This window comes from Lactuca saligna, chromosome 2 (genome assembly GCF_052625555.1).
Source record: "Lactuca saligna cultivar CGN05327 chromosome 2, ASM5262555v1, whole genome shotgun sequence".
Classification (NCBI taxonomy): domain Eukaryota; kingdom Viridiplantae; phylum Streptophyta; class Magnoliopsida; order Asterales; family Asteraceae; genus Lactuca; species Lactuca saligna.
Genome location: NC_136418.1, coordinates 50,026,662 through 50,098,750, shown reverse-complemented (window position 1 = coordinate 50,098,750; position 72,089 = coordinate 50,026,662). Strand labels below are relative to the sequence as shown.

The following is a 72,089-nucleotide window of genomic DNA, read 5'->3' as shown; positions in this document are numbered from 1 at the left end:
AGATGGATCTATATTTAACTGGTTCAGTTCTTCCACAACTGAATTGTCAGAAACGCCCTTGTTCTCGTTTCCATGTGGACTTGGAGATCCTTGATTCCCAGCGTTACCCTCTTCGGTTTTGTCGATATTGGATTCTGGAGTAATTAGTGGATCCAGCTGAGAAATGAATACCCTAAACAGCTGTACATCATCCTGATTAAGGAATCCAGGAATTAATGATTCTGCATGAACCAATAGGGAACACAGGTTTTGGCTAATGACAGCAGCCTTTTCAGCTCCAGCATCATTAGAAACTCCATATGGTAAATTAGGAATTTTCTTCTGCAAGCACTGCAAGAATGTATTAAGGAAGAGATCCTTCTCCTCTTTACATAAATCCGGAATAAAACAAGTGAGATTTGCTACAACTTTAACAAGTAAAGATGTTCTCTGAAACGCATAAGAAGTCCGAGAAACACGACACGCATTAAAAGTAGATTCCGGAATATCTGATGATGTCAGCACACCCAAAACCCATCCGGCTGCTGCCAACGAATCATAATCCAGAGTTGCATCTTCTTCTGAAAGCCGAGACTCAGAGGAGCACCAACTAGACAGGAACTCCGCATGTGGTAGCAAAAATATTGTTGTCAGAACTTCAGTAAAGTTCATGGTGATGTAAGATCTAAAGTTAGAATCATCAGAGAGAATGTCTGTTAATCGCATTGCATTAAGTTGTAGAAGTCCACGTGGATAGGTTTTGTTAGAGAAAGCAGCAAGCCCATTCAGATCTCCACGAAACATTGTCTTCAACAATTCAAGAACCTGGAATATAGTTGACTTTGCTAAAGTTAAACCCGCAGTAGTGCTGGCAGCCACATCCAAGAAAGAGACGCTTTCTACTTCACAAAGATGCAGTAGAATAGACAAGACTTTTGACTTTAGCCTGGAAATAACAGCCATAAGATACGATTCTTCACAGAATGGTAATTTCATGATGTCATGAGCCAATAAAAGTATGCCACCTTCTCCGCATAGTTCCTTATTTTTAACGAGGCGCTCACGAAAGAATCTTTGTTGGCAAAGTGACTGAAGAAATTGAAGTGAAGCTTCACAATGCTGACACAGACGGTTGACTTCAGCAAGATTTGACCGCATGCCAGTATCAGTAAACTGAGATAACCTCACTTGAAGAAACTGAATGTCTATGTGGACAGCAGCAAAAGCTACAGGCAAAAATATATCAACCTTAGGGTGTGCAAGAAGGACTAGTGCAAGTTCATTCCATTGTGAAGAAATAAAGGCTGTTAACAGATACAGGCTGCAGGCCAACAGTGCTGAATGCACCAGAGCAAGTTGACTTTCCTTTTTAAAGCTAGCAAGAACAGTGATTAGGTAAAAGATCAGATCAAGCATCTGTTCAGATATTTTCAGATCATCAAGCAAAATCTGTTCAAGTTTGTTGTTGCGGGGTGCAAGATCACACATGGAATGTAATAGTCGAATACCACCTAACAAGTATCTTAAGAGTTCTTCATCTCTCTTAGAAGACAAAAGTTTTGCAATTAGGTGAAACACAAAATTTCTTGCTAGGGCTTCCACATCGATCTGATTTGAAGATCCAGTGCTGGTAGTCCATTGAATAGTATCATTGTCTGCATCCCTAATTAACTTGCTAAGCTCTTGAGAACTTAGTGTATGTAACTCTTTGATAGCTAAATTTTCTAGTATCTTCTGCCTTATTTCTGGATCATTTACTTCTTTTAATAAGTCTGCAATATCATTACTAATTACATTTATGGTTAAATCTTCTTTAAATTGAGATTGGATTAGATATAATTGATGATCCATGTTACATGAACATTGTTCTAGATTATCACAATTACATTCAATTTCTTCAGAATCTGAATTAGAATCATAATCTGTTATGTTGATATCAGATTATGTTGATATCAGATTGTCTGAGATTTCCTCTCCGTCTGACGAATTATCTATTAAATTTATTAATTGAAGTTTTATGTCCTCACTTATATCCATATTATTAATTAGTTTCTTTATTTTTTTATTTCTGCATTTATTAGCATAATGACCAGTTTTTCCACATGAAAAGCAAGTAGGAGGTTTTTTATTTTCCTTTTTAATAAATTTCTTTTTTATGTGTTTATCTTTTCTATTAAAATCGTTATGTTTTCTCTTATAAAATCTTTTTTTCTGTTGGAATTCTTTTCTCTGTTTCTTCTTATTTTTACTGGTTTCTATTCCGAACTGATCACAAAATTCTCTTAATTGTCTTTTTTCATTAAGATGTTGGGTTTTTATTTGATGGTTGAGTTTTATTTCACTACATAGGGCCAAACCTTCCTGGATACAAGTTCCTATTAATTTTCCATATGTGTAATCTTCGTAAGGAATTGTATTATCTTTTCTTAGTTGGTTTTTAACTCTTTCAGCAAAAAGATTTGGCAAACCATCTATGAATTTTGATTTCCAATAAACACTATTACAATCATTAAGCTCCATAACTCTACTTAAAAAAGTATCCTTATACCATCGAAAGGACGTAAGAGTTTTACAAAATAATCCATTTAATAAGGTACGAATGTTTTCAGAATTATCTGACCATCTTCCTGTAAAATGTTCTATTATGGTACAAGTAAGAGTGTATACCACATTGGGAGTAGTTATTCCATTTTCTGTTTTTACTGTATTAAGAATAGCTTGTTGAGTTTTTTCATCAACATAATTGTCCCACCAGCCTTTTAATTGGCCAGTGAATCCGACAATTAGCATGTTAGCTACTTGTTTATCACTATTCCCTGTATTTTTAGCAATTGTGCTATACATTAACATTCTATGAATCATATTATATATTTGTCTTTCAGTATATCCATCTAGATTCCATTCATAAACATTTTTACCACTGTAACTATTATTAATTTCATATTCTTGTTCCTCGTGTAGGACATCTTGGGGACTTGGTCTTGGATAATAATATAATCTTTGGACAGGCTTTCTAGCAAATTTACTGTCGTAATTATTAATTTTATTTATTTGGGCCTCATCTATGTCTGACTCATCATCCGAGTCTTTATTTATGGTATTAATATGTAGTTTTTTCATTTGTTCTTGTATAATATCTAGCATATAATCGTAGTTTTTTAATTTATAACCAGTAATATTTGGTGGTGGTTGAATAGTAGCGTTTATTTGTTTTTCTTTCTCTTTTCTTTTTATTATTATCTCTTTCTGACTATTTATTTTTTCTATTTTTTTTATGTAAAACCATTAATTGTTCTCCTATTATTATAGAATATAAATTATGGAAATTTAATTGTTGGATCATACTATTAATATGATTTATATCTACAGTAGAAGTCTTTTCTTCAAAAAGTTTTTGATAAGCTGAAAATTTTATGGTAACATTGTTATTTGTAATTGTAAAAGGGATTTGAGGTGGAAATATGCTTGTTATTATCTTGTCTCCTGATAGAGTATAATCTCTTTCTATGTTGTGAATATCATGTAGAAAAGTATAAGTAAACCAAGGAATAAAATGTATAATCTGATTTATAGAGGATAAATGTTCATAAAATGTATTTTGTATCTCTTGTAACTCCTCTTTAGAATAATTTTTAAATAACCAATCTTTAAAAAATGTCCATTTAGTTGAATAAAATTCTTCTGAAATAATTTTTCTTGCCTGAGAACCAGGGATAAAATCTATTTTTTCGTCTAAATTCATTAAACTGTAAAATTCATTTCAGAAGGAGTAGATGCCTCCGCCTTATACACAATATCATCATGTATATTTAGATTATTTATTTTTCTGATATCAACAGAAGCACGAGTAGAGGGGACTTCTACATTATAATCTAATGCTGATATGTATAAATGTGAAGATCTTGCCGATCTTGTTCGTTTTATTAGGTTGTGTTCATATTCTATTTCCTTGTTAAATTCTATAGTAACGGCCCCATCAGAAGTTTGTATAATACTTTCTATATTATTATTTATTTGTCTTTCAGTATATCCATCTAGATTCCATTCATAAACATTTTTACCACTGTAACTATTATTAATTTCATATTCTTGTTCCTCGTGTAGGACATCTTGGGGACTTGGTCTTGGATAATAATATAATCTTTGGACAGGCTTTCTAGCAAATTTACTATCGTAATTATTAATTTTATTTATTTGGGCCTCATCTATGTCTAACTCATCATCCGAGTCTTTATTTATGGTATTAATATGGTTTATTTACTTTCTTACATTTAGGATTCATCGTTTTTAATGGTTTAAAATATATACGATAACATATACATATTACTTCCGATCCTGGTAAATAATTATAACCATGAGTTTTGACATTTAATGTTAATGCTTGAAAAATATTCTTATCAGACAAAGAAAGTTGTAAATTTGGGTAAACATTAAAATATACCGGTCCATGAGACAAACTAGATTCTATTATACCCATTAAAGATTGTTTCCAATTTTTATTTCTAGCGTCCCTAAGAACTGCTAAAAAACTTTCAGGTAATCCTTGTAATGTTAATGGTTTAAAAGCAATTTGCACTAAACCAATATGCAAGTAATTATAAATATGTTTGTATTTATTAATATCTTGTGGAGTTATTAACTGAACTGTCATGTCATCTTCATTCATAGTTAAATTCTCTTCTGTAGTTTTAACAGTTTGGATAAAACCTAATTCTTCAAAAGTTCCTAATTCATAAATGAATTTAGGTTTGATACTAGGAATAGTCCATTTATTAAGAAGGTCTAAATTTTTTGGTATTTCATATTCTTTTCTCCATCTGTATGCATAACATATTGGGCTTCCAAGTTTCTGTTGTGTTGACTTCCTTGACCTTGACCACCAGAACCAGATGGAGCCTGGTCAAAGAACTCATCAGGACTCTCCGGCGTGTCGGAAACCGGGTCCGTTCCTGACCCCCCACCTTGCTTCTCCCCGCCTGAAGCCACACGCGCATCCTTAGCAGTCGCACGTGCTAGTTTCCCCTTACGGTTATTCAACCAATTCTTGAGCTGCGAGGCAGAAATTTCAGAACCATGAAGACTAAGTTTATCAGCCCATATTTGAATTGAGGCAGCTTTCCTCTGCATGTCAGGCTCATTCTGTAAAGCTTGTTCAATCATGGTTACTTGCATGTGATTCATTATGTTGCGTTTCCTTTTTCTCAGCTGTTTTTCCTCACTTGCCATGCCATTTGAATCCAATCCATTTGTTTCAATGTTTTGACCATCTCCTTCGCTTTCATGAAAAACCCTAGCATTAAAACTTTGAGGCAAATCAATCCGGTGTTCTTGCCTAACTAAAGCATTAGATGGATCTATATTTAACTGGTTCAGTTCTTCCACAACTGAATTGTCAGAAACGCCCTTGTTCTCGTTTCCATGTGGATTTGGAGATCCTTGATTCCCAGCGTTACCCTCTTCGGTTTTGTCGATATTGGATTCTGGAGTAATTAGTGGATCCAGCTGAGAAATGAATACCCTAAACAGCTGTACATCATCCTGATTAAGGAATCTAGGAATTAATGATTCTGCATGAACCAATAGGGAACGCAGGTTTTGGCTAATGACAGCAGCCTTTTCAGCTCCAACATCATTAGAAACTCCATATGGTAAATTAGGAATTTCCTTCTGCAAGCACTGCAGGAATGTATTAAGGAAGAGATCCTTCTCCTCTTTACATAAAATCGGAATAAAACAAGTGAGATTTGCTACAACTTTAACAAGTAAAGATGTTCTCTGAAACGCATAAGAAGTCCGAGAAACACGACACGCATTAAAAGTAGATTTCGGAACATCTGATGATGTCAGCACACCCAAAACCCATCCGGCTGCTGCCAACGAATCATAATCCAGAGTTGCATCTTCTTCTGAAAGCCGAGACTCAGAGGAGCACCAACTAGACGGGAACTCCGCATGTGGTAGCAAAAATATTGTTGTCAGAACTTCAGTAAAGTTCATGGTGATGTAAGATCTAAAGTTAGAATCATCAGAGAGAATGTCTGTTAATCGCATTGCATTAAGTTGTAGAAGTCCACGTGGATAGGTTTTGTCAGAGAAAGCAGCAAGCCCATTCAGATCTCCACGAAACATTGTCTTCAACAATTCAAGAACCTGGAATATAGTTGACTTTGCTAAAGTTAAACCCGCAGTAGTGCTGGCAGCCACATCCAAGAAAGAGACGCTTTCTACTTCACAAAGATGCAGTAGAATAGACAAGACTTTTGACTTTAGCCTGGAAATAACAGCCATAAGATACGATTCTTCACAGAATGGTAATTTCATGATGTCATGAGCCAATAAAAGTATGCCACCTTCTCCGCATAGTTCCTTATTTTTAACGAGGCGCTCACGAAAGAATCTTTGTTGGCAAAGTGACTGAAGAAATTGAAGTGAAGCTTCACAATGCTGACACAGACGGTTGACTTCAGCAAGATTTGACCGCATGCCAGTATCAGTAAACTGAGACAACCTCACTTGAAGAAACTGAATGTCTATGTGGACAGCAGCAAAAGCTACAGGCAAAAATATATCAACCTTAGGGTGTGCAAGAAGGACTGGTGCAAGTTCATTCCATTGTGAAGAAATAAAGGCTGTTAACAGATACAGACTGCAGGCCAACAGTGCTGAATGCACCAGAGCAAGTTGACTTTCCTTTTTAAAGCTAGCAAGAACTGTGATTAGGTAAAAGATCAGATCAAGCATCTGTTCAGATATTTTCAGATCATCAAGCAAAATCTGTTCAAGTTTGTTGTTGCGGGGTGCAAGATCACACAGGGAATGTAATAGTCGAATACCACCTAACAAGTATCTGAAGAGTTCTTCATCTCTCTTAGAAGACAAAAGTTTTGCAATTAGGTGAAACACAAAATTTCTTGCTAGGGCTTCTACATCGATCTGATTTGAAGATCCAGTGCTGGTAGTCCATTGAATAGTATCATTGTCTGCATCCCTAATTAACTTGCTAAGCTCTTGAGAACTTAGTGTATGTAACTCTTTGATAGCTAAATTTTCTAGTATCTTCTGCCTTATTTCTGGATCATTTACTTCTTTTAATAAGTCTGCAATATCATTACTAATTACATTTATGGTTAAATCTTCTTTAAATTGAGATTGGATTAGATATAATTGATGATCCATGTTACATGAACATTGTTCTAGATTATCACAATTACATTCAATTTCTTCAGAATCTGAATTAGAATCATAATCTGTTATGTTGATATCAGAATTATTGTCTGAGATTTCCTCTCCGTCTGACGAATTATCTATTAAATTTATTAATTGAAGTTTTATGTCCTCACTTATATCCATATTATTAATTTGTTTCTTTATTTTTTTATTTCTGCATTTATTAGCATAATGACCAGTTTTTCCACATGAAAAGCAAGTAGGAGGTTTTTTATTTTCCTTTTTAATAAATTTCTTTTTTATGTGTTTATCTTTTCTATTAAAATCGTTATGTTTTCTCTTATAAAATCTTTTTTTCTGTTGGAATTCTTTTCTCTGTTTCTTCTTATTTTTACTGGTTTCTATTCCGAACTGATCACAAAATTCTCCTAATTGTCTTTTTTCATTAAGATGTTGGGTTTTTATTTGATGGTTGAGTTTTATTTCACTACATAGGGCCAAACCTTCTTGGATACAAGTTCCTATTAATTTTCCATATGTGTAATCTTCGTAAGGAATTGTATTGTCTTTTCTTAGTTGGTTTTTAACTCTTTCAGCAAAAAGATTTGGCAAACCATCTATGAATTTTGATTTCCAATAAACACTATTACAATCATTAAGCTCCATAACTCTACTTAAAAAAGTATCCTTATACCATCGAAAGGACGTAAGAGTTTTACAAAATAATCCATTTAATAAGGTACGAATGTTTTCAGAATTATCTGACCATCTTCCTGTAAAATGTTCTATTATGGTACAAGTAAGAGTGTATACCACATTGGGAGTAGTTATTCCATTTTCTGTTTTTACTGTATTAAGAATAGCTTGTTGAGTTTTTTCATCAACATAATTGTCCCACCAGACTTTTAATTGGCCAGTGAATCCGGCAATTAGCATGTTAGCTAGTTGTTTATCACTATTTCCTGTATTTTTAGCAATTGTGCTATACATTAACATGCTATGAATCATATTATATATTTGTCTTTCAGTATATCCATCTGGATTCCATTCATAAACATTTTTACCACTGTAACTATTATTAATTTCATATTCTTGTTCCTCGTGTAGGACATCTTGGGGACTTGGTCTTGGATAATAATATAATCTTTGGACAGGCTTTCTAGCAAATTTACTGTCGTAATTATTAATTTTATTTATTTGGGCCTCATCTATGTCTGACTCATCATCCGAGTCTTTATTTATGGTATTAATATGTAGTTTTTTCATTTGTTCTTGTATAATATCTAGCATATAATCGTAGTTTTTTAATTTATAACCAGTAATATTTGGTGGTGGTTGAATGGTAGCGTTTATTTGTTTTTCTTTCTCTTTTCTTTTTATTATTATCTCTTTCTGACTATTTATTTTTTCTATTTTTTTTTATGTAAATCCATTAATTGTTCTCCTATTATTATAGAATATAAATTATGGAAATTTAATTGTTGGATCATACTATTAATATGATTTATATCTACAGTAGAAGTCTTTTCTTCAAAAAGTTTTTGATAAGCTGAAAATTTTATGGTAACGTTGTTATTTGTAATTGTAAAAGGGATTTGAGGTGGAAATATGCTTGTTATTATCTTGTCTCCTGATAGAGTATAATCTCTTTCTATGTTGTGAATATCATGTAGAAAAGTATAAGTAAACCAATGAATAAAATGTATAATCTGATTTATAGAGGATAAATGTTCATAAAATGTATTTTGTATCTCTTGTAACTCCTCTTTAGAATAATTTTTAAATAACCAATCTTTAAAAAATGTCCATTTAGTTGAATAAAATTCTTCTGAAATAATTTTTCTTGCCTGAGAACCAGGGATAAAATCTATTTTTTCGTCTAAATCCATTAAACTGTAAAATTCATTTCAGAAGGAGTAGATGCCTCCGCCTCATACACAATATCATCATGTATATTTAGATTATTTATTTTTCTGATATCAACAGAAGCACGAGTAGAGGGGACTTCTACATTATAATCTAATGGTGATATGTATGAATGTGAAGATCTTGCCGATCTTGTTCGTTTTATTAGGTTGTGTTCATATTCTATTTCCTTGTTAAATTCTATAGTAACGGCCCCATCAGAAGTTTGTATAATACTTTCTATATTATTATTTATTAAAGGCGTGGGTGGTATATTATCTTCTATAATCCAGTGTTGGGGAAATTTTATTTCATCCCATTTTATGGCTTTTCTAGTTGTAATTTTTGACATATCGAAATTACTTTCTATTAAAATTGTTTCATTTATAGGTTTATTTACTTTCTTACATTTTGGATTCATCGTTTTTAATGGTTTACAATATATACGATAACATATACATATTACTTCCGATCCTGGTAAATAATTATAACCATGAGTTTTGACATTTAATGTTAATGCTTGAAAAATATTCTTATCAGACAAAGAAAGTTGTAAATTTGGGTAAACATTAAAATATACCGGTCCATGAGACAAACTAGATTCTATTATACCCATTAAGGATTTTTTCCAATTTTTATTTCTAGCGTCCCTAAGAACTGCTAAAAAACTTTCAGGTAATCCTTGTAATGTTAATGGTTTAAAAGCAATTTGCACTAAACCAATATGCAAGTAATTATAAATATGTTTGTATTTATTAATATCTTGTGGAGTTATTAACTGAACTGTCATGTCATCTTCATTCATAGTTAAATTCTCTTCTGTAGTTTTAACAGTTTGGATAAAACCTAATTCTTCAAAAGTTCCTAATTCATAAATGAATTTAGGTTTGATACTAGGAATATTCCATTTATTAAGAAGGTCTAAATTTTTTGGGATTTCATATTCTTCTATTAACTGGTTCTTAATCAATTGTTTATTACTGTTTTTAAATCTATTGAATATACTCATAAAAAAAATCGAATTAATATCACATAGTATTTCAAGGCTCTGATACCACATGTCATGCAGGACCATAACGATATGAGTAAAATTTAAAGACCAAACAAAATAAAATAAGAAAATTTTAAAATATTTAGAAGAGTCAGGCGGGCTAGGCGAGTCAATGAGTAAAACGCCCTAAAACAACACCGTGGTTATAAAAGCAGGGCTAAAACACGACTTTGCCTTTTTCTCCGGACTCTTTTTTTTTTTTTTTAACTGATATCTGATTTACTCATATCTGATTATGATTTGCTGATCATAATACTGCTTCCATGAGGATACTATGTGATATTAACGAATTAGCCTTGCATTAGGCTTACAAATAAAATAAAGTATAAGGAAGTAGACTAACCAGAAAGGTGAATCCAAGATTGTCTTGTAGTAAAACTTTGATACTCCAAATTTATTTAAAACTATTTATTGCAGAAGGATTTTTTACAAGAGTAGATTACAAGAGAGAAATATAGAAATGGCTCCAGGCCTGTCTCAAACATAAGAGAGAGGCTACTTAAATAGATCCGGAGGCCACAAAAAGACAAACAAAACCTAAATTATTACATTTAGCATTGGCAAACAGCTTTTAGAAAAGTAGAAATGACTCTTTGTTTGATTTCCTTGCTTTAATAATATCTGACGAATATTATTCTTTGTCTTCAATAATTTTTGAAGAATATCATCCTCTTTTATTTTGGTCCATCCACCTGTCACCTTGAGTCTATTGTGGTGCTGTCCTTTTTGTCTTGGAAAGATTCTTTCTTTGAGTGATTGATTCCTCAATCATGTCAATCATGCAATCAATGGGGAGGTCTTCTTCTGGAAATCCTTCATCATCTGGCTGGGATTCTCCCGCTAAAAACTGTCTTTGGCTGTGGTTATCAACTGACATATTATCTGAAATATCTTCACTTGAACCTTCATCTTTTGCATTTTCATGTTTTGTAAACCTTTTAAGGTTTTCTTTTAATTCAGAACAGTATAACCTGAATGACTTGATTATTTCTTCTTTAGTTAGATTGACCTTTTGAGAAGTTGAGTGGGCTGCTTCTGTCGAGGAGGCTATTTCCGAGAATTTTTTCTAGACTTGGTATTTCTTAATTTGCTGATTGATATGATCAATTGTTTCCTGTGCATTAAGAATTTTTGTTTCTGGATTTTTATGAAGCATTTTAGGCCAGAATTTAGTAAAATATGACCTTTGTAGAGAAGGAAATTTGGAGGGAGTATAATCTACATGTGGGGACCATTTCCAAATCCACGGAATAGAAAATTCCATGAAAAAATGCATGGAAGATATTGCTTCCAACCCTTCTGATTTCAAGGAACGGCTTGGTTTTGGTATCTAGGAGAGACGGGTAACCATTCCCCATATAATTTTCTAAATGGTTCCTCAGGGAGAATATCTATACTTGGGCCATATGAGATCCACCAATTACTGAACCAATTTGGTATATCTTTACTTTGGTTATAAACCTTTTCACATACTTTAAAGAACCAAGTATGTTTTCTTTGAGGGTTCTCATATAGGAAGGCTTTATGAAAGCTTTCAATATAATCCCAGTATGTAAATTTCATTGGTATCTTCGAAGGAGGGAGTATAAACTCTTTTTCTTTAAGGGTACTCAATCCCCATTCCTCAGGTGATATGATCTTTTTGATAATGGCTTTGCTAAAATTGTAAACACTAGTATTACCTCCGGATGTAAAATGAGAAAATTAAACTGATCCAGTTATTTTCAAAATATTCTCATAATATAATCTTTGTTTATAAGAATATCCAGCGTATGTTGCTGTATCCAAGTATCTTGTCATTAAAAACCATGGATCATCATTATTTTCAAAATAAAGCATTATATCTTTATGTTCTAAGATAATAATAGTATCTCTATGAGATGATTCCTTATATTCAAAATTATCGTTGATGGTTTCACCATCTGTGATCATTTGGGCGAAGCTAGGAATATTTTCCTTTTTTGATTCTAAAAATGCTTTAAATTCCTCATATAATGGGCTTCCGGGAATTAGAAGAGACTGATTATCTGCTTTTGACGAATTTCCAGTTCTATAAGAACTGCTTGAAGCTGCAGGATTTCCTCGGCCTCTACCATAACCACCCCTGTATGAAGGATGGCCTCTTCCTCGATTGGAATTCATCCTGCAAATTAGCATGTAGTTTCTGAGATTTTCTTATGAAGATATTTGAACATAATGTTATATCGTTTCATGTCAGTTCTTGTTATTGGTCTATCTTTATCTTTTTTACTTCGTTTGATAAACGATTCTAAGACCCTGATATGTTTACAATGAAGATTATTCTTTACTTGGAATCTTGAGTCACCCATAAGAAATTTACCTGAAAATGTCAATTTAAGAGTAATATAAGTTTGTTCTCAAGATTTTTGAGCTGAATTCTTAAACCAATTAATCTTAAATTTATTACTGTTCTCCTGAAATATGGTTCAATTGTTAAGTTGGTTAATTCAATTTCCGCTTTATTAATTAAATTTTTTGTATTAATGATATCATAAGATAACTGTCTTAGTTGGCTATAACTCATTCAGAAATTCTCTAGTTAAAAAATCGGGAAGACTATTATCACTTCCTTTTTGTATTGAATTTCAAAATCAAAACACGATAATGTAGCTTGCCATCTGGTAAACATTTGTTTAGAAACATCATGTTTGAAGTCTTTATTAAACATGAATTTAGCTGCCTGACAATCTGTTTTTATAATGAAATGTTGATTATATAAATCATCTTGAAATTTAAGAATACATTTTACTAATGCTAAAATTTCTTTAGCAGTAGTAGAATAATTCTTTTGACTAGGAGTCCACTTTCCAGAATGAAACCTGACTAAAAATTCATGCTTATTGTTAGGGTGAATTTGTTTTAAAATTCCTCCAAACCCTATTTCAGAGGCATCTGTTTCAACTATCTTTTCCCAATTAGGATTAGCCAAAGATAAGCATGGTAGATTTTTAACTTTGTCTTTTATTCTTTTAACCGCTTGGGTATGATTACAAGTCCAAGCACCAGGGTTCTTTTTTAACCTGTCATAAAGAATTGCACTATCAGTTGATAAATCTTTATAAAAAGGTGATATATAATTCAGGCTACCTAAAAATCTTTGTAGCTGAGTCTTATCTTTTATTTCATCTGGGAATTTTGCAGCAAAATCTATACTTCTTTGTATAGGGATGACTTGTCCCTTTTCAATATTATGACCCAAAAATCTTACCTTTGTTTGAAATAACGACATTTTAGATTGTGATATTACCAGACCATTATTTATTATTATTTTTTCAAAAGTATGCAGATGATCAAAATGTTCTTGGATATTTTTTGAGAATACTTGAATATCATCTATATAAACAATAATAAAACTGCTATAAGGATTAAATATATCATTCATTATATTTTGAAATTCCGAAGGGGCATTTTTTAGGCCGAATGGCATAACATTCCATTCGTATTGTTCAAAAGGAACATTAAAGGCCGTTTTATATCTATCCTTGGTATCAATTTGAATTTGCCAATACCCTGATTTTAAGTCAAACTTTGAGAATATTAAAGAGTCATGTAAACGATCTAATAAATCCTTTTTATTAGGAATAGGATACCTAATCCATTTTAAGACCTTATTAAGTGGCTTATAATTGATAACAAGTCTTGGTACTCCCCTTTCTTGTTCTGAATGTTTGTTAACATAAAACGCGGTACACGACCATGGAGATTTATAAGGTTGTATTAAATTTTTATCTAATAAGGAAGTTATTTCTTTTTTACATATATTCAAATATTCAAAATTCATTTGACATGGTCTTGCCTTGGTAGGAATTTGTTTTTCATTGAAACCTTCCTCATAGGGAAGCATAACTATATGTTTTTTTCTTTCCCAAAAAGCATTGGGATGGTCATTACAAATGTTTAAGGAAAATTGGTTTGTTAAAAGTTTAAGTTTTTTCCTGTAATTTAGGTTGTTCTAACTGTTCATCTATTTGAACCGTTCTAATTTCTTCTTTAAGAAAGTTTATTTGGTTTTTCTTTAAATTTAACTCATTGATCCAGATAGAGTAAGGGTCAGAGACAAAATTTAATATAACAGGTTTATTCTAATAGGATCCTACAATTTTATTTTTATCAATAGTTAGAGATAATATCATTTCCAAAAAGGGATTTCCTAGAATCATTGTATTACTAGTCATATTTTTCATTATAGTGAAATTAATAGGTATGCAGACATTTTCTGTACAAATTTTTGCGTCTGTTAGTTTATATCTAATATCTAATTTGGAACCTGATACTTCTCTTAACGTATGTGTCGATTTTTGAAAATATTTTGTAGGTATTAATCCTTCTCTTATGCAATTTAGATCTTCTCCGCTGTCTATTAGGGCAACAAAATTCTTTTGTTAGTTGTAAGTAATAAATAGATTAATTGTAACATGCCATTTTCTAGATATTACTAGTTCCATTGATTGAAGAAAATTATTATTAGTATTATTGCTAGCACTAGCATCCTGGTTACTTTGTAATTTTTCTAATTTATCAATTCTTTGATTATTTATTAATTGATCCTTTTTTATTTTGGATATATCCTGTTTTAGAGATTGAATTTCATCTTGTAAGTCCTGTACTGTAGGTATATTAGTAGAATTTTTATTTCTTCTTTCTCTTAACATATTATGTACATTTTTCATTGAATAAATTCCTTCTTCTTTTATATTATGTTCCTTGATAGTTAAATTTTCTAGTATCTTCTGCCTTATTTCTGGATCATTTACTTCTTTTAATAAGTCTGCAATATCATTACTAATTACATTTATGGTTAAATCTTCTTTAAATTGAGATTGGATTAGATATAATTGATGATCCATGTTACATGAACATTGTTCTAGATTATCACAATTACATTCAATTTCTTCAGAATCTGAATTAGAATCATAATCTGTTATGTTGATATCAGAATTATTGTCTGAGATTTCCTCTCCGTCTGTCGAATTATCTATTAAATTTATTAATTGAAGTTTTATGTCCTCACTTATATCCATATTATTAATTTGTTTCTTTATTTTTTTATTTCTGCATTTATTAGCATAATGACCAGTTTTTACACATGAAAAGCAAGTAGGAGGTTTTTTATTTTCCTTTTTAATAAATTTCTTTTTTATGTGTTTATCTTTTCTATTAAAATCGTTATGTTTTCTCTTATAAAATCTTTTTTTCTGTTGGAATTCTTTTCTATGTTTCATCTTATTTTTACTGGTTTCTATTCCGAACTAATCAAAAAATTCTCCTAATTATCTTTTTTCATTAAGATGTTGGGTTTTTATTTGATGGTTGAGTTTTATTTCACTACATAGGGCCAAACCTTCCTGGATACAAGTTCCTATTAATTTTCCATATGTGTAATCTTCGTAAGGAATTGTATTATCTTTTCTTAGTTGGTTTTTAACTCTTTCAGCAAAAAGATTTGGCAAACCATCTATGAATTTTGATTTCCAATAAACACTATTACAATCATTAAGCTCCATAACTCTACTTAAAAAAGTATCCTTATACCATCGAAAGGACGTAAGAGTTTTACAAAATAATCCATTTAATAAGGTACGAATGTTTTCAGAATTATCTGACCATCTTCCTGTAAAATGTTCTATTATGGTACAAGTAAGAGTGTATACCTCATTGGGAGTAGTTATTCCATTTTCTGTTTTTACTGTATTAAGAATAGCTTGTTGAGTTTTTTCATCAACATAATTGTCCCACCAGCCTTTTAATTGGCCAGTGAATCCGGCAATTAGCATGTTAGCTACTTGTTTATCACTATTTCCTGTATTTTTAGCAATTGTGCTATACATTAACATTCTATGAATCATATTATATATTTGTCTTTCAGTATATCCATCTAGATTCCATTCATAAACATTTTTACCACTGTAACTATTATTAATTTCATATTCTTGTTCCTCGTGTAGGACATCTTGGGGACTTGGTCTTGGATAATAATATAATCTTTTGACAGGCTTTCTAGCAAATTTACTGTCGTAATTATTAATTTTATTTATTTGGGCCTCATCTATGTCTGACTCATCATCTGAGTCTTTATTTATGGTATTAATATGTAGTTTTTTCATTTGTTCTTGTATAATATCTAGCATATAATCGTAGTTTTTTAATTTATAACCAGTAATATTTGGTGGTGGTTGAATAGTAGCGTTTATTTGTTTTTCTTTCTCTTTTCTTTTTATTATTATCTCTTTCTGACTATTTATTTTTTCTATTTTTTATGTAAATCAATTAATTGTTCTCCTATTATTATAGAATATAAATTATGGAAATTTAATTGTTGGATCATACTATTAATATGATTTATATCTACAGTAGGAGTCTTTTCTTCAAAAAGTTTTTGATAAGCTGAAAATTTTATGGTAACGTTGTTATTTGTAATTGTAAAAGGGATTTGAGGTGGAAATATGCTTGTTATTATCTTGTCTCCTGATAGAGTATAATCTCTTTTCTATGTTGTGAATATCATGTAGAAAAGTATAAGTAAACCAAGGAATAAAATGTATAATCTGATTTATAGAGGATAAATGTTCATAAAATGTATTTTGTATCTCTTGTAACTCCTCTTTAGAATAATTTTTAAATAACCAATCTTTAAAAAATGTCCATTTAGTTGAATAAAATTCTTCTGAAATAATTTTTCTTGCCTGAGAACCAGGGCTAAAATCTATTTTTTCGTCTAAATCCATTAAACTGTAAAATTCATTTCAGAAGGAGTAGATGCCTCCGCCTCATACACAATATCATCATGTATATTTAGATTATTTATTTTTCTGATATCAACAGAAGCACGAGTAGAGGGGACTTCTACATTATAATCTAATGGTGATATGTATGAATGTGAAGATCTTGCCGATCTTGTTCGTTTTATTAGGTTGTGTTCATATTCTATTTCCTTGTTAAATTCTATAGTAACGGCCCCATCAAAAGTTTGTATAATACTTTCTATATTATTATTTATTAAAGGCGTGGGTGGTATATTATCTTCTAAAATCCAGTGTTGGGGAAATTTTATTTCATCCCATTTTATGGCTTTTCTAGTTGTAATTTTTGACATATCGAAATTACTTTCTATTAAAATTGTTTCATTTATAGGTTTATTTACTTTCTTACATTTAGTATTCATTGTTTTTAATGGTTTAAAATATATACGATAACATATACATATTACTTCCGATCCTGGTAAATAATTATAACCATGAGTTTTGACATTCAATGTTAATGCTTGAAAAATATTCTTATCAGACAAAGAAAGTTGTAAATTTGGGTAAACATTAAAATATACCGGTCCATGAGACAAACTAGATTCTATTATACCTATTAAAGATTGTTTCCAATTTTTATTTCTAGCGTCCCTAAGAACTGTATTTTATGGCTGTGATACCACATGTCATGCAGGACCATAACGATATGAGTAAAATTTAAAGACCAAACAAAATAAAATAAGAAAATTTTAAAATATTTAGAAGAGTCAGGCGGGCTAGGCGAGTCAATGAGTAAAACGCCCTAAAACAACACCGTGGTTATAAAAGCTGGGCTAAAACACGACTTTGCCTTTTTTCCGGACTTTTTTTTTCATTTAAAACTATTTATTGCAGAAGGATTTTTTACAAGAGTAGATTACAAGAGAGAAATATAGAAATGGCTCCAGGCCTGTGTCAAACATAAGAGAGAGGCTACTTAAATAGATCAGGAGGTCACAAAAAAACAAACAAAACCTAAATTATTACATTTAGCATTGGCAAACAGCTTTTAGAAAAGTAGAAATGACTCTTTGTTTGATTCCCTTGCTTTAATAATATCTGACGAATATCATTCTTTGTCTTCAATAATTTTGGAAGAATATCATCCTCTTTTATTTTGGTCCATCCACCTGTCACCTTGAGTCTATTGTGGTGCTATCCTTTTTGTCTTGGAAAGATTCTTTCTTTGAGTGATTGATTCCTCAATCATGTCAATCATGCAATCAATGGGGAGGTCTTCATCTGGAAATCCTTCATCATCTGGCTGGGATTCTCCCGCTAAAAACTGTCTTTGGCTGTGGTTATCAACTAACATATTATCTGAAATATCTTCACTTGAACCTTCATCTTTTGCATTTTCATGTTTTGTAAACCTTTTAAGGTTTTCTTTTAATTCAGAACAATATAACCTGAATGACTTGATTATTTCTTCTTTAGTTAGATTGACCTTTTGAGAAGTTGAGGGGGCTGCTTCTGTCGAGGAGGCTATTTCCGAGAATTTTTTCTGGTCTTGGTATTTCTTAATTTGCTGATTGATATGATCAATTGTTTCCTGTGCATTAAGAATTTTTGTTTCTGGATTTTTATGAAGCATTTTAGGCCAGAATTTAGTAAAATATGACCTTTGTAGAGAAGGAAATTTGGAAGGAGTATAATCCACATGTGGGGACCATTTCCAAATCCACGGAATAGAAAATTCCATGAAAAAATGCATGGAAGATATTGCTTCCAACCCTTCTGATTTCAAAGGAACGGCTTGGTTTTGGTATCTAGGAGAGACGGGTAACCATTCCCCATATAATTTTCTAAATGGTTCCTCAGGGAGAATATCTATACTTGGGCCATATGAGATCCACCAATTACTGAACCAATTTGGTATATCTTTACTTTGGTTATAAACCTTTTCACATACTTTAAAGAACCAAGTATGTTTTCTTTGAGGGTTCTCATATAGGAAGGCTTTATGAAAGCTTTCAATATAATCCCAGTATGTAAATTTCATTGGTATCTTCGAAGGAGGGAGTATAAACTCTTTTTCTTTAAGGGTACTCAATCCCCATTCCTCAGGTGATATGATCTTTTTGATAATGGCTTTGCTAAAATTGTAAACACTGGTATTACCTCCGAATGTAAAATGAGAAAATTCAACTGATCCAGTTATTTTCAAAATATTCTCATAATATAATCTTTGTTTATAAGAATATCCAGCGTATGTTGCTGTATCCAAGTATCTTGTCATTAAAAACCATGGATCATCATTATTTTCAAAATAAAGCATTATATCTTTATGTTCTAAGATAATAATAGTATCTCTATGAGATGATTCCCTATATTCAAAATTATCGTTGATGGTTTCACCATCTGTGATCATTTGGGCGAAGCTAGGAATATTTTCCTTTTTCGAATCTAAAAATGCTTTAAACTCCTCATATAATGGGCTTCCGGGAATTGGAAGAGATTGATTATCTGCTTGTGACGAATTTCCAGTTCTATAAGAACTGCTTGAAGCCGCAGGATTTCCTCGGCCTCTACCATAACCACCCCTGTATGAAGGATGACCTCTTCCTCGATTGGAATTCATCCTGCAAATTAGCATGTAGTTTCTGAGATTTTCTTATGAAGATATTTGAACATAATGTTATATCGTTTCATGTCAGTTCTTGTTATTGGTCTATCTTTATCTTTTTTACTTTGTTTGATAAACGATTCTAAGACCCTGATATCTTTACAATGAATATTATTCTTTACTTGTAATCTTGAGTCACCCATAAGAAATTTACCTGAAAATGTCAATTTAAGAGTAATATAAGTTTGTTCTCAAGATTTTTGAGCTGAATTCTTAAACCAATTAATCTTAAATTTATTACTGTTCTCCTGAAATATGGTTCATTTGTTAAGTTGGTTAATTCAATTTCCGCTTTATTAATTAAATTTTTTGTATTAATGATATCATAAGATAACTGTCTTAGTTGGCTATAACTCATTCAGAAATTCTCTAGTTAAAAAATCGGGAAGACTATTATCACTTCCTTTTTTGTATTGAATTTCAAAATCAAAACATGCTAATGTAGCTTGCCATCTGGTAAACATTTGTTTAGAAACATCATGTTTGAAGTCTTTATTAAACATGAATTTAGCTGCCTGACAATCTGTTTTTATAATGAAATGTTGATTATATAAATCATCTTGAAATTTAAGAATACATTTTACTAATGCTAAAATTTCTTTAGCAGTAGTAGAATAATTCTTTTGACTAGGAGTCCACTTTCCAGAATGAAACCTGACTAAAAATTCATGCTTATTGTTAGGGTGAATTTGTTTTAAAATTCATCCAAACCCTATTTCAGAGGCATCTGTTTCAACTATCTTTTCCCAATTAGGATTAGCCAAAGATAAGCATGGTAGATTTTTAACTTTGTCTTTTATTCTTTTAACCGCTTGGGTATGATTACTAGTCCAAGCACCAGGGTTCTTTTTTAACCTGTCATAAAGAATTGCACTATCGGTTGATAAATCTTTATAAAAAGGTGATATATAATTCAGGCTACCTAAAAATCTTTGTAGCTGAGTCTTATCGTTTATTTCAACTGGGAATTTTGCAGCAAAATCTATACTTCTTTGTATAGGGATGACTTGTCCCTTTTCAATATTATGACCCAAAAATCTTACCTTTGTTTGAAATAACAACATTTTAGATTGTGATATTACCGGACCATTATTTATTATTATTTTTTCTAAAGTATGCAGATGATCAAAATGTTATTGGATATTTTTTGAGAATACTAGAATATCATCTATATAAACAATAATAAAATTGCTATAAGGATTAAATATATCATTCATTATATTTTGAAATTCCGAAGGGGCATTTTTTAGGCCGAATGGCATAACATTCCATTCGTATTGTCCAAAAGGAACATTAAAGGCCGTTTTATATCTATCCTTGGTATCAATTTGAATTTGCCAATACCCTGATTTTAAGTCAAACTTTGAGAATATTAAAGAGTCATGTAAACGATCTAATAAATCCTTTTTATTAGGAATAGGATACCTAATCCATTTTAAGACCTTATTAAGTGGCTTATAATTGATAACAAGTCTTGGTACTCCCCTTTCTTGTTCTGAATGTTTGTTAACATAAAACGCGGTACACGACCATGGAGATTTAGAAGGTTGTATTAAATTTTTATCTAATAAGGAAGTTATTTCTTTTTACATATATTCAAATATTCAAAATTCATTTGACATGGTCTTGCCTTGGTAGGAATTTGTTTTTCATTGAAACCTTCCTCATAGGGAAGCATAACTATATGTTTTTTTCTTTCCCAAAAAGCATTAGGATGGTCATTACAAATGTTTAAGGAGAATTGGTTTGTTAAAAGTTTAATTTTTTCCTGTAATTTAGGTTGTTCTAACTGTTCATCTATTTGAACCGTTCTAATTTCTTCTTTAAGAAAGTTTATTTGGTTTTTCTTTAAATTTAACTCATTGATCCAGATAGAGTAAGGGTCAGAGACAAAATTTAATATAACAGGTTTATTCTTATAGGATCCTACAATTTTATTTTTATCAATAGTTAGAGGTAATATCATTTCCAAAAAGGGATTTCCTAGAATCATTGTATTACTAGTCATATTTTTAATTATAGTGAAATTAATAGGTATGCAGACATTTTCTGTACAAATTTTTGCGTCTGTTAGTTTATATCTAATATCTAATTTGGAACATGATACTTCTCTTAACGTATGTGTCGATTTTTGAAAATATTTTGTAGGTATTAATCCTTCTCTTATGCAATTTAGATCTGCTCCGCTGTCTATTAGGGCAACAAAATTCCTTTGATAGTTGTAAGTAATAAGTAGATTAATTGTAACATGCCATTTTCTAGATATTACTAGTTCCATTGATTGAAGAAAATTATTATCAGTATTATTGCTAGCACTAGCATCCTGGTTACTTTGTAATTTTTCTAATTTATCAATTCTTTGATTATTTATTAATTGATCCTTTTTTATTTTGGATATATCATGTTTTAGAGATTGAATTTCATCTTGTAAGTCCTTACTGTAGGTATATTAGTAGAATTTTTATTTCTTCTTTCTCTTAACATATTATGTACATTTTTCATTGAATAAATTCCTTCTTCTTTTATATTATGTTCCTTGATAGTTAAATTTTCTAGTATCTTCTGCCTTATTTCTGGATCATTTACTTCTTTTAATAAGTCTGCAATATCATTACTAATTACATTTATGGTTAAATCTTCTTTAAATTGAGATTGGATTAGATATAATTGATGATCCATGTTACATGAACATTGTTCTAGATTATCACAATTACATTCAATTTCTTCAGAATCTGAATTAGAATCATAATCTGTTATGTTGATATCAGAATTATTGTCTGAGATTTCCTCTCCGTCTGACGAATTATCTATTAAATTTATTAATTGAAGTTTTATGTCCTCACTTATATCCATATTATTAATTTGTTTCTTTATTTTTTTATTTCTGCATTTATTAGCATAATGACCAGTTTTTACACATGAAAAGCAAGTAGGAGGTTTTTTATTTTCCTTTTTAATAAATTTCTTTTTTATGTGTTTATCTTTTCTATTAAAATCGTTATGTTTTCTCTTATAAAATCTTTTTTTCTGTTGGAATTCTTTTCTCTGTTTCTTCTTATTTTTACTGGTTTCTATTCCGAACTGATCACAAAATTCTCCTAATTGTCTTTTTTCATTAAGATGTTGGGTTTTTATTTGATGGTTGAGTTTTATTTCACTACATAGGGCCAAACCTTCCTGGATACAAGTTTCTATTAATTTTCCATATGTGTAATCTTCGTAAGGAATTGTATTATCTATTCTTAGTTGGTTTTTAACTCTTTCAGCAAAAAGATTTGGCAAACCATCTATGAATTTTGATTTCCAATAAACACTATTATAAACATTAAGCTCCATAACTCTACTTAAAAAAGTATCCTTATACCATCGAAAGGACGTAACAGTTTTACAAAATAATCCATTTAATAAGGTACGAATGTTTTCAGAATTATCTAACCATCTTCCTGTAAAATGTTCTATTATGGTACAAGTAAGAGTGTATACCACATTGGGAGTAGTTATTCCATTTTCTGTGTTATTACTGTATTAAGAATAGCTTGTTGAGTTTTTTCATCAACATAATTGTCCCACCAGCCTTTTAATTGGCCACTGAATCCGGCAATTAGCATGTTAGCTGCTTGTTTATCACTATTTCCTGTATTTTTAGCAATTGTGTTATACATTAACATTCTATGAATCATATTATATATTTGTCTTTCAGGTAATCCCTTTAATGTTAATGGTTTAAAAGCAATTTGCACTAAACCAATATGCAAGTAATTATAAATATGTTTGTATTTATTAATATCTTGTGGAGTTATTAACTGAACTGTCATGTCATCTTCATTCATAGTTAAATTCTCTTCTGTAGTTTTAACAGTTTGGATAAAACCTAATTCTTCAAAAGTTCCTAATTCATAAATGAATTTAGGTTTGATACTAGGAATAGTCCATTTATTAAGAAGGTCTAAATTTTTTGGTATTTCATATTCTTCTATTAACTGGTTCTTAATCAATTGTTTATTACTGTTTTTAAATCTATTGAATATACTCATAAAAAAAATCGAATTAATATCACATAGTATTTCAAGGCTCTGATACCACATGTCATGCAGGACCATAACGATATGAGTAAAATTTAAAGACCAAACAAAATAAAATAAGAAAATTTTAAAATATTTAGAAGAGTCAGGCGGGCTAGGCGAGTCAATGAGTAAAACACCCTAAAACAACACCGTGGTTACAAAAGCAGGGCTAAAACACGACTTTGCCTTTTTCTCCGGTCTCTTTTTTTTTTTTTTCAACTCATATCTGATTTACTCATATCTGATTATGATTTGCTGATCATGATACTGCTTCCATGAGGATACTATGTGATATTAACGAATTAGCCTTGCATTAGGCTCACAAATAAAATAAAGTATAAGGAAGTAGACTAACCAGAAAGGTGAATCCAAGATTGTCTTGTAGTAAAACTTTGATACTCCAAATTTATTTAAAACTATTTATTGCAGAAGGATTTTTTACAAGAGTAGATTACAAGAGAGAAATATAGAAATGGCTCCAGGCCTGTCTCAAACATAAGAGAGATGCTACTTAAATAGATCCGGAGGCCACAAAAAAACAAACAAAACCTAAATTATTACATTTAGCATTGGCAAACAGCTTTTAGAAAAGTAGAAATGACTCTTTGTTTGATTCCCTTTCTTTAATAACATCTGAAGAATATTATTCTTTGTCTTCAATAATTTTTGAAGAATATCATCCTCTTTTATTTTGGTCCATCCACCTGTCACCTTGAGTCTATTGTGGTGCTGTCCTTTTTGTCTTGGAAAGATTCTTTCTTTGAGTGATTGATTCCTCAATCATGTCAATCATGCAATCAATGGGGAGGTCTTCTTCTGGAAATCCTTCATCATCTGGCTGGGATTCTCCCGCTAAAAACTGAGTTTGGCTGTGGTTATCAACTGACATATTATCTGAAATATCTTCACTTGAACCTTCATCTTTTGCATTTTCATGTTTTGTAAACCTTTTAAGGTTTTCTTTTAATTCAGAACAGTATAACCTGAATGACTTGATTATTTCTTCTTTAGTTAGATTGACCTTTTGAGAAGTTGAGGGGGCTGCTACTGTCGAGGAGGCTATTTCCGAGAATTTTTTCTGGTCTTGGTATTTCTTAATTTGCTGATTGATATGATCAATTGTTTCCTGTGCATTAAGAATTTTTGTTTCTGGATTTTTATGAAGCATTTTAGGCCAGAATTTAGTAAAATATGACCTTTGTAGAGAAGGAAATTTGGAGGGAGTATAATCTACATGTGGGGACCATTTCCAAATCCACGGAATAGAAAATTCCATGAAAAAATGCATGGAAGATATTGCTTCCAACCCTTCTGATTTCAAAGGAACGGCTTGGTTTTGGTATCTAGGAGAGACGGGTAACCATTCCCCTTATAATTTTCTAAATGGTTCCTCAGGGAGAATATCTATACTTGGGCCATATGAGATCCACCAATTACTGAACCAATTTTGTATATCTTTACTTTGGTTATAAACCTTTTCACATACTTTAAAGAACCAAGTATGTTTTCTTTGAGGGTTCTCATATAGGAAGGCTTTATGAAAGCTTTCAATATAATCCCAGTATGTAAATTTCATTGGTATCTTCGAAGGAGGGAGTATAAACTCTTTTTCTTTAAGGGTACTCAATCCCCATTCCTCAGGTGATATGATCTTTTTGATAATGGCTTTGCTAAAATTGTAAACACTAGTATTACCTCCGGATGTAAAATGAGAAAATTAAACTGATCCAGTTATTTTCAAAATATTCTCATAATATAATCTTTGTTTATAAGAATATCCAGCGTATGTTGCTGTATCCAAGTATCTTGTCATTAAAAACCATGGATCATCATTATTTTCAAAATAAAGCATTATATCTTTATGTTCTAAGATAATAATAGTATCTCTATGAGATGATTCCTTATATTCAAAATTATCGTTAATGGTTTCACCATCTGTGATCATTTGGGCGAAGCTAGGAATATTTTCCTTTTTTGATTCTAAAAATGCTTTAAACTCCTCATATAATGGGCTTCCAGGAATTGGAAGAGACTGATTATCTGCTTGTGACGAATTTCCAGTTCTATAAGAACTGCTTGAAGCCGCAGGATTTCCTCGGCCTCTACCATAACCACCCCTGTATGAAGGATGGCCTCTTCCTCGATTGGAATTCATTCTGCAAATTACCATGTAGTTTCTGAGATTTTCTTATGAAGATATTTGAACATAATGTTATATCGTTTCATGTCAGTTCTTGTTATTGGTCTATCTTTATCTTTTTTACTTCGTTTGATAAACGATTCTAAGACCCTGATATGTTTACAATGAATATTATTCTTTATTTGTAATCTTGAGTCACCCATAAGAAATTTACCTGAAAATGTCAATTTAAGAGTAATATAAGTTTGTTCTCAAGATTTTTGAGCTGAATTCTTAAACCAATTAATCTTAAATTTATTACTGTTCTCCTGAAATATGTTTCATTTGTTAAGTTGGTTAATTCAATTTCCGCTTTATTAATTAAATTTTTTGTATTAATGATATCATAAGATAACTGTCTTAGTTGGCTATAACTCATTCAGAAATTCTCTAGTTATAAAATCGGGAAGACTATTATCACTTCCTTTTTTGTATTGAATTTCAAAATCAAAACATGCTAATGTAGCTTGCCATCTGGTAAACATTTCTTTAGAAACATCATGTTTGAAGTCTTTATTAAACATGAATTTAGCTGCCTGACAATCTGTTTTTATAATGAAATGTTGATTATATAAATCATCTTGAAATTTAAGAATACATTTTACTAATGCTAAAATTTCTTTAGCAGTAGTAGAATAATTCTTTTGACTAGGAGTCCACTTTCCAGAATGAAACCTGACTAAAAATTCATGCTTATTGTTAGGGTGAATTTGTTTTAAAATTCCTCCAAACCCTATTTCAGAGGCATCTGTTTCAACTATCTTTTCCCAATTAGGATTAGCCAAAGATAAGCATGGTAGATTTTTAACTTTGTCTTTTATTCTTTTAACCGCTTGGGTATGATTACTAGTCCAAGCACCAGGGTTCTTTTTTAACTTGTCATAAAGAATTGCACTATCGGTTGATAAATCTTTATAAAAAGGTGATATATAATTCAGGCTACCTAAAAATCTTTGTAGCTGAGTCTTATCTTTTATTTCATCTGGGAATTTTGCAGCAAAATCTATACTTCTTTGTATAGGGATGACTTGTCCCTTTTCAATATTATGACCCAAAAATCTTACCTTTGTTTGAAATAACGACATTTTAGATTGTGATATTACCAGACCATTATTTATTATTATTTTTTCAAAAGTATGCAGATGATCAAAATGTTCTTGGATATTTTTTGAGAATACTAGAATATCATCTATATAAACAATAATAAAATTGCTATAAGGATTAAATATATCATTCATTATATTTTGAAATTCCGAAGGGGCATTTTTTAGGCCAAATGGCATAACATTCCATTCGTATTGTTCAAAAGGAACATTAAAGGCCGTTTTATATCTATCCTTGGTATCAATTTGAATTTGCCAATACCCTGATTTTAAGTCAAACTTTGAGAATATTAAAGAGTCATGTAAACGATCTAATAAATCCTTTTTATTAGGAATAGGATACCTAATCCATTTTAAGACCTTATTAAGTGGCTTATAATTGATAACAAGTCTTGGTACTCCCCTTTCTTGTTCTGAATGTTTGTTAACATAAAACGCGGTACACGACCATGGAGATTTAGAAGGTTGTATTAAATTTTTATCTAATAAGGAAGTTATTTCCTTTTTACATATATTCAAATATTCAAAATTTATTTGACATGGTCTTGCCTTGGTAGGAATTTGTTTTTCATTGAAACCTTCTTCATAGGGAAGCATAACTATATGTTTTTTTCTTTCCCAAAAAGCATTGGGATGGTCATTACAAATGTTTAAGGAAAATTGGTTTGTTAAAAGTTTAATTTTTTCCTGTAATTTAGGTTGTTCTAACTGTTCATCTATTTGAACCGTTCTAATTTCTTCTTTAAGAAAGTTTATTTGGTTTTTCTTTAAATTTAACTCATTGATCCATATAGAGTAAGGGTCAGAGTCAAAATTTCATATAACAGGTTTATTCTTATAGGATCCTACAATTTTATTTTTATCAATAGTTAGAGGTAATATCATTTCCAAAAAGGGATTTCCTAGAATCATTGTATTACTAGTCATATTTTTAATTATAGTGAAATTAATAGGTATGCAGACATTTTCTATACAAATTTTTGCGTCTGTTAGTTTATATCTAATATCTAATTTGGAACCTGATACTTCTCTTAACGTATGTGTCAATTTTTGAAAATATTTTGTAGGTATTAATCCTTCTCTTATGCAATTTACATCTGCTCCGCTGTCTATTAGGGCAACAAAATTCCTTTGATAGTTGTAAGTAATAAATAGATTAATTGTAACATGCCATTTTCTAGATATTACTAGTTCCATTGATTGAAGAAAATTATTATCAGTATTATTGCTAGCACTAGCATCCTGGTTACTTTGTAATTTTTCTAATTTATCAATTCTTTGATTATTTATTAATTGAACCTTTTTATTTTGGATATATCCTGTTTTAGAGATTGAATTTCATCTTGTAAGTCCTGTAACGTAGGTATATTAGTAGAATTTTTATTTCTTCTTTCTCTTAACATATTATGTACATTTTTCATTGAATAAATTCCTTCTTCTTTTATATTATGTTCCTTGATAGTTAAATTTTCTAGTATCTTCTGCCTTATTTCTGGATCATTTACTTCTTTTAATAAGTCTGCAATATCATTACTAATTACATTTATGGTTAAATCTTCTTTAAATTGAGATTGGATTAGATATAATTGATGATCCATGTTACATGAACATTGTTCTAGATTATCACAATTACATTCAATTTCTTCAGAATCTGAATTAGAATCATAATATGTTATGTTGATATCAGAATTATTGTCTGAGATTTCCTCTCCGTCTGACGAATTATCTATTAAATTTATTAATTGAAGTTTTATGTCCTCACTTATATCCATATTATTAATTTGTTTCTTTATTTTTTTATTTTTGCATTTATTAGCATAATGCCCAGTTTTTCCACATGAAAAGCAAGTAGGAGGTTTTTTATTTTCCTTTTTAATAAATTTCTTTTTTATGTGTTTATCTTTTCTATTAAAATCGTTATGTTTTCTCTTATAAAATCTTTTTTTCTGTTGGAATTCTTTTCTCTGTTTCTTCTTATTTTTACTGGTTTCTATTCCGAACTGATCACAAAATTCTCCTAATTGTCTTTTTTCATTAAGATGTTGGGTTTTTATTTGATGGTTGAGTTTTATTTCACTACATAGGGCCAAACCTTCCTGGATACAAGTTCCTATTAATTTTCCATATGTGTAATCTTCGTAAGGAATTGTATTATCTATTCTTAGTTGGTTTTTAACTCTTTCAGCAAAAAGATTTGGCAAACCATCTATGAATTTTGATTTCCAATAAACACTATTATAATCATTAAGCTCCATAACTCTACTTAAAAAAGTATCCTTATACCATCGAAAGGACGTAAGAGTTTTACAAAATAATCCATTTAATAAGGTACGAATGTTTTCAGAATTATCTGACCATCTTCCTGTAAAATGTTCTATTATGGTACGAGTAAGAGTGTATACCACATTGGGAGTAGTTATTCCATTTTCTGTTTTTACTGTATTAAGAATAGCTTGTTGAGTTTTTTCATCAACATAATTGTCCCACCAGCCTTTTAATTGGCCAGTGAATCTGGCAATTAGCATGTTAGCTACTTGTTTATCACTATTTCCTGTATTTTTAGCAATTGTGCTATACATTAACATTCTATGAATCATATTATATATTTGTCTTTCAGGTAATCCTTGTAATGTTAATGGTTTAAAAGCAATTTGCACTAAACCAATATGCAAGTAATTATAAATATGTTTGTCTTTATTAATATCTTGTGGAGTTATTAACTGAACTGTCATGTCATCTTCATTCATAGTTAAATTCTCTTCTGTAGTTTTAACAGTTTGGATAAAACCTAATTCTTCAAAAGTTCCTAATTCATAAATGAATTTAGGTTTGATACTAGGAATAGTCCATTTATTAAGAAGGTCTAAATTTTTTGGTATTTCATATTCTTTTCTCCATCTGTATGCATAACATATTGGGCTTCCAAGTTTCTGTTGTGTTGACTTCCTTGACCTTGACCACCAGAACCAGATGGAGCCTGGTCAAAGAACTCATCAGGACTCTCCGGCGTGTTGGAAACCGGGTCCGTTCCTGACCCCCCACCTTGCTTCTCCCCGCCTGAAGCCACACGCGCATCCTTAGCAGCTGCACGTGCTAGTTTCGCCTTACGGTTATTCAACCAATTCTTGAGCTGCGAGGCAGAACTTTCAGAACCATGAAGACTAAGTTTATCAGCCCATATTTGAATTGAGGCATCTTTCCTCTGCATGTCAGGCTCATTCTGTAAAGCTTGTTCAATCATGGTTACTTGCATGTGATTCATTATGTTGCGTTTCCTTTTTCTCAACTGTTTTTCCTCACTTGCCATGCCATTTGAATCCAATCCATTTGTTTCAATGTTTTGACCATCTCCTTCGCTTTCATGAAAAACCCTAGCATTAAAACTTTGAGGCAAATCAATCCGGTGTTCTTGCCTAACTAAAGCATTAGATGGATCTATATTTAACTGGTTCAGTTCTTCCACAACTGAATTGTCAGAAACGCCCTTGTTCTCGTTTCCATGTGGATTTGGAGATCCTTGATTCCCAACATTACCCTCTTCGGTTTTGTCGATATTGGATTCTGGAGTAATTAGTGGATCCAGCTGAGAAATGAATACCCTAAACAGCTGTACATCATCCTGATTAAGGAATCCAAGAATTAATGATTCTGCATGAACCAATAGGGAACGCAGGTTTTGGCTAATGACAGCAGCCTTTTCAGCTCCAGCATCATTAGAAACTCCATATGGTAAATTAGGAATTTCCTTCTGCAAGCACTGCAGGAATGTATTAAGGAAGAGATCCTTCTCCTCTTTATATAAATCCGGAATAAAAAAAGTGAGATTTGCTACAACTTTAACAAGTAAAGATGTTCTCTGAAACGCATAAGAAGTCCGAGAAACACGACACGCATTAAAAGTAGATTCCGGAACATCTGATGATGTCAGCACACCCAAAACCCATCCGGCTGCTGCCAACGAATCATAATCCAGAGTTGCATCTTCTTCTGAAAGCCGAGACTCAGAGGAGCACCAACTAGACAGGAACTCCGCATGTGGTAGCAAAAATATTGTTGTCAGAACTTCAGTAAAGTTCATGGTGATGTAAGATCTAAAGTTAGAATCATCAGAGAGAATGTATGTTAATCGCATTGCATTAAGTTGCAGAAGTCCACGTGGATAGGTTTTGTCAGAGAAAGCAGCAAGCCCATTCAAATCTCCACGAAACATTGTCTTCAACAATTCAAGAACCTGGAATATAGTTGACTTTGCTAAAGTCAAACCCGCAGTAGTGCTGGCAGCCACATCCAAGAAAGAGACGCTTTCTACTTCACAAAGATGCAGTAGAATAGACAAGACTTTTGACTTTAGCCTGGAAACAACAGCCATAAGATACGATTCTTCACAGAATGGTAATTTCATGATGTCATGAGCTAATAAAAGTATGCCACCTTCTCCACATAGTTCCTTATTTTTAACGAGGCGCTCACGAAAGAATCTTTGTTGGCAAAGTGACTGAAGAAATTGAAGTGAAGCTTCACAATGCTGACACAGACGGTTGACTTCAGCAAGATTTGACCGCATGCCAGTATCAGTAAACTGAGACAACCTCACCTGAAGAAACTGAATGTCTATATGGACAGCAGCAAAAGCTACAGGCAAAAATATATCAACCTTAGGGTGTGCAAGAAGGACTAGTGCAAGTTCATTCCATTGTGAAGAAATAAAGGCTGTTAACAGATACAGACTGCAGGCCAACAGTGCTGAATGCACCAGAGCAAGTTGACTTTCCTTTTTAAAGCTAGCAAGAACAGTGATTAGGTAAAAGATCAAATCAAGCATCTGTTCAGATATTTTCAGATTATCAAGCAAAATCTGTTCAAGTTTGTTGTTGCGGGGTGCAAGATCACACAGGGAATGTAATAGTCGAATACCACCTAACAAGTATCTGAAGAGTTCTTCATCTCTCTTAGAAGACAAAAGTTTTGCAATTAGGTGAATCACAAAATTTCTTGCTAGGGCTTCCACATCGATCTGATTTGAAGATCCAGTGCTGGTAGTCAATTGAATAGTATCATTGTCTGCATCCCTAATTATCATGCTAAGCTCTTGAGAACTTAGTGTATGTAACTCTTTGATAGCTAAATTTTCTAGTATCTTCTGCCTTATTTCTGGATCATTTACTTCTTTTAATAAGTCTGCAATATCATTACTAATTACATTTATGGTTAAATCTTCTTTAAATTGAGATTGGATTAGATATAATTGATGATCCATGTTACATGAACATTGTTCTAGATTATCACAATTACATTCAATTTCTTCAGAATCTGAATTAGAATCATAATCTGTTATGTTGATATCAGAATTATTGTCTGAGATTTCCTCTCCGTCTGTCGAATTATCTATTAAATTTATTAATTGAAGTTTTATGTCCTCACTTATATCCATATTATTAATTTGTTTCTTTATTTTTTTATTTCTGCATTTATTAGCATAATGAACAGTTTTTCCACATGAAAAGCAAGTAGGAGGTTTTTTATTTTCCTTTTCAATAAATTTCTTTTTTATGTGTTTATCTTTTCTATTAAAATCGTTATGTTTTCTCTTATAAAATCTTTTTTTCTGTTGGAATTCTTTTCTCTGTTTCTTCTTATTTTTACTGGTTTCTATTCCGAACTGATCACAAAATTCTCCTAATTGTCTTTTTTCATTAAGATGTTGGGTTTTTATTTGATGGTTGAGTTTTATTTCACTACATAGGGCCAAACCTTCCTGGATACAAGTTCCTATTAATTTTCCATATGTGTAATCTTCGTAAGGAATTGTATTATCTATTCTTAGTTGGTTTTTAACTCTTTCAGCAAAAAGATTTGGCAAACCATCTATGAATTTTGATTTCCAATAAACACTATTACAATCATTAAGCTCCATAACTCTACTTAAAAAAGTATCCTTATACCATCGAAAGGACGTAAGAGTTTTACAAAATAATCCATTTAATAAGGTACGAATGTTTTCAGAATTATCTGACCATCTTCCTGTAAAATGTTCTATTATGGTACAAGTAAGAGTGTATACCACATTGGGAGTAGTTATTCCATTTTCTGTTTTTACTGTATTAAGAATAGCTTGTTGAGTTTTTTCATCAACATAATTGTCCCACCAGCCTTTTAATTGGCCAGTGAATCCGGCAATTAGCATGTTAGCTACTTGTTTATCAGTATTTCCTGTATTTTTAGCAATTGTGCTATACATTAACATTCTATGAATCATATTATATATTTGTCTTTCAGTATATCCATCTAGATTCCATTCATAAACATTTTTACCACTGTAACTATTATTAATTTCATATTCTTGTTCCTCGTGTAGGACATCTTGGGGACTTGGTCTTGGATAATAATATAATCTTTGGACAGGCTTTCTAGCAAATTTACTGTCGTAATTATTAATTTTATTTATTTGGGCCTCATCTATGTCTTACTCATCATCCGAGTCTTTATTTATGGTATTAATATGTAGTTTTTTCATTTGTTCTTGTATAATATCTAGCATATAATCGTAGTTTTTTAATTTATAACCAATAATATTTGGTGGTGGTTGAATAGTAGCGTTTATTTGTTTTTCTTTCTCTTTTCTTTTTATTATTATCTCTTTCTGACTATTTATTTTTTCTATTTTTTTTATGTAAATCCATTAATTGTTCTCCTATTATTATAGAATATAAATTATGGAAATTTAATTGTTGGATCATACTATTAATATGATTTATATCTACAGTAGGAGTCTTTTCTTCAAAAAGTTTTTGATAAGCTGAAAATTTTATGGTAACGTTGTTATTTGTAATTGTAAAAGGGATTTGAGGTGGAAATATGCTTGTTATTATCTTGTCTCCTGATAGAGTATAATCTCTTTCTATGTTGTGAATATCATGTAGAAAAGTATAAGTAAACCAAGGAATAAAATGTATAATCTGATTTATAGAGGATAAATGTTCATAAAATGTATTTTGTATCTCTTGTAACTCCTCTTTAGAATAATTTTTAAATAACCAATCTTTAAAAAATGTCCATTTAGTTGAATAAAATTCTTCTGAAATAATTTTTCTTGCCTGAGAACCAGGGCTAAAATCTATTTATTCGTCTAAATCCATTAAACTGTAAAAATTCATTTCAGAAGGAGTAGATGCCTCCGCCTCATACACAATATCATCATGTATATTTAGATTATTTATTTTTTTGATATCAACAGAAGCACGAGTAGAGGGGACTTCTACATTATAATCTAATGGTGATATGTATGAATGTGAAGATCTTGCCGATCTTGTTCGTTTTATTAGGTTGTGTTCATATTCTATTTCCTTGTTAAATTCTATAGTAACGGCCCCATCAGAAGTTTGTATAATACTTTCTATATTATTATTTATTAAAGGCGTGGGTGGTATATTATCTTCTAAAATCCAGTGTTAGGGAAATTTTATTTCATCCCAATTTATGGCTTTTCTAGTTGTAATTTTTGACATATCGAAATTACTTTCTATTAAAATTGTTTCATTTATAGGTTTATTTACTTTCTTACATTTAGGATTCATCGTTTTTAATGGTTTAAAATATATACGATCACATATACATATTACTTCCGATCCTGGTAAATAATTATAACCATGAGTTTTGACATTTAATGTTAATGCTTGAAAAATATTCTTATCAGACAAAGAAAGTTGTAAATTTGGGTAAACATTAAAATATACCGGTCCATGAGACAAACTAGATTCTATTATACCCATTAAAGATTGTTTCCGATTTTTATTTCTAGCGTCCCTAAGAACTGCTAAAAAACTTTCAGGTAATCCTTGTAATGTTAATGGTTTAAAAGCAATTTGCACTAAACCAATATGCAAGTAATTATAAATATGTTTGTATTTATTAATATCTTGTGGAGTTATTAACTGAACTGTCATGTCATCTTCATTCATAGTTAAATTCTCTTCTGTAGTTTTAACAGTTTGGATAAAACCTAATTCTTCAAAAGTTCCTAATTCATAAATGAATTTAGGTTTGATACTAGGAATAGTCCATTTATTAAGAAGGTCTAAATTTTTTGGTATTTCATATTCTTCTATTAACTGGTTCTTAATCAATTGTTTATTACTGTTTTTAAATCTATTGAATATACTCATAAAAAAAATCGAATTAATATCACATAGTATTTCAAGGCTCTGATACCACATGTCATGCAGGACCATAACGATATGAGTAAAATTTAAAGACCAAACAAAATAAAATAAGAAAATTTTAAAATATTTAGAAGAGTCAGGCAGGAGTCAATGAGTAAAACGCCCTAAAACAACACCGTGGTTATAAAAGCAGGGCTAAAACACGACTTTGCCTTTTTCTCCGGACTCTTTTTTTTTTTTTCAACTCATATCTGATTTACTCATATCTGATTATGATTTGCTGATCATAATACTGCTTCCATGAGGATACTATGTGATATTAACGAATTAGCCTTGCATTAGGCTTACAAATAAAATAAAGTATAAGGAAGTAGACTAACCAGAAAGGTGAATCCAAGATTGTCTTGTAGTAAAACTTTGATACTCCAAATTTATTTAAAACTATTTATTGCAGAAGGATTTTTTACAAGAGTAGATTACAAGAGAGAAATATAGAAATGGCTCCAGGCCTGTCTCAAACATAAGAGAGAGGCTACTTAAATAGATCCGGAGGCCACAAAAAAACAAACAAAACCTAAATTATTACATTTAGCATTGGCAAACAGCTTTTAGAAAAGTAGAAATAACTCTTTGTTTGATTCCCTTGCTTTAATAATATCTGACGAATATTATTCTTTGTCTTCAATAATTTTTGAAGAATATCATCCTCTTTTATTTTGGTCCATCCACCTGTCACCTTGAGTCTATTGTGGTGCTGTCCTTTTTGTCTTGGAAAGATTCTTTCTTTGAGTGATTGATTCCTCAATCATGTCAATCATGCAATCAATGGGGAGGTCTTCTTCTGGAAATCCTTCATCATCTGGTTGGGATTCTCCCCCTAAAAACTGTGTTTGGCTGTGGTTATCAACTGACATATTATCTGAAATATCTTCACTTGAACCTTCATCTTTTGCATTTTCATGTTTTGTAAACCTTTTAAGGTTTTCTTCTAATTCAGAACAGTATAACCTGAATGACTTGATTATTTCTTCTTTAGTTAGATTGACCTTTTGAGAAGTTGAGGGGGCTGCTTCTGTCCCAGAGGCTATTTCCGAGAATTTTTTCTGGTCTTGGTATTTCTTAATTTGCTGATTGATATGATCAATTGTTTCCTGTGCATTAAGAATTTTTGTTTCTGGATTTTTATGAAGCATTTTAGGCCAGAATTTAGTAAAATATGACCTTTGTAGAGAAGGTAATTTGGAGGGAGTATAATCTACATGTGGGGACCATTTCCAAATCCACGGAATAGAAAATTCCATGAAAAAATGCATGGAAGATATTGCTTCCAACCCTTCTGATTTCAAAGGAACGGCTTGGTTTTGGTATCTAGGAGAGACGGGTAACCATTCCCCATATAATTTTCTAAATGGTTCCTCAGGGAGAATATATATACTTGGGCCATATGAGATCCACCAATTACTGAACCAATTTGGTATTTCTTTACTTTGGTTATAAACCTTTTCACATACTTTAAAGAACCAAGTATGTTTTCTTTGAGGGTTCTCATATAGGAAGGCTTTATGAAAGCTTTCAATATAATCCCAGTATGTAAATTTCATAGGTATCTTCGAAGGAGGGAGTATAAACTCTTTTTCTTTAAGGGTACTCAATCCCCATTCCTCAGGTGATATGATCTTTTTTGATAATGGCTTTGCTAAAATTGTAAACACTGATATTACCTCCGGATGTAAAATGAGAAAACTCAACTGATCCAGTTATTTTCAAAATATTCTCATAATATAATCTTTGTTTATAAGAATATCCAGCGTATGTTGCTGTATCCAAGTATCTTGTCATTAAAAACCATGGATCATCATTATTTTCAAAATAAAGCATTATATCTTTATGTTCTAAGATAATAATAGTATCTCTATGAGATGATTCCTTATATTCAAAATTATCGTTGATGGTTTCACCATCTGTGATCATTTGGGCGAAGCTAGGAATATTTTCCTTTTTTGATTCTAAAAATGCTTTAAACTCCTCATATAATGGGCTTCCGGGAATTGGAAGAGACTGATTATCTGCTTGTGACGAATTTCCAGTTCTATAAGAACTGCTTGAAGCCGCAGTAGTAGAATAATTCTTTTGACTAGGAGTCCACTTTCTAGAATGAAACCTAACTAAAAATTCAAGCTTATTGTTAGGGTGAATTTGTTTTAAAATTCCTCCAAACCCTATTTCAGAGGCATCTGTTTCAACTATCTTTTCCCAATTAGGATTAGCCAAAGATAAGAATGGTAGATTTTTAACTTTGTCTTTTATTCTTTTAACCGCTTGGGTATGATTACTAGTCCAAGCACCAGGGTTCTTTTTTAACCTGTCATAAAGAATTGCACTATCGGTTGATAAATCTTTATAAAAAGGTGATATATAATTCAGGCTACCTAAAAATCTTTGTAGCTGAGTCTTATCTTTTATTTCATCTGGGAATTTTGCAGCAAAATCTATACTTCTCTGTATAGGGATGACTTGTCCCTTTTCAATATTATGACCCAAAAATCTTACCTTTGTTTGAAATAACGACATTTTAGATTGTGATATTACCAGACCATTATTTATTATTATTTTTTCAAAAGTATGCAGATGATCAAAATGTTCTTGGATATTTTTTGAGAATACTAGAATATCATCTATATAAACAATAATAAAATTGTTATAAGGATTAAATATATCATTCATTATATTTTGAAATTCCGAAGGGGCATTTTTTAGGTCGAATGACATAACATTCCATTCGTATTGTTCAAAAGGAACATTAAAGGCCGTTTTATATCTATCCTTGGTATCAATTTGAATTTGCCAATACCCTGATTTTAAGTCAAACTTTGAGAATATTAAAGAGTCATGTAAACGATCTAATAAATCCTTTTTATTAGGAATAGGATACCTAATCCATTTTAAGACCTTATTAAGTGGCTTATAATTGATAACAAGTCTTGGTACTCCCCTTTCTTGTTCTGAATGTTTGTTAACATAAAACGCGGTACACGACCATGGAGATTTAGAAGGTTGTATTAAATTTTTATCTAATAAGGAAGTTATTTCTTTTTTACATATATTCAAATATTCAAAATTCATTTGACATGGTCTTTCCTTGGTAGGAATTTGTTTTTCATTGAAACCTTCCTCATAGGGAAGCATAACTATATGTTTTTTTTTCTTTCCCAAAAAGCATTGGGATGGTCATTACAAATGTTTAAGGAAAATTGGTTTGTTAAAAGTTTAATTTTTTCCTGTAATTTAGGTTGTTCTAACTGTTCATCTATTTGAACCGTTCTAATTTCTTCTTTAAGAAAGTTTATTTGGTTTTTCTTTAAATTTAACTCATTGATCCAGATAGAGTAAGGGTCAGAGACAAAATTTAATATAACAGGTTTATTCTTATAGGATCCTACAATTTTATTTTTATCAATAGTTAGAGGTAATATCATTTCCAAAAAGGGATTTCCTAGAATCATTGTATTACTAGTCATATTTTTAATTATAGTGAAATTAATAGGTATGCAGACATTTTCTGTACAAATTTTTGCGTCTGTTAGTTTATATCTAATATCTAATTTGGAACCTGATACTTCTCTTAACGTATGTGTCGATTTTTGAAAATATTTTGTAGGTATTAATCCTTCTCTTATGCAATTTAGATCTGCTCCGCTGTCTATTAGGGCAACAAAATTCCTTTGATAGTTGTAAGTAATAAATAGATTAATTGTAACATGCCATTTTCTAGATATTACTAGTTCCATTGATTGAAGAAAAATTATTATCAGTATTATTGCTAGCACTAGCATCCTGGTTACTTTGTAATTTTTCTAATTTATCAATTCTTTGATTATTTATTAATTGATCCTTTTTTATTTTGGATATATCCTGTTTTAGAGATTGAATTTCATCTTGTAAGTCCTGTACTGTAGGTATATTAGTAGAATTTTTATTTCTTCTTTCTCTTAACATATTATGTACATTTTTCATTGAATAAATTCCTTCTTCTTTTATATTATGTTCCTTGATAGTTAAATTTTCTAATATCTTCTGCCTTATTTCTGGATCATTTACTTCTTTTAATAAGTCTGCAATATCATTACTAATTACATTTATGGTTAAATCTTCTTTAAATTGAGATTAGATTAGATATAATTGATGATCCATGTTACATGAACATTGTTCTAGATTATCACAATTACATTCAATTTCTTCAGAATCTGAATTAGAATCATAATCTGTTATGTTGATATCAAAATTATTGTCTGAGATTTCCTCTCCGTCTGACGAATTATCTATTAAATTTATTAATTGAAGTTTTATGTCCTCACTTATATCCATATTATTAATTTGTTTCTTTATTTTTTTATTTCTGCATTTATTAGCATAATGACCAGTTTTTTCCACATGAAAAGCAAGTAGGAGGTTTTTTATTTTCCTTTTTAATAAATTTCTTTTTTATGTGTTTATCTTTTCTATTAAAATCGTTATGTTTTCTCTTATAAAATCTTTTTTTCTGTTGGAATTCTTTTCTCTGTTTCTTCTTATTTTTACTGGTTTCTATTCCGAACTGATCACAAAATTCTCCTAATTGTCTTTTTTCATTAAGATGCTGGGTTTTTATTTGATGGTTGAGTTTTATTTCACTACATAGGGCCAAACCTTCCTGGATACAAGTTCCTATTAATTTTCCATATGTGTAATCTTCGTAAGGAATTGTATTATCTATTCTTAGTTGGTTTTTAACTCTTTCAGCAAAAAGATTTGGCAAACCATCTATGAATTTTGATTTCCAATAAACACTATTACAATCATTAAGCTCCATAACTCTACTTAAAAAAGTATCCTTATACCATCGAAAGGACGTAAGAGTTTTACAAAATAATCCATTTAATAAGGTACGAATGTTTTCAGAATTATCTTACCATCTTCCTGTAAAATGTTCTATTATGGTACAAGTAAGAGTGTATACCACATTGGGAGTAGTTATTCCATTTTCTGTTTTTACTGTATTAAGAATAGCTTGTTGAGTTTTTTCATCAACATAATTGTCCCACCAGCCTTTTAATTGGCCAGTGAATCCGGCAATTAGCATGTTAGCTACTTGTTTATCAGTATTTCCTGTATTTGTAGCAATTGTGCTATACATTAACATTCTATGAATCATATTATATATTTGTCTTTCAGTATATCCATCTAGATTCCATTCATAAACATTTTTACCACTGTAACTATTATTAATTTCATATTCTTGTTCCTCGTGTAGGACATCTTGGGGACTTGGTCTTGGATAATAATATAATCTTTTGACAGGCTTTCTAGCAAATTTACTGTCGTAATTATTAATTTTATTTATTTGGGCCTCATCTATGTCTGACTCATCATCCGAGTCTTTATTTATGGTATTAATATGTAGTTTTTTCATTTGTTCTTGTATAATATCTAGCATATAATCGTAGTTTTTTAATTTATAACCAGTAATATTTTGTGGTGGTTGAATAGTAGCGTTTATTTGTTTTTCTTTCTCTTTTCTTTTTATTATTATCTCTTTCTGACTATTTATTTTTTCTATTTTTTTTATGTAAATCCATTAATTGTTCTCCTATTATTATAGAATATAAATTATGGAAATTTAATTGTTGGATCATACTATTAATATGATTTATATCTACAGTAGGAGTCTTTTCTTCAAAAAGTTTTTGATAAGCTGAAAATTTTATGGTAACGTTGTTATTTGTAATTGTAAAAGGGATTTGAGGTGGAAATATGCTTGTTATTATCTTGTCTCCTGATAGAGTATAATCTCTTTCTATGTTGTGAATATCATGTAGAAAAGTATAAGTAAACCAAGAATAAAATGTATAATCTGATTTATAGAGGATAAATGTTCATAAAATGTATTTTGTATCTCTTGTAACTCCTCTTTAGAATAATTTTTAAATAACCAATCTTTAAAAAATGTCCATTTAGTTGAATAAAATTCTTCTGAAATAATTTTTCTTGCCTGAGAACCAGGGCTAAAATCTATTTTTTCGTCTAAATCCATTAAACTGTAAAATTCATTTCAGAAGGAGTAGATGCCTCCGCCTCATACACAATATCATCATGTATATTTAGATTATTTATTTTTCTGATATCAACAGAAGCACGAGTAGAGGGGACTTCTACATTATAATCTAATGGTGATATGTATGAATGTGAAGATCTTGCTGATCTTGTTCGTTTTATTAGGTTGTGTTCATATTCTATTTCCTTGTTAAATTCTATAGTAACGGCCCCATCAGAAGTTTGTATAATACTTTCTATATTATTATTTATTAAAGGCGTGGGTGGTATATTATCTTCTAAAATCCAGTGTTGGGGAAATTTTATTTCATCCCATTTTATGGCTTTTCTAGTTGTAATTTTTGACATATCGAAATTACTTTCTATTAAAATTGTTTCATTTATAGGTTTATTTACTTTCTTACATTTAGGATTCATCGTTTTTAATGGTTTAAAATATATACGATAACATATACATATTACTTCCGATCCTGGTAAATAATTATAACCATGAGTTTTGACATTTAATGTTAATGCTTGAAAAATATTCTTATCAGACAAAGAAAGTTGTAAATTTGGGTAAACATTAAAATATACCGGTCCATGAGACAAACTAGATTCTATTATACCTATTAAAGATTGTTTCCAATTTTTATTTCTAGCGTCCCTAAGAACTGTATTTCATGGCTCTTATACCACATGTCATGCAGGACCATAACGATATGAGTAAAATTTAAAGACCAAACAAAATAAAATAAGAAAATTTTAAAATATTTAGAAGAGTCAGGCGGGCTAGGCGAGTCAATGAGTAAAACGCCCTAAAACAACACCGTGGTTATAAAAGCAGGGCTAAAACACGACTTTGCCTTTTTCTCGGGACTCTTTTTTTTTTTTTTTTTTTTTTTACATGTCATGCAGGACCATAACGATATGAGTAAAATTTAAAGACCAAACAAAATAAAATAAGAAAATTTTAACATATTTAGAAGAGTCAGGCGGGCTAGGCGAGTCAATGAGTAAAACGCCGTAAAACAACACCGTGGTTATAAAAGCTGGGCTAAAACACGACTTTGCCTTTTTTCCGGACTTTTTTTTTTTTTTTTCATTTAAAACTATTTACTGCAGAAGGATTTTTTACAAGAGTAGATTACAAGAGAGAAATATAGAAATGGCTCCAGGCCTGTCTCAAACATAAGAGAGAGGCTACTTAAATAGATCCGGAGGCCACAAAAAAACAAACAAAACCTAAATTATTACATTTAGCATTGGCAAACAGCTTTTAGAAAAGTAGAAATGACTCTTTGTTTGATTCCCTTGCTTTAATAATATCTGAGGAATATTATTCTTTGTCTTCAATAATTTTGGAAGAATATCATCCTCTTTTATTTTGGTCCATCCACCTGTCACCTTGAGTCTATTGTGGTGCTGTCCTTTTTGTCTTGGAAAGATTCTTTCTTTGAGTGATTGATTCCTCAATCATGTCAATCATGCAATCAATGGGGATGTCTTCTTCTGGAAATCCTTCATCATCTGGCTGGGATTCTCCCCCTAAAAACTGTGTTTGGCTGTGGTTATCAACTGACATATTATCTGAAATATCTTCACTTGAACCTTCATCTTTTGCATTTTCATGTTTTGTAAACATTTTAAGGTTTTCTTTTAATTCAGAACAGTATAACCTGAATGACTTGATTATTTCTTCTTTAGTTAGATTGACCTTTTGAGAAGTTGAGGGGGCTGCTTCTGTCGAGGAGGCTATTTCCGAGATTTTTTTCTGGTCTTGGTATTTCTTAATTTGCTGATTGATATGATCAATTGTTTCCTGTGCATTAAGAATTTTGGTTTCTGGATTTTTATGAAGCATTTTTGACCAGAATTTAGTAAAATATGACCTTTGTAGAGAAGGAAATTTGGAGGGAGTATAATCCACATGTGGGGACCATTTCCAAATCCACGGAATTGAAAATTCCATGAAAAAATGCATGGAAGATATGGCTTCCAACCCTTCTCATTTCAAAGGAACGGCTTGGTTTTGGTATCTAGGAGAGACGGGTAACCATTCCCCATATAATTTTCTAAATGGTTCCTCAGGGAGAATATCTATACTTGGGCCATATGAGATCCACCAATTACTGAACCAATTTGGTATATCTTTACTTTGGTTATAAACCTTTTCACATACTTTAAAGAACCAAGTATGTTTTCTTTGAGGGTTCTCATATAGGAAGGCTTTATGAAAGCTTTCAATATAATCCCAGTATGTAAATTTCATTGGTATCTTCGAAGGAGGGAGTATAAACTCTTTTTCTTTAAGGGTACTCAATCCCCATTCCTCAGGTGATATGATCTTTTTGATAATGGCTTTGCTAAAATTGTAAACACTGGTATTACCTCAGGATGTAAAATGAGAAAATTCAACTGATCCAGTTATTTTCAAAATATTCTCATAATATAATCTTTGTTTATAAGAATATCCAGCGTATGTTGCTGTATCCAAGTATCTTGTCATTAAAAACCATGGATCATCATTATTTTCAAAATAAAGCATTATATCTTTATGTTCTAAGATGATAATAGTATCTCTATGAGATGATTCCTTATATTCAAAATTATCGTTGATGGTTTCACCATCTGTGATCATTTGGGCGAAGCTAGGAATATTTTCCTTTTTTTATTCTAAAAATGCTTTAAACTCCTCATATAATGGGCTTCCGGGAATTGGAAGAGACTGACTATCTGCTTGTGACGAATTTCCAGTTCTATAAGAACTGCTTGAAGCCGCAGGATTTCCTCGGCCTCTACCATAACCACCCCTGTATGAAGGATGGCCTCTTCCTCGATTGGAATTCATCCTGCAAATTAGCATGTAGTTTCTGAGATTTTCTTATGAAGATATTTGAACATAATGTTATATCGTTTCATGTCAGTTCTTGTTATTGGTCTATCTTTATCTTTTTTACTTTGTTTGATAAACGATTCTAAGACCCTGATATGTTTACAATGAATATTATTCTTTACTTGTAATCTTGAGTCACCCATAAGAAATTTACCTGAAAATGTCAATTTAAGAGTAATATAAGTTTGTTCTCAAGATTTTTGAGCTGAATTCTTAAACCAATTAATCTTAAATTTATTACTGTTCTCCTGAAATATGGTTCATTTGTTAAGTTGGTTAATTCAATTTCCGCTTTATTAATTAAATTTTTTGTATTAATGATATCATAAGATAACTGTCTTAGTTGGCTATAACTCATTCAGAAATTCTCTAGTTAAAAAATGGGAAGACTATTATCACTTCCTTTTTTGTATTGAATTTCAAAATCAAAACATGCTAATGTAGCTTGCCATCTGGTAAACATTTGTTTAGAAACATCATGTTTGAAGTCTTTATTAAACATGAATTTAGCTGCCTGACAATCTGTTTTTATAATGAAATGTTGATTATATAAATCATCTTGAAATTTAAGAATACATTTTACTAATGCTAAAATTTCTTTAGCAGTAGTAGAATAATTCTTTTGACTAGGAGTCCACTTTCTAGAATGAAACCTGACTAAAAATTCAAGCTTATTGTTAGGGTGAATTTGTTTTAAAATTCCTCCAAACCCTATTTCAGAGGCATCCGTTTCAACTATCTTTTCCCAATTAGGATTAGCCAAAGATAAGCATGGTAGATTTTTAACTTTGTCTTTTATTCTTTTAACCGCTTGGGTATGATTACTAGTCCAAGCACCAGGGTTCTTTTTTAACCTGTCATAAAGAATTGCACTATCGGTTGATAAATCTTTATAAAAAGGTGATATATAATTTAGGCTACCTAAAAATCTTTGTAGCTGAGTCTTATATTTTATTTCATCTGGGAATTTTGCAGCAAAATCTATACTTCTTTGTATAGGGATGACTTGTCCCTTTTTGATATTATGACCCAAAAATCATACCTTTGTTTGAAATAACGACATTTTAGATTGTGATATTACCAGACCATTATTTATTATTATTTTTTCAAAAGTATGCAGATGATCAAAATGTTCTTGGATATTTTTTGAGAATACTAGAATATCATCTATATAAACAATAATAAAATTGCTATAAGGATTAAATATATCATTCATTATATTTTGAAATTCCGAAGGGGCATTTTTTAGGCCGAATGGCATAACATTCCATTCGTATTGTTCAAAAGGAACATTAAAGGCCGTTTTATATCTATCCTTGGTATCAATTTGAATTTGCCAATACCCTGATTTTAAGTCAAACTTTGAGAATATTAAAGAGTCATGTAAACGATCTAATAAATCCTTTTTATTAGGAATAGGATACCTAATCCATTTTAAGACCTTATTAAGTGGCTTATAATTGATAACAAGTCTTGGTACTCCCCTTTCTTGTTCTGAATGTTTGTTAACATAAAACGCGGTACATGACCATGGAGATTTAGAAGGTTGTATTAAATTTTTATCTAATAATGAAGTTATTTCTTTTTTACATATATTCAAATATTCAAAATTCATTTGACATGGTCTTTCCTTGGTAGGAATTTGTTTTTCATTGAAACCTTCCTCATAGGGAAGCATAACTATATGTTTTTTTTTCTTTCCCAAAAAGCATTGGGATGGTCATTACAAATGTTTAAGGAAAATTGGTTTGTTAAAAGTTTAATTTTTTCCTGTAATTTAGGTTGTTCTAACTGTTCATCTATTTGAACCGTTCTAATTTCTTCTTTAAGAAAGTTTATTTGGTTTTTCTTTAAATTTAACTCATTGATCCAGATAGAGTAAGGGTCAGAGACAAAATTTAATATAACAGGTTTATTCTTATAGGATCCTACAATTTTATTTTTATCAATAGTTAGAGGTAATATCATTTCCAAAAAGGGATTTCCTAGAATCATTGTATTACTAGTCATATTTTTAATTATAGTGAAATTAATAGGTATGCAGACATTTTCTGTACAAATTTTTGCATCTGTTAGTTTATATCTAATATCTAATTTGGAACCTGATACTTCTCTTAACGTATGTGTCGATTTTTGAAAATATTTTGTAGGTATTAATCCTTCTCTTATGCAATTTAGATCTGCTCCGCTGTCTATTAGGGCAACAAAATTCCTTTGATAGTTGTAAGTAATAAATAGATTAATTGTAACATGCCATTTTCTAGATATTACTAGTTCCATTGATTGAAGAGAATTATTATCAGTATTATTGCTAGCACTAGCATCCTGGTTACTTTGTAATTTTTCTAATTTATCAATTCTTTGATTATTTATTAATTGATCCTTTTTTATTTTGGATATATCATGTTTTAGAGATTGAATCTCATCTTGTAAGTCTTGTACTGTAGGTATATTAGTAGAATTTTAATTTCTTCTTTCTCTTAACATATTATGTACATTTTTCATTGAATAAATTCCTTCTTCTTTTATATTATGTTCCTTGATAGTTAAATTTTCTAGTATCTTCTGCCTTATTTCTGGATCATTTACTTCTTTTAATAAGTCTGCAATATCATTACTAATTACATTTATGGTTAAATCTTCTTTAAATTGAGATTGGATTAGATATAATTGATGATCCATGTTACATGAACATTGTTCTAGATTATCACAATTACATTCAATTTCTTCAGAATCTGAATTAGAATCATAATCTGTTATGTTGATATCAGAATTATTGTCTGAGATTTCCTCTCCGTCTGACGAATTATCTATTAAATTTATTAATTGAAGTTTTATGTCCTCACTTATATCCATATTATTAATTTGTTTCTTTATTTTTTTATTTTTGCATTTATTAGCATAATGCCCAGTTTTTCCACATGAAAAGCAAGTAGGAGGTTTTTTATTTTCCTTTTTAATAAATTTCTTTTTTATGTGTTTATCTTTTCTATTAAAATCGTTATGTTTTCTCTTATAAAATCTTTTTTTCTGTTGGAATTCTTTTCTCTGTTTCTTCTTATTTTTACTGGTTTCTATTCCGAACTGATCACAAAAGTCTCCTAATTGTCTTTTTTCATTAAGATGTTGGGTTTTTATTTGATGGTTGAGTTTTATTTCACTACATAGGGCCAAACCTTCCTGGATACAAGTTCCTATTAATTTTCCATATGTGTAATCTTCGTAAGGAATTGTATTATCTATTCTTAGTTGGTTTTTAACTCTTTCAGCAAAAAGATTTGGCAAACCATCTATGAATTTTGATTTCCAATAAACACTATTACAATCATTAAGCTCCATAACTCTACTTAAAAAAGTATCCTTATACCATCGAAAGGACGTAAGAGTTTTACAAAATAATCCATTTAATAAGGTACGAATGTTTTCAGAATTATCTGACCATCTTCCTGTAAATTGTTCTATTATGGTACAAGTAAGAGTGTATACCACATTGGGAGTAGTTATTCCATTTTCTGTTTTTACTGTATTAAGAATAGCTTGTTGAGTTTTTTCATCAACATAATTATCCCACCAGCCTTTTAATTGGCCAGTGAATCCGGCAATTAGCATGTTAGCTACTTTTTTATCACTATTTCCTGTATTTTTAGCAATTGTGCTATACATTAACATTCTATGAATCATATTATATATTTGTCTTTCAGGTAATCCTTGTAATGTTAATGGTTTAAAAGCAATTTGCACTAAACCAATATGCAAGTAATTATAAATATGTTTGTATTTATTAATATCTTGTGGAGTTATTAACTGAACTGTCATGTCATCTTCATTCATAGTTAAATTCTCTTCTGTAGTTTTAACAGTTTGGATAAAACCTAATTCTTCAAAAGTTCCTAATTCATAAATGAATTTAGGTTTGATACTAGGAATAGTCCATTTATTAAGAAGGTCTAAATTTTTTGGTATTTCATATTCTTTTCTCCATCTGTATGCATAACATATTGGGCTTCCAAGTTTCTGTTGTGTTGACTTCCTTGACCTTGACCACCAGAACCAGATGGAGCCTGGTCAAAGAACTCATCAGGACTCTCCGGCGTGTCGGAAACCGGGTCCGTTCCTGACCCCCCACCTTGCTTCTCCCCGCCTGAAGCCACACGCGCATCCTTAGCAGCCGCACGTGCTAGTTTCGCCTTACGGTTATTCAACCAATTCTTGAGCTGCGAGGCAGAAATTTCAGAACCATGAAGACTAAGTTTATCAGCCCATATTTGAATTGAGGCAGCTTTCCTCTGCATGTCAGGCTCATTCTGTAAAGCTTGTTCAATCATGGTTACTTGCATGTGGTTCATTATGTTGCGTTTCCTTTTTCTCAGCTGTTTTTCCTCACTTGCCATGCCATTTGAATCCAATCCATTTGTTTCAATGTTTTGACCATCTCCTTCGCTTTCATGAAAAACCCTAGCATTAAAACTTTGAGGCAAATCAATCCGGTGTTCTTGCCTAACTAAAGCGTTAGATGGATCTATATTTAACTGGTTCAGTTCTTCCACAACTGAATTGTCAGAAACGCCCTTGTTCTCGTTTCCATGTGGATTTGGAGATCCTTGATTCCCAGCGTTACCCTCTTCGGTTTTGTCGATATTGGATTCTGGAGTAATTAGTGGATCCAGCTGAGAAATGAATACTCTAAACAGCTGTACATCATCCTGATTAAGGAATCCAGGAATTAATGATTCTGCATGAACCAATAGGGAACGCAGGTTTTGGCTAATGACAGCAGCCTTTTTAGCTCCAGCATCATTAGAAACTCCATATGGTAAATTAGGAATTTCCTTCTGCAAGCACTGCAGGAATGTATTAAGGAAGAGATCCTTCTCCTCTTTACATAAATCCGGAATAAAACAAGTGAGATTTGCTACAACTTTAACAAGTAAAGATGTTCTCTGAAACGCATAAGAAGTCCGAGAAACACGACACGCATTAAAAGTAGATTCCGGAACATCTGATGATGTCAGCACACCCAAAACCCATCCGGCTGCTGCCAACGAATCATAATCCAGAGTTGCATCTTCTTCTGAAATCCGAGACTCAGAGGAGCACCAACTAGACAGGAACTCCGCATGTGGTAGCAAAAATATTGTTGTCAGAACTTCAGTAAAGTTCATGGTGATGTAAGATTTAAAGTTAGAATCATCAGAGAGAATGTCTGTTAATTGCATTGCATTAAGTTGCAGAAGTCCACGTGGATAGGTTTTGTCAGAGAAAGCAGCAAGCCCATTCAGATCTCCACGAAACATTGTCTTCAACAATTCAAGAACCTGGAATATAGTTGACTTTGCTAAAGTCAAACCCGCAGTAGTGCTGGCAGCCACATCCAAGAAAGAGACGCTTTCTACTTCACAAAGATGCAGTAGAATAGACAAGACTTTTGACTTTAGCCTGGAAACAACAGCCATAAGATACGATTCTTCACAGAATGGTAATTTCATGATGTCATGAGCCAATAAAAGTATGCCACCTTCTCCGCATAGTTCCTTATTTTTAACGAGGCGCTCACGAAAGAATCTTTGTTGGCAAAGTGACTGGAGAAATTGAAGTGAAGCTTCACAATGCTAACACAGACGGTTGACTTCAGCAAGATTTGACCGCATGCCAGTATCAGTAAACTGAGACAACCTCACTTGAAGAAACTGAATGTCTATGTGGACAGCAGCAAAAGCTACAGGCAAAAATATATCAACCTTAGGGTGTGCAAGAAGGACTAGTGCAAGTTCATTCCATTGTGAAGAAATAAAGGCTGTTAACAGATACAAACTGCAGGCCAACAGTGCTGAATGCACCAGAGCAAGTTGACTTTCCTTTTTAAAGCTAGCAAGAATAGTGATTAGGTAAAAGATCAAATCAAGCATCTGTTCAGATATTTTCAGATCATCAAGCAAAATCTGTTCAAGTTTGTTGTTGCGGGGTGCAAGATCACACAGGGAATGTAATAGTCGAATACCACCTAACAAGTACCTGAAGAGTTCTTCATCTCTCTTAGAAGACAAAAGTTTTGCAATTAGGTGAATCACAAAATTTCTTGCTAGGGCTTCCACATCGATCTGATTTGAAGATCCAGTGCTGGTAGTCCATTGAATAGTATCATTGTCTGCATCCCTAATTAACTTGCTAAGCTCTTGAGAACTTAGTGTATGTAACTCTTTGATAGCTAATTTTTCTAGTATCTTCTGCCTTATTTCTGGATCATTTACTTCTTTTAATAAGTCTGCAATATCATTACTAATTACATTTATGGTTAAATCTTCTTTAAATTGAGATTGGATTAGATATAATTGATGATCCATGTTACATGAACATTGTTCTAGATTATCACAATTACATTCAATTTCTTCAGAATCTGAATTAGAATCATAATCTGTTATGTTGATATCAAAATTATTGTCTGAGATTTCCTCTCCGTCTGACGAATTATCTATTAAATTTATTAATTGAAGTTTTATGTCCTCACTTATATCCATATTATTAATTTGTTTTTTTATTTTTTTATTTCTGCATTTATTAGCATAATGACCAGTTTTTTCCACATGAAAAGCAAGTAGGAGGTTTTTTATTTTCCTTTTTAATAAATTTCTTTTTTATGTGTTTATCTTTTCTATTAAAATCGTTATGTTTTCTCTTATAAAATCTTTTTTTCTGTTGGAATTCTTTTCTCTGTTTCTTCTTATTTTTACTGGTTTCTATTCCGAACTGATCACAAAAGTCTCCTAATTGTCTTTTTTCATTAAGATGTTGGGTTTTTATTTGATGGTTGAGTTTTATTTCACTACATAGGGCCAAACCTTCCTGGATACAAGTTCCTATTAATTTTCCATATGTGTAATCTTCGTAAGGAATTGTATTATCTATTCTTAGTTGGTTTTTAACTCTTTCAGCAAAAAGATTTGGCAAACCATCTATGAATTTTGATTTCCAATAAACACTATTACAATCATTAAGCTCCATAACTCTACTTAAAAAAGTATCCTTATACCATCGAAAGGACGTAAGAGTTTTACAAAATAATCCATTTAATAAGGTACGAATGTTTTCAGAATTATCTGACCATCTTCCTGTAAAATGTTCTATTATGGTACAAGTAAGAGTGTATACCACATTGGGAGTAGTTACTCCATTTTCTGTTTTTACTGTATTAAGAATAGCTTGTTGAGTTTTTTCATCAACATAATTGTCCCACCAGCCTTTTAATTGGCTGGTGAATCCGGCAATTAGCATGTTAGCTACTTGTTTATCACTATTTCCTGTATTTTTAGCAATTGTGCTATACATTAACATTCTATGAATCATATTATATATTTGTCTTTCAGGTAATCCTTGTAATGTTAATGGTTTAAAAGCAATTTGCACTAAACCAATATGCAAGTAATTATAAATATGTTTGTATTTATTAATATCTTGTGGAGTTATTAACTGAACTGTCATGTCATCTTCATTCATAGTTAAATTCTCTTCTATAGTTTTAAAAGTTTGGATAAAACCTAATTCTTCAAAAGTTCCTAATTCATAAATGAATTTAGGTTTGATACTAGGAATAGTCCATTTATTAAGAAGGTCTAAATTTTTTGGTATTTCATATTCTTTTCTCCATCTGTATGCATAACATATTGGGCTTCCAAGTTTCTGTTGTGTTGACTTCCTTGACCTTGACCACCAGAACCAGATGGAGCCTGGTCAAAGAACTCATCAAGACTCTTCGGCGTGTCGGAAACCGGGTCCGTTCCTGACCCCCCACCTTGCTTCTCCCCGCCTGAAGCCACACGCGCATCCTTAGCAGCCGCACGTGCTAGTTTCGCCTTACGGTTATTCAACCAATTCTTGAGCTGCGAGGCAGAAATTTCAGAACCATGAAGACTAAGTTTATCAGCCCATATTTGAATTGAGGCAGCTTTCCTCTGCATGTCAGGCTCATTCTGTAAAGCTTGTTCAATCATGGTTACTTGCATGTGATTCATTATGTTGCGTTTCCTTTTTCTCAGCTGTTTTTCCTCACTTGCCATGCCATTTGAATCCAATCCATTTGTTTCAATGTTTTGACCATCTCCTTCGCTTTCATGAAAAACCCTAGCATTAAAACTTTGAGGCAAATCAATCCGGTGTTCTTGCCTAACTAAAGCGTTAGATGGATCTATATTTAACTGGTTCAGTTCTTCCACAACTGAATTGTCAGAAACGCCCTTGTTCTCGTTTCCATGTGGATTTGGAGATCCTTGATTCCCAGCGTTACCCTCTTCGGTTTTGTCGATATTGGATTCTGGAGTAATTAGTGGATCCAGCTGAGAAATGAATACCCTAAACAGCTGTACATCATCCTGATTAAGGAATCCAGGAATTAATGATTTTGCATGAACCAATAGGGAACGCAGGTTTTGGCTAATGACATCAGCCTTTTTAGCTCCAGCATCATTAGAAACTCCATATGGTAAATTAGGAATTTCCTTCTGCAAGCACTGCAGGAATGTATTAAGGAAGAGATCCTTCTCCTCTTTACATAAATCCGGAATAAAACAAGTGAGATTTGCTACAACTTTAACAAGTAAAGATGTTCTCTGAAACGCATAAGAAGTCCGAGAAACACGACACGCATTAAAAGTAGATTCCGGAACATCTGATGATGTCAGCACACCCAAAACCCATCCGGCTGCTGCCAACGAATCATAATCCAGAGTTGCATCTTCTTCTGAAAGCCGAGACTCAGAGGAGCACCAACTAGACAGGAACTCCGCATGTGGTAGCAAAAATATTGTTGTCAGAACTTCAGTAAAGTTCATGGTGATGTAAGATTTAAAGTTAGAATCATCAGAGAGAATGTCTGTTAATTGCATTGCATTAAGTTGCAGAAGTCCACGTGGATAGGTTTTGTCAGAGAAAGCATCAAGCCCATTCAGATCTCCACGAAACATTGTCTTCAACAATTCAAGAACCTGGAATATAGTTGACTTTGCTAAAGTCAAACCCGCAGTAGTGCTGGCAGCCACATCCAAGAAAGAGACGCTTTCTACTTCACAAAGATGCAGTAGAATAGACAAGACTTTTGACTTTAGCCTGGAAACAACAACCATAAGATACGATTCTTCACAGAATGGTAATTTCATGATGTCATGAGCCAATAAAAGTATGCCACCTTCTCCGCATAGTTCCTTATTTTTAACGAGGCGCTCACGAAAGAATCTTTGTTGGCAAAGTGACTGAAGAAATTGAAGTGAAGCTTCACAATGCTAACACAGACGGTTGACTTCAGCAAGATTTGACCGCATGCCAGTATCAGTAAACTGAGACAACCTCACTTGAAGAAACTGAATGTCTATGTGGACAGCAGCAAAAGCTACAGGCAAAAATATATCAACCTTAGGGTGTGAAAGAAGGACTAGTGCAAGTTCATTCCATTGTGAAGAAATAAAGGTTGTTAACAGATACAGACTGCAGGCCAACAGTGCTGAATGCACCAGAGCAAGTTGACTTTCCTTTTTAAAGCTAGCAAGAACAGTGATTAGGTAAAAGATCAAATCAAGCATCTGTTCAGATATTTTCAGATCATCAAGCAAAATCTGTTCAAGTTTGTTGTTGCGGGGTGCAAGATCACACAGGGAATGTAATAGTCGAATACCACCTAACAAGTATCTGAAGAGTTCTTCATCTCTCTTAGAAGACAAAAGTTTTGCAATTAGGTGAATCACAAAATTTCTTGCTAGGGCTTCCACATCGATTTGATTTGAAGATCCAGTGCTGGTAGTCCATTGAATAGTATCATTGTCTGCATCCCTAATTAACTTGCTAAGCTCTTGAGAACTTAGTGTATGTAACTCTTTGATAGCTAATTTTTCTAGTATCTTCTGCCTTATTTCTGGATCATTTACTTCTTTTAATAAGTCTGCAATATCATTACTAATTACATTTATGGTTAAATCTTCTTTAAATTGAGATTGGATTAGATATAATTGATGATCCATGTTACATGAACATTGTTCTAGATTATCACAATTACATTCAATTTCTTCAGAATCTGAATTAGAATCATAATCTGTTATGTTGATATCAGAATTATTGTCTGAGATTTCCTCTCCGTCTGACGAATTATCTATTAAATTTATTAATTGAAGTTTTATGTCCTCACTTATATCCATATTATTAATTTGTTTCTTTATTTTTTTATTTTTGCATTTATTAGCATAATGCCCAGTTTTTCCACATGAAAAGCAAGTAGGAGGTTTTTTATTTTCCTTTTTAATAAATTTCTTTTTTATGTGTTTATCTTTTCTATTAAAATCGTTATGTTTTCTCTTATAAAATCTTTTTTTCTGTTGGAATTCTTTTCTCTGTTTCTTCTTATTTTTACTGGTTTCTATTCCGAACTGATCACAAAAGTCTCCTAATTGTCTTTTTTCATTAAGATGTTGGGTTTTTATTTGATGGTTGAGTTTTATTTCACTACATAGGGCCAAACCTTCCTGGATACAAGTTCCTATTAATTCTCCATATGTGTAATCTTCGTAAGGAATTGTATTATCTATTCTTAGTTGGTTTTTAACTCTTTCAGCAAAAAGATTTGGCAAACCATCTATGAATTTTGATTTCCAATAAACACTATTACAATCATTAAGCTCCATAACTCTACTTAAAAAAGTATCCTTATACCATCGAAAGGACGTAAGAGTTTTACAAAATAATCCATTTCATAAGGTACGAATGTTTTCAGAATTATCTGACCATCTTCCTGTAAAATGTTCTATTATGGTACAAGTAAGAGTGTATACCACATTGGGAGTAGTTATTCCATTTTCTGTTTTTACTGTATTAAGAATAGCTTGTTGAGTTTTTTCATCAACATAATTATCCCACCAGCCTTTTAATTGGCCAGTGAATCCGGCAATTAGCATGTTAGCTACTTTTTTATCACTATTTCCTGTATTTTTAGCAATTGTGCTATACATTAACATTCTATGAATCATATTATATATTTGTCTTTCAGTATATCCATCTAGATTCCATTCATAAACATTTTTACCACTGTAACTATTATTAATTTCATATTCTTGTTCCTCGTGTAGGACATCTTGGGGACTTGGTCTTGGATAATAATATAATCTTTGGACAGGCTTTCTAGCAAATTTACCGTCGTAATTATTAATTTTATTTATTTGGGCCTCATCTATGTCTGACTCATCATCCGAGTCTTTATTTATGGTATTAATATGTAGTTTTTTCATTTGTTCTTGTATAATTTCTAGCATATAATCGTAGTTTTTAAAGGTAAGATTTTTGGGTCATAATATTGAAAAGGGACAAGTCATCCCTATACAAAGAAGTATAGATTTTGCTGCAAAATTCCCAGATGAAATAAAAGATAAGACTCAGCTACAAAGATTTTTAGGTAGCCTGAATTATATATCACTTTTTATAAAGATTTATCAACCGATAGTGCAATTCTTTATGACAGGTTGAAAAAGAACCCTGGTGCTTGGACTAGTAATCATACCCAAGTGGTTAAAAGAATAAAAGACAAAGTTAAAAATCTACCATGCTTATCTTTGGCTAATCCTAATTGGGAAAAGATAGTTGAAACAGATGCCTCTGAAATAGGGTTTGGAGGAATTTTAAAACAAATTCACCCTAACAATAAGCATGAATTTTTAGTCAGGTTTCATTCTTGGAAGTGGACTCCTAGTCAAAAGAATTATTCTACTACTGCTAAAGAAATTTTAGCATTAGTAAAATGTATTCTTAAATTTCAAGATGATTTATATAATTAACATTTCATTATAAAAACAGATTGTCAGGCAGCTAAATTCATGTTTAATAAAGACTTCAAACATGATGTTTCTAAACAAATGTTTACCAGATGGCAAGCTACATTAGCATGTTTTGATTTTGAAATTCAATACAAAAAAGGAAGTGATAATAGTCTTCCCAATTTTTTAACTAGAGAATTTCTGAATGAGTTATAGCCAACTAAGACAGTTATCTTATGATATCCTTAATACAAACAATTTAATTAATAAAGCGGAAATTGAATTAACCAACTTAACAAATGAACCATATTTCAGGAGAACAGTAATAAATTTAAGATTAATTGGTTTAAGAATTCAGCTCAAAAATCTTGAGAACAAACTTATATTACTCTCAAATTGACATTTTCAGGTAAATTTCTTATGGGTGACTCAAGATTACAAGTAAAGAATAATCTTCATTGTAAACATATCAGGGTCTTAGAATCATTTATCAAATGAAGTAAAAAAGATAAAGATAGACCAATAACAAGAACTGACATGAAACGATATAACATTATGTTCAAATATCTTCATAAGAAAATCTCAGAAACTACATGCTAATTTGCAGGATGAATTCCAATCGAGGAAGAGGCCATCCTTCATACAGGGGTGGTTATGGTAGAGGCCGAGGAAATCCTGCGGCTTCAAGCAGTTCTTATAGAACTGGAAATTCGTCACAAGCAGATAATCAGTCTCTTCCAATTCCCGGAAGCCCATTATATGAGGAGTTTAAAGCATTTTTAGAATCAAAAAAGGAAAACATTCCTTGCTTCGCCCAAATGATCACAGATGGTGAAACCATCAACGATAATTTTGAATATAAGGAATCATCTCATAGAGATACTATTATTATCTTAGAACATAAAGATATAATGCTTTATTTAGAAAATAATGATGATCCATGGTTTTTAATGACAAGATACTTGGATACAGCAACATACGCTGGATATTCTTATAAACAAAGATTATATTATGAGAATATTTTGAAAATAACTGGATCAGTTGAATTTTCTCATTTTACATCCGGAGGTAATACCAGTGTTTACAATTTTAGCAAAGCCATTATCAAAAAGATCATATCACCTGAGGAATGGGGATTGAGTACCCTTAAAGAAAAAGAGTTTATACTCCCTCCTTCGAAGATACCAATGAAATTTACATACTGGGATTATATTGAAAGCTTTCATAAAGCCTTCCTATATGAGAACCCTCAAAGAAAACATACTTGGTTCTTTAAAGTATGTGAAAAGGTTTATAACCAAAGTAAAGATATACCAAATTGGTTCAGTAATTGGTGGATCTCATATGGCCCAAGTATAGATATTCTCCCTGAGGAACCATTTAGAAAATTATATGGGGAATGGTTACGTGTCTTTCCTAGATACCAAAACCAAGCCGTTCCTTTGAAATCAGAAGGGTTGGAAGCAATATCTTCCATGCATTTTTTCATGGAATTTTCTATTCCGTGGATTTGGAAATGGTCCCCACATGTGGATTATACTCCCTCCAAATTTCCTTCTCTACAAAGGTCATATTTTACCAAATTCTAGCCTAAAATGCTTCATAAAAATCCAGAAACAAAAATTCTTAACGCACAGGAAACAATTGATCATATCAATCAGCAAATTAAGAAATACCAAGACCAGAAAAAATTCTCGGAAATAGCCTCCTCGACAGAAGCAGCCCCCTCAACTTCTCAAAAGGTCAATCTAACTAAAGAAGAAATAATCAAGTCATTCAGGTTATACTGTTCTGAATTAAAAGAAAACCTTAAAAGGTTTACAAAACATGAAAATGCAAAAAATGAAGGTTCAAGTGAAGATATTTCAGATAATATGTCAGTTGACAACCACAGCCAAACACAGTTTTTAGCGGGAGAATCCCAGCCAGATGATGAAGGATTTCCAGAAGAAGACCTCCCCATTGATTGCATGATTGACATGATTGAGGAATCAATCACTCAAAGAAAGAATCTTTCCAAGACAAAAAGGACAGCACCACAATAGACTCAAGGTGACAGGTGGATGGACCAAAATAAAAGAGGATGATATTCTTCAAAAATTATTGAAGACAAAGAATAATATTCGTCAGATATTATTAAAGCAAGGGAATCAAACAAAGAGTCATTTCTACTTTTTTAAAAGCTGTTTGCCAATGGTAAATGTAATAATTTAGGTTTTGTTTGTTTTTTTGTGGCCTCCTGATCTATTTAAGTAGCCTCTCTCTTATGTTTGAGAGAGGCTTGGAGCCATTTCTATATTTCTCTCTTGTAATCTACTCTTATAAAAAATCCTTCTACAATAAATAGTTTTAAATAAATTTGGAGTATCAAAGTTTCACTACAAGACAATCTTGGATTCACCTTTCTGGTTAGTCTACTTCCTTATACTTTCTTTTATTTGTAAGCCTAATGCAAGGCTAATTCGTTAATATCACATAGTATCCTCATGGAAGTAGTATTATGATCAGCAAATCATAATCAGATATGAGTAAATCAGATATCAGTAAAAAAAAAAAAAAAAAAAAAAAGTCTGGAGAAAAAGGCAAAGTCGTGTTTTAGCCCTGCTTTTATAACCACGGTGTTGTTTTAGGGCGTTTTACTCATTGACTCGCCTAGCCTGCCTGACTCTTCTAAATATTTTAAAATTTTCTTATTTTATTTTGTTTGGTCTAAAAATTTTACTCATATCGTTATGGTCCTGAAACATGGTCCGAAATAAAATACTCATATCATTATGGTCCTGATACCATGTTTCATGCAGGACCATTTATTAAGAAGGTCTAAATTTTTTGGTATTTCATATTCTTCTATTAACTGGTTCTTAATCAATTGTTTATTACTGTTTTTAAATCTATTGAATATACTCATAAAAAAATCGAATTAATATCACATAGTATTTCATGGCTCTGATACCATGTTTCGTGCAGGACCATAACGATATGAGTATTTTATTTCGGACCATGTTTTAGGACCATAACGATATGAGTAAAATTTTTAGACCAAACAAAATAAAATAAGAAAATTTTAAAATATTTAGAAGAGTCAGGCGGGCTAGGCGAGTCAATGAGTAAAACGCCCTAAAACAACACCGTGGTTATAAAAGCAGGGCTAAAACACGACTTTGCCTTTTACTCCAGACTCTTTTTTTTTTTTTTAACTGATATCTGATTTACTCATATCTGATTATGATTTGCTGATCATAATACTGCTTCCATGAGGATACTATGTGATATTAACGAATTAGCCTTGCATTAGGCTTACAAATAAAATAACGTATAAGGAAGTAGACTAACCAGAAAGGTGAAATCAAGATTGTCTTGTAGTAAAACTTTGATACTCCAAATTTATTTAAAACTATTTATTGCGGAAGGATTTTTTACAAGAGTAGATTACAAGAGAGAAATATAGAAATGGCTCAAGGCCTGTCTCAAACATAAGAGAGAGGCTACTTAAATAGATCAGGAGGCCACAAAAAAACAAACAAAACCTAAATTATTACATTTAGCATTGGCAAACAGCTTTTAGAAAAGTAGAAATGACTCTTTGTTTGATTCCCTTGCTTCAATAATATCTGGAGAAAAAGGCAAAGTCGTGTTTTAGCCCTGCTTTTATAACCACGGTGTTGTTTTAGGGCGTTTTACTCATTGACTCACCTAGCCCGCCTGACTCTTCTAAATATTTTAAAATTTTCTTATTTTATTTTGTTTGGTCTAAAAATTTTACTCATATCGTTATGGTCCTGAAACATGGTCCGAAATAAAATACTCATATCGTTATGGTCCTGCATGAAACAGAAAAGCCATAAAATGGGATGAAATAAAATTTCCCCAACACTGGATTTTAGAAGATAATATACCACCCACGCCTTTAATAAATAATAATATAGAAAGTATTATACAAACTTCTGATGGGGCCGTTACTATAGAATTTAACAAGGAAATAGAATATGAACATAACCTAATAAAACGAACAAGATCGGCAAGATCTTCACATTGATACATATCACCATTAGATTATAATGTAGAAGTCCCCTCTACTCGTGGTTCTGTTGATATCAGAAAAATAAATAATCTAAATATACATGATGATATTGTGTATGAGGCGGAGGCATCTACTCCTTCTGAAATGAATTTTACAGTTTAATGGATTTAGACGAAAAAATAGATTTTAGCCCTGGTTCTCAGGCAAGAAAAATTATTTCAGAAGAATTTTATTCAACTAAATGGACATTTTTTAAAGATTGGTTATTTAAAAATTATTCTAAAGAGGAGTTACAAGAGATACAAAATACATTTTATGAACATTTATCCTCTATAAATCAGATTATACATTTTATTCCTTGGTTTACTTATACTTTTCTACATGATATTCACAACATAGAAAGAGATTATACTCTATCAGGAGATAAGATAATAACAAGCATATTTCCACCTCAAATCCCTTTTACAATTACAAATAACAACATTACCATAAAATTTTCAGTTTATCAAAAACTTTTTGAAGAAAAGACTCCTACTGTAGATATAAATCATATTAATAGTATGATCCAACAATTAAATTTAGGGCGTTTTACTCATTGACTCGCCTAGCCCGCCTGACTCTTCTAAATATTTTAAAATTTTCTTATTTTATTTTGTTTGGTCTAAAAATTTTACTCATATCGTTATGGTCCTGAAACATGGTCCGAAATAAAATACTCATATCGTTATGGTCCTGCATGAAACATGGTATCAGAGCCATGAAATACTATGTGATATTAATTCGATTTTTTTATGAGTATATTCAATACATTTAAAAATAGTAATAAACAATTGATTAAGAACCAGTTAATAGAAGAATATGAAATACAAAAAAATTTAGACCTTCTTAATAAATGGACTATTCCTAGTATCAAACCTAAATTCATTTATGAATTAGGAACTTTTGAAGAATTAGGTTTTATCCAAACTGTTAAAACTACAGAAGAGAATTTAACTATGAATGAAGATGACATGACAGTTCAGTTAATAACTCCACAAGATATTAATAAATACAAACATATTTATAATTACTTGCATATTGGTTTAGTGCAAATTGCTTTTAAACCATTAACATTACAAGGATTACCTGAAAGTTTTTTAGCAGTTCTTAGGGACGCTAGAAATAAAAATTGGAAACAATCTTTAATGGGTATAATAGAATCTAGTTTGTCTCATGGACCAGTATATTTTAATGTTTACCCAAATTTACAACTTTCTTTGTCAGATAAGAATATTTTTCAAGCATTAACATTAAATGTCAAAACTCATGGTTATAATTATTTACCAGGATCGGAAGTAATATGTATATGTTATCGTATATATTTTAAACCATTAAAAACGATGAATCCTAAATGTAAGAAAGTAAATAAACCTATAAATGAAACAATTTTAATAGAAAGTAATTTTGATATGTCAAAAATTACAACTAGAAAAGCCATAAAATGGGATGAAATTAAATTTCCCCAACACTGGATTTTAGAAGATAATATACCACCCACGCCTTTAATAAATAATAATATAGAAAGTATTATACAAACTTCTGATGGGGCCGTTACTATAGAATTTAACAAGGAAATAGAATATGAACACAACCTAATAAAACGAACAAGATCGGCAAGATCTTCACATTGATACATATCACCATTAGATTATAATGTAGAAGTCCCCTCTACTCGTGCTTCTGTTGATATCAGAAAAATAAATAATCTAAATATACATGATGATATTGTGTATGAGGCGGAGGCATCTACTCCTTCTGAAATGAATTTTACAGTTTAATGGATTTAGACGAAAAAATAGATTTTAGCCCTGGTTCTCAGGCAAGAAAAATTATTTCAGAAGAATTTTATTCAACTAAATGGACATTTTTTAAAGATTGGTTATTTAACAATTATTCTAAAGAGGAGTTACAAGAGATACAAAATACATTTTATGAACATTTATCCTCTATAAATCAGATTATACATTTTATTCCTTGGTTTACTTATACTTTTCTACATGATATTCACAACATAGAAAGAGATTATACTCTATCAGGAGATAAGATAATAACAAGCATATTTCCACCTCAAATCCCTTTTACAATTACAAATAACAACGTTACCATAAAATTTTCAGCTTATCAAAAACTTTTTGAAGAAAAGACTCCTACTGTAGATATAAATCATATTAATAGTATGATCCAACAATTAAATTTCCATAATTTATATTCTATAATAATAGGAGAACAATTAATGGATTTACATAAAAAAATAGAAAAAATAAATAGTCAGAAAGAGATAATAATAAAAGGAAAAGAGAAAGAAAAACAAATAAATGCTACTATTCAACCACCACCGAATATTGCTGGTTATAAATTAAAAAACTACGATTATATGCTAGATATTATACAAGAACAAATGAAAAAACTACATATTAATACCATAAATAAAGACTCGGATGATGAGTCAGACATAGATGAGGCCCAAATAAATAAAATTAATAACTACGACAGTAAATTTGCTAGAAAGCCTGTCCAAAGATTATATTATTATCCAAGACCAAGTCCCCAAGATGTCCTACACGAGGAACAAGAATATGAAATTAATAATAGTTACAGTGGTAAAAATGTTTATGAATGGAATCTAGATGGATATACTGAAAGACAAATATATAGTATGATTCATAGAATGTTAATGTATAGCACCATTGCTAAAAATAAAGGAAATAGTGATAAACAAGTAGCCAACATGCTAATTGCCGGATTCACTGGCCAATTAAAAGGCTGGTGGGACAATTATGTTGATGAAAAAACTCAACAAGCTATTCTTAATACAGTAAAAACAGAAAATGGAATTACTACTCCCAATGTGGTATACACTCTTACTTGTACCATAATAGAACATTTTACAGGAAGATGGTCAGATAATTCTGAAAACATTCGTACCTTATTAAATGGATTATTTTGTAAAACTCTTATGTCCTTTCGATGGTATAAGGATACTTTTTTAAGTAGAGTTATGGAGCTTAATGATTGTAATAGTGTTTATTGGAAATAAAAATTCATAGATGGTTTGCCAAATCTTTTTGCTGAAAGAGTTAAAAACCAACTAAGAATAGATAATACAATTCCTTACGAAGATTACACATATGGAAAATTAATAGGAACTTGTATCCAGGAAGGTTTGGCCCTATGTAGTGAAATAAAACTCAACCATCAAATAAAACCCCAACATCTTAATGAAAAAAGACAATTAGGAGAATTTTGTGATCAGTTCGGAATAGAAACCAGTAAAAATAAGAAGAAACAGAGAAAAGAATTCCAACAGAAAAAAAGATTTTATAAGAGAAAACATAACGATTTTAATAGAAAAGATAAACACATAAAAAAGAAATTTATTAAAAAGGAAAATAAAAAACCTCCTACTTGCTTTTCATGTGGAAAAACTGCTCATTATGCTAATAAATGCAGAAATAAAAAAATAAAGAAACAAATTAATAATATGGATATAAGTGAGGACATAAAACTTCAATTAATAAATTTAATAGATAATTCGTCAGACGGAGAGGAAATCTCAGACAATAATTCTGATATCAACATAACAGATTATGATTCTAATTCAGATTCTGAAGAAATTGAATGTAATTGTGATAATCTAGAACAATGTTCATGTAACATGGATCATCAATTATATCTAATCCAATCTCAATTTAAAGAAGATTTAACCATAAATGTAATTAGTAATGATATTGCAGACTTATTAAAAGAAGTAAATGATCCAGAAATAAGGCAGAAGATACTAGAAAATTTAACTATCAAGGAACATAATATAAAAGAAGAAGGAATTTATTCAATGAAAAATGTACATAATATGTTAAGAGAAAGAAGAAATAAAAATTCTACTAATATACCTACAGTACAGGACTTACAAGATGAAATTCAATCTCTAAAACAGGATATATCCAAAATAAAAAAGGATCAATTAATAAATAATCAAAGAATTGATAAATTAGAAAAATTACAAAGTAACCAGGATGCTAGTGCTAGCAATAATACTGATAATAATTTTCTTCAATCAATGGAACTAGTAATATCTAGAAAATGGCATGTTACAATTAATCTATTTATTACTTACAACTATCAAAGGAATTTTGTTGCCCTAATACACAGCGGAGCAGATCTAAATTGCATAAGAGAAGGATTAATACCTACAAAATATTTTCAAAAATCGACACATACGTTAAGAGAAGTATCAGGTTCCAAATTAGATATTAGATATAAACTAACAGACGCAAAAATTTGTACAGAAAATGTCTGCATACCTATTAATTTCACTATAATTAAAAATATGACTAGTAATACAATGATTCTAGGAAATCCCTTTTTGGAAATGATATTACCTCTAACTATTGATAAAAATAAAATTGTAGGATCCTATAAGAATAAACCTGTTATATTAAATTTTGTCTCTGACCCTTACTCTATCTGGATCAATGAGTTAAATTTAAAGAAAAACCAAATAAACTTTCTTAAAGAAGAAATTAGAACGGTTCAAATAGATGAACAGTTAGAACAACCTAAATTACAGGAAAAAATTAAACTTTTAACAAACCAATTCTCCTTAAACATTTGTAATGACCATCCTAATGCTTTTTGGGAAAGAAAAAAACATATAGTTATGCTTCCCTATGAGGAAGGTTTCAATGAAAAACAAATTCCTACCAAGGCAAGACCATGTCAAATGAATTTTGAATATTTGAATATATGTAAAAAAGAAATAACTTCCTTATTAGATAAAAATTTAATACAACCTTCTAAATCTCCATGGTCGTGTACCGCGTTTTATGTTAACAAACATTCAGAACAAGAAAGGGGAGTACCAAGACTTGTTATCAATTATAAGCCACTTAATAAGGTCTTAAAATGGATTAGGTATCCTATTCCTAATAAAAAGGATTTATTAGATCGTTTACATGACTCTTTAATATTCTCAAAGTTTGACTTAAAATCAGGGTATTGGCAAATTCAAATTGATACCAAGGATAGATATAAAACGGCCTTTAATGTTCCTTTTGGACAATACGAATGGAATGTTATGCCATTCGGCCTAAAAAATGCCCCTTCGGAATTTCAAAATATAATGAATGATATATTTAATCCTTATAGCAATTTTATTATTGTTTATATAGATGATATTCTAGTATTCTCAAAAAATATCCAAGAACATTTTGATCATCTGCATACTTTTGAAAAAATAATAATAAATAATGGTCTGGTAATATCACAATCTAAGATGTCTTTATTTCAAACAAAGGTAAGATTTTTGGGTCATAATATTCAAAAGGGACAAGTCATCCCTATACAAAGAAGTATAGATTTTGCTGCAAAATTCCCAGATGAAATAAAAGATAAGACTCAGCTACAAAGATTTTTAGGTAGCCTGAATTATATATCACCTTTTTATAAAGATTTATCAACCGATAGTGCAATTCATTATGACAGGTTGAAAAAGAACCCTGGTGCTTGGACTAGTAATCATACCCAAGCGGTTAAAAGAATAAAAGACAAAGTTAAAAATCTACCATGCTTATCTTCTGCTAATCCTAATTGGGAAAAGATAGTTGAAACAGATGCCTCTGAAATAGGGTTTGGAGGAATTTTAAAACAAATTCACCCTAACAATAAGCATGAATTTTTAGTCAGGTTTCATTCTGGAAAGTGGACTCCTAGTCAAAATAATTATTCTACTACTGCTAAAGAAATTTTAGCATTAGTAAAATGTATTCTTAAATATCAAGATGATTTATATAATCAACATTTCATTATAAAAACAAATTGTCAGGCAGCTAAATTCATGTTTAATAAAGACTTCAAACATGATGTTTCTAAACAAATGTTTACCAGATGGCAAGCTACATTAGCATGTTTTGATTTAGAAATTCAATACAAAAAAGGAAGTGATAATAGTCTTCCTGATTTTTTAACTAGAGAATTTCTGAATGAGTTATAGCCAACTAAGATAGTTATCTTATGATATCATTAATACAAAAAATTTAATTAATAAAGCGGAAATTGAATTAACCAACTTAACAAATGAACCATATTTCAGGAGAACAGTAATAAATTTAAGATTAACTGGTTTAAGAATTCAGCTCAAAAATCTTGAGAACAAACTTATATTACTCTCAAATTGACATTTTCAGGTAAATTTCTTATGGGTGACTCAAGATTACAAGTAAAGAATAATCTTCATTGTAAACATATCAGGGTCTTAGAATCGTTTATCAAACGAAGTAAAAAAGATAAAGATAGACCAATAACAAGAACTGACATGAAACGATATAACATTATGTTCAAATATCTTCATAAGAAAATCTCAGAAACTACATGCTAATTTGCAGGATGAATTCCAATCGAGGAAGAGGCCATCCTTCATACAGGGGTGGTTATGGTAGAGGCCGAGGAAATCCTGCGGCTTCAAGCAGTTCTTATAGAACTGGAAATTCGTCACAAGCAGATAATCAGTCTCTTCCAATTCCCGGAAGCCCATTATATGAGGAGTTTAAAGCATTTTTAGAATCAAAAAAGGAAAATATTCCTAGCTTCGCCCAAATGATCACAGATGGTGAAACCATCAACGATAATTTTGAATATAAGGAATCATCTCATAGAGATACTATTATTATCTTAGAACATAAAGATATAATGCTTTATTTTGAAAATAATGATGATCCATGGTTTTTAATGACAAAATACTTGGATACAGCAACATACGCTGGATATTCTTATAAACAAAGATTATATTATGAGAATATTTTGAAAATAACTGGATCAGTTGAATTTTCTCATTTTACATCCGGAGGTAATACCAGTGTTTACAATTTTAGCAAAGCCATTATCAAAAAGATCATATCACCTGAGGAATGGGGATTGAGTACCCTTAAAGAAAAAGAGTTTATACTCCCTCCTTCGAAGATACCAATGAAATTTACATACTGGGATTATATTGAAAGCTTTCATAAAGCCTTCCTATATGAGAACCCTCAAAGAAAACATACTTGGTTCTTTAAAGTATGTGAAAAGGTTTATAACCAAAGTAAAGATATACCAAATTGGTTCAGTAATTGGTGGATCTCATATGGCCCAAGTATAGATATTCTCCCTGAGGAACCATTTAGAAAATTATATGGGGAATGGTTACCCGTCTCTCCTAGATACCAAAACCAAGCCGTTCCTTTGAAATCAGAAGGGTTGGAAGCAATATCTTCCATGCATTTTTTCATGGAATTTTCTATTCCGTGGATTTGGAAATGGTCCCCACATGTGGATTATACTCCCTCCAAATTTCCTTCTCTACAAAGGTCATATTTTACCAAATTCTGGCCTAAAATGCTTCATAAAAATCCAGAAACAAAAATTCTTAATGCACAGGAAACAATTGATCATATCAATCAGCAAATTAAGAAATACCAAGACCAGAAAAAAATTCTCGGAAATAGCCTCCTCGACAGAAGCAGCCCCCTCAACTTCTCAAAAGGTCAATCTAACTAAAGAAGAAATAATCAAGTCATTCAGGTTATACTGTTCTGAATTAAAAGAAAACCTTAAAAGGTTTACAAAACATGAAAATGCAAAAGATAAAGGTTCAAGTGAAGAAAACCTTATTTGTAAGCCTAATGCAAGGCTAATTCGTTAATATCACATAGTATCCTCATGGAAGCAGTATTATGATCAGCAAATCATAATCAGATATGAGTAAACTGTGATTCTCCCGCTAAAAACTGTGTTTGGCTGTGGTTATCAACTGACATATTATCTGAAATATCTTCACTTGAACCTTCATCTTTTGCATTTTCATGTTTTGTAAACCTTTGAAGGTTTTCTTTTAATTCAGAACAGTATAACCTGAATGACTTGATTATTTCTTCTTTAGTTAGATTGACCTTTTGAGAAGTTGAGGGGGCTGATTCTGTCGAGGAGGCTATTTCCGAGAATTTTTTCTGGTCTTGGTATTTCTTAATTTGCTGATTGATATGATCAATTGTTTCCTGTGCATTAAGAATTTTTTTTTCTTGATTTTTATGAAGCATTTTAGGCCAGAATTTGGTAAAATATGACCTTTGTAGAGAAGGAAATTTGGAGGGAGTATAATCCACATGTGGGGACCATTTCCAAATCCACGGAATAGAAAATTCCATGAAAAAATGCATGGAAGATATTGCTTCCAACCCTTCTGATTTCAAAGGAACGGCTTGGTTTTGGTATCTAGGAGAGACGGGTAACCATTCCCCATATAATTTTCTAAATGGTTCCTCAGGGAGAATATCTATACTTGGGCCATATGAGATCCACCAATTACTGAATCAATTTGGTATATCTTTACTTTGGTTATAAACCTTTTCACATACTTTAAAGAACCAAGTATGTTTTCTTTGAGGGTTCTCATATAGGAAGGCTTTATGAAAGCTTTCAATATAATCCCAGTATGTAAATTTCATTGGTATCTTCGAAGGAGGGAGTATAAACTCTTTTTCTTTAAGGGTACTCAATCCCCATTCCTCAGGTGATATGATCTTTTTGATAATGGCTTTGCTAAAATTGTAAACACTGGTATTACCTCCGGATGTAAAATGAGAAAATTCAACTGATCCAGTTATTTTCAAAATATTCTCATAATATAATCTTTGTTTATAAGAATATCCAGCGTATGTTGCTGTATCCAAGTATCTTGTCATTAAAAACCATGGATCATCATTATTTTCAAAATAAAGCATTATATCTTTATGTTCTAAGATAATAATAGTATCTCTATGAGATGATTCCTTATATTCAAAATTATCGTTGATGGTTTCACCATCTGTGATCATTTGGGCGAAGCTAGGAATATTTTCCTTTTTTGATTCTAAAAATGCTTTAAACTCCTCATATAATGGGCTTCCGGGAATTGGAAGAGACTGATTATCTGCTTGTGACGAATTTCCAGTTCTATAAGAACTGCTTGAAGCCGCAGGATTTCCTCGGCCTCTACCATAACCACCCCTGTATGAAGGATGGCCTCTTCTTCGATTGGAATTCATCCTGCAAATTAGCATGTAGTTTCTGAGATTTTCTTATGAAGATATTTGAACATAATGTTATATCGTTTCATGTCAGTTCTTGTTATTGGTCTATCTTTATCTTTTTTACTTCGTTTGATAAACGATTCTAAGACCCTGATATGTTTACAATGAAGATTATTCTTTACTTGTAATCTTGAGTCACCCATAAGAAATTTACCTGAAAATGTCAATTTGAGAGTAATATAAGTTTGTTCTCAAGATTTTTGAGCTGAATTCTTAAACCAATTAATCTTAAATTTATTACTGTTCTCCTGAAATATGGTTCATTTGTTAAGTTGGTTAATTCAATTTCCGCTTTATTAATTAAATTTTTTGTATTAATGATATCATAAGATAACTGTCTTAGTTGGCTATAACTCATTTAGAAATTCTCTAGTTAAAAAATCGGGAAGACTATTATCACTTCCTTTTTTGTATTGAATTTCTAAATCAAAACATGCTAATGTAGCTTGCCATCTGGTAAACATTTGTTTAGAAACATCATGTTTGAAGTCTTTATTAAACATGAATTTAGCTGCCTGACAATCTGTTTTTATAATGAAATGTTGATTATATAAATCATCTTGAAATTTAAGAATACATTTTACTAATGCTAAAATTTCTTTAGCAGTAGTAGAATAATTCTTTTGACTAGGAGTCCACTTCCCAGAATGAAACCTGACTAAAAATTCATGCTTATTGTTAGGGTGAATTTGTTTTAAAATTCCTCCAAACCCTATTTCAGAGGCATCTGTTTCAACTATCTTTTCCCAATTAGGATTAGCCAAAGATAAGCATGGTAGATTTTTAACTTTGTCTTTTATTCTTTTAACCGCTTGGGTATGATTACTAGTCCAAGCACCAGGGTTCTTTTTCAACCTGTCATAATGAATTGCACTATCGGTTGATAAATCTTTATAAAAAGGTGATATATAATTCAGGCTACCTAAAAATCTTTGTAGCTGAGTCTTATCTTTTATTTCATCTGGGAATTTTGCAGCAAAATCTATACTTCTTTGTATAGGGATGACTTGTCCCTTTTCAATATTATGACCCAAAAATCTTACCTTTGTTTGAAATAAAGACATCTTAGATTGTGATATTACCAGACCATTATTTATTATTATTTTTTCAAAAGTATACAGATGATCAAAATGTTCTTGGATATTTTTTGAGAATACTAGAATATCATCTATATAAAAAATAATAAAATTGCTATAAGGATTAAATATATCATTCATTATATTTTGAAATTCCGAAGGGGCATTTTTTAGGCCGAATGGCATAACATTCCATTCGTATTGTCCAAAAGGAACATTAAAGGCCGTTTTATATCTATCCTTGGTATCAATTTGAATTTGCCAATACCCTGATTTTAAGTCAAACTTTGAGAATATTAAAGAGTCATGTAAACGATCTAATAAATCCTTTTTATTAGGAATAGGATACCTAATCCATTTTAAGACCTTATTAAGTGGCTTATAATTGATAACAAGTCTTGGTACTCCCCTTTCTTGTTCTGAATGTTTGTTAACATAAAACGCGGTACACGACCATGGAGATTTAGAAGGTTGTATTAAATTTTTATCTAATAAGGAAGTTATTTCTTTTTTACATATATTCAAATATTCAAAATTCATTTGACATGGTCTTGCCTTGGTAGGAATTTGTTTTTCATTGAAACCTTCCTCATAGGGAAGCATAACTATATGTTTTTTCTTTCCCAAAAAGCATTAGGATGGTCATTACAAATGTTTAAGGAGAATTGGTTTGTTAAAAGTTTAATTTTTTCCTGTAATTTAGGTTGTTCTAACTGTTCATCTATTTGAACCGTTCTAATTTCTTCTTTAAGAAAGTTTATTTGGTTTTTCTTTAAATTTAACTCATTGATCCAGATAGAGTAAGGGTCAGAGACAAAATTTAATATAACAGGTTTATTCTTATAGGATCCTACAATTTTATTTTTATCAATAGTTAGAGGTAATATCATTTCCAAAAAGGGATTTCCTAGAATCATTGTATTACTAGTCATATTTTTAATTATAGTGAAATTAATAGGTATGCAGACATTTTCTGTACAAATTTTTGCGTCTGTTAGTTTATATCTAATATCTAATTTGGAACCTGATACTTCTCTTAACGTATGTGTCGATTTTTGAAAATATTTTGTAGGTATTAATCCTTCTCTTATGCAATTTAGATCTGCTCCGCTGTCTATTAGGGCAACAAAATTCCTTTGATAGTTGTAAATAATAAATAGATTAATTGTAACATGCCATTTTCTAGATATTACTAGTTCCATTGATTGAAGAAAATTATTATCAGTATTATTGCTAGCACTAGCATCCTGGTTACTTTATAATTTTTCTAATTTATCAATTCTTTGATTATTTATTAATTGATCCTTTTTTATTTTGGATATATCCTGTTTTAGAGATTGAATTTCATCTTGTAACTCCTGTACTGTAGGTATATTAGTAGAATTTTTATTTCTTCTTTCTCTTAACATATTATGTACATTTTTCATTGAATAAATTCCTTCTTCTTTTATATTATGTTCCTTGATAGTTAAATTTTCTAGTATCTTCTGCCTTATTTCTGGATCATTTACTTCTTTTTATAAGTCTGCAATATCAAAATTGATCATTGAAAGAAGAGTCAGGCGGGCTAGGCGAGTCAATGAGTAAAACGCCCTAAAACAACACCGTGGTTATAAAAGCAGGGCTAAAACACGACTTTGCCTTTTTCTCCAGACTCTTTTCTCTTCACATAGTAAAAGGGAGGTTTTTTTTTTTTTTTTACTGAAATACTATGTGATATTAATTCGATTTTTTTATGAGTATATTCAATAGATTTAAAAACAGTAATAAACAATTGATTAAGAACCAGTTAATAGAAGAATATGAAATACCAAAAAATTTAGACCTTCTTAATAAATGGACTATTCCTAGTATCAAACCTAAATTCATTTATGAATTAGGAACTTTTGAAGAATTAGGTTTTATCCAAACTGTTAAAACTACAGAAGAGAATTTAACTGTGAATGAAGATGACATGACAGTTCAGTTAATAACTCCACAAGATATTAATAAATACAAACATATTTATAATTACTTGCATATTGGTTTAGTGCAAATTGCTTTTAAACCATTAACATTACAAGGATTACCTGAA

General features: G+C 31.1%; 2 protein-coding genes and 3 pseudogenes across 2 annotated transcripts; all 5 read right to left on the bottom strand.

The window, feature by feature from the left end:
- The window catches only part of LOC145029708 (nodulin homeobox-like), a 3,387-nt pseudogene extending 564 nt beyond the window's left edge, over positions 1-2,823 (bottom strand).
- A 1,938-nt stretch (positions 2,824-4,761) lies between these two features.
- Positions 4,762-8,136, bottom strand: LOC145029707 (nodulin homeobox-like). The gene has a single exon (XM_078978188.1). It carries the CDS (start codon positions 8,134-8,136, stop codon positions 4,762-4,764), a length of 3,375 nt encoding a protein of 1,124 aa, XP_078834314.1.
- Positions 8,137-29,737: 21,601 nt separating this feature from the next.
- On the bottom strand, positions 29,738-33,112 carry LOC145029706 (nodulin homeobox-like). The gene has a single exon (XM_078978187.1). The coding sequence runs from the start codon at positions 33,110-33,112 to the stop codon at positions 29,738-29,740; it is 3,375 nt and encodes a 1,124-aa protein (XP_078834313.1).
- Positions 33,113-47,945: 14,833 nt separating this feature from the next.
- On the bottom strand, positions 47,946-51,489 carry LOC145029704 (nodulin homeobox-like; annotated as a pseudogene).
- Positions 51,490-51,605: 116 nt separating this feature from the next.
- Positions 51,606-54,980, bottom strand: LOC145029703 (nodulin homeobox-like; annotated as a pseudogene).
- Between the last annotated feature and the right edge of the window lie 17,109 nt (positions 54,981-72,089).

Coding starts and splice junctions, on each gene's coding strand:
- LOC145029707 (XM_078978188.1), bottom strand. CDS start 8,136: ATGTATAGCACAATTGCTAAAAATACAGGAAATAGTGATAAACAACTA.
- LOC145029706 (XM_078978187.1), bottom strand. CDS start 33,112: ATGTATAGCACAATTGCTAAAAATACAGGAAATACTGATAAACAAGTA.